Source organism: Chenopodium album, chromosome 10 (assembly GCF_948465745.1).
Source record: "Chenopodium album chromosome 10, dcCheAlbu1.1, whole genome shotgun sequence".
Lineage (NCBI taxonomy): Eukaryota > Viridiplantae > Streptophyta > Magnoliopsida > Caryophyllales > Amaranthaceae > Chenopodium > Chenopodium album.
Window position 1 is genome coordinate 49,673,832 of NC_137843.1, and position 72,089 is coordinate 49,745,920.

General features: G+C 32.9%; 1 protein-coding gene across 1 annotated transcript; it reads right to left on the reverse strand.

The window, feature by feature from the left end:
* Nucleotides 1–27,833: 27,833 nt before the first annotated feature.
* On the reverse strand, nt 27,834–37,394 carry LOC145564032 (MADS-box transcription factor 23-like). The gene is made up of 8 exons (XM_081624393.1): nt 37,213–37,394; nt 31,219–31,294; nt 29,936–29,997; nt 29,501–29,600; nt 29,351–29,392; nt 29,170–29,253; nt 28,878–29,032; nt 27,834–28,802 (listed from the first exon to the last, which is right to left on the reverse strand). The coding sequence occupies exons 1-8, from the start codon at nt 37,392–37,394 to the stop codon at nt 28,775–28,777; spliced, it is 729 nt and encodes a 242-aa protein (XP_081480519.1). The 3' UTR covers nt 27,834–28,774.
* Nucleotides 37,395–72,089: the final 34,695 nt, after the last annotated feature.

Here is a 72,089-nt window from a genome sequence, read left to right on the forward strand (position 1 = left end):
TACTAACGTGATAAAAGAAAATAGAAAGCAACCTAAACATGATATTATGAATTAATAGAATTTAAGTATGCTCTCTACAAGAAGGAAGTAAGCTAATAACTTACTTTGATGTTTGTACCTTTTTCTATTAAAAGAATACACACGTTAGTAATTTCAATAAAATATTAAATCAAACAATAAAAATAATATTAATTGAAATTAGATTTGAGACCAAACCCTCAGAAATTATGAGTCTTTCACGTCTAGAGTGAAGGCAACTTCGAGCTTGGCTATGTATGTGTAAGTCTCGTGATGGACATATGGTGTTTTGAAAAGGCAAGGTTTAGAAAATTAATAGAGAAAGAATAAGCTTTAGCTTAAAGAGAGAAGAGAATAGATGATTGTTGACAATCAAGCTTGTTGATGATTGAAAAAAGGGTAATATGACCTTTATTTATAGGAAAAAATAGGGTCGAAGGGATAAAAAAAAAATCCGAATTCGAATCGGAATAAAACTCGATTGACAACAGTTTTTGTGGCTTTTGTTTTTATCATAACTTTTGATCCAGAAATCAAAATAAGACAAATAATATGTTATTGGAAAGATCTTGAAGTCTACTTTCCAACACAATTATAATTAGATTAAAATCTTTTATAATAAAATATATGGCCGAAATAGTAGGACGGTGTCAGTTTTGAATAGAGTTTGTATTTCTTTCATATCTTTTTCGTTATAACTCGAAATTAATATTATAATATATCATTGGAAATATAATTTCAAGATCTATCCAATCATATAAGATTTGAATAAAAATTATGAGGCTCGAAATTAATATTTGAACATATTTCATTTCGCACAAAACAAGGATTATCAAAAAGAGTTGTTTTATTAAATTTTAAACTCTTTGATCTTATCTTTTCAAAAAGGATAATTAAAATCTTTTAAAAACTAATAAAAGCTTCTAATTAATCCTAATTATTTCTAATTATTTTAGGAATAGGATTAAACCTTTGGACCCTCCACATGATCATTGGGTCGTAGGTAAAATCCAATTTAGACCCAGCTTAGTATTTTGGCCATAACTTCCTCATTATTCATCGGAATTGGACTTATAATATATTGTTGGAAAACACTTTTTAACCCTCATCCAACTACACAATTATTAGACCCATACCATGGAATAAACTAAGCTAGATTTGACGTTTTTCATAAATTAGGTACGAAAAGAAAGATTTTCGAAAACATAAGGAAATATTTTTTTTTTATTAAAAACAGAGGAATCACGAGACTCTGTCAAATTTTGTTTTGTTCGATAATCAATTATATGAAAGATATTCTATCACTGGATTTGGTTTTTGGGGAGACACAATTAGGTGTCTACAATAAGCACTTGCGCTCTACCAAATTCCGTGAGTTTGAATAGCACAACTTTGCTTCAGAGTCTGCAAGAAAAAGATAAACCACAAAATGACATAATCCCCATATCATATGATTCTTGGAGAGTGATTTTGAAAAGCTGTACACAATTAGCTTAAAGCCATCCACATGAAACTTTTACAAAGCTTTAACCCTCCTACAAGTCCTACCCTAAGGAAATTTCCAAAACACGGAGAATTCACACAATTAGGCAATCATTTAATCTAAGGAATGTGAATTGCATAATCAACGAAGTCTCAATTTGATAATTTCATTTCAAATTCAACTAAAATTAATAGATCAAAAGAAATCAATCCCTAATTTCGAATTCATCACAACACCCTAAATTACATTCCTAACCTGAGTTTGATTTTCTCTATAAACACACCACCTAAAGCAATCGAAACATGCAAATTAAAACCCAATCAAAAAATAAAAACCCACAATTTCCCAGCACAAATTAAAATTCATAAATTCAAAAACAATAAACTGTAGTTATTAAACCTTATTAAAAACAAGTAATTCTTCATAGTGATAACAAGGCTGACTACAACAGACTCCTTGCTTCAATTTTCGGGAGAAAATGCGAAGGTTACTGCTTGCTCTAAGAACTTCTACTACCCCTAGTCCCCTAGCACCGGTTACTGGAAGGGCGGCATAACGATGAAGACAATGGGGAAAGCAAGATGGCCGGCGACAAGGTGAGAAAGAAGTAAGAGCAGCGATGGTGGAAGCTGGAAGGGGTGGCGGTGGAGTGAGAAAGGGGATAGATAGAGGGATAGGGGGAACGAGATGAGAGAGAAAGGGAGATTCTGATAATTTGATGGGGTGGCGCGGTGGGCTTATAACTTAGGGTTTAGGTTTTTTTAATTAAAAAAATAGAGACTATTTATTTAACAGAAATGGTCTCTTTTTTTTTTATTTAAATAAAGATAAACCATTTATTTGAGAGAAGTGGTCATTGCTTTTAATTTAATTAAATATGTAAAAAAAAAATGACCATTTATTTTAAAGAAATGGTCTCTCCTTATTATTATTAAATAAATAAATAATAAAAAAAAAGACCATTTATTTATGAAAAGTGATCTCTCTTTCACTTTCATCTCCCTAAGATTGTACCTAAGAGACCATTTATTTGAAATATTGGGTCTCTTGAAACAAGGAGACCATTTATTTAATTAATGGGTCTCTTATTTAAGGTCTCTTTGAGCATTTTTGTAGTAGTGTTTGTTTTTTGTTTTGTAATATGAACATTCAACTATATATTTTCTCATATCCCTAAATTAATTTAAGAATAGGGGTTTCTCAATCTAAACAACGATCGTTATGTAATAAGTAATGTTTTGGCCAAGCAACTATTTTCAGCATTTAAAATTGGTCAATCTTTTATTCTAATAAGAACCGAGATTAATCTAATGAGACAATGGTAGCAAAGTTGCAATAAATCTAGTCAAGAGTGCTAAAAACGGATGTGATGATCCAAAATAACTTTATGCTTCTCTATTTTGTAAAAATAAATAAATAAATAAATAAAATTATTGAACCAGGCCACTTTGTTTTTCGTATGCCCAAATAAATATAACTTAGGTATACACAAATTGGGGTACATTTTATACACCGCGATGTTTTAATCAAGTCTTATCTTAGTCAATCTTTCAGAATAACAACAAAAAAAAAAAAAAAAAAAAAAAAAAAAAAAAAAAAACTTTTGGGTACGCCCAAAATTAAATTGAGGATACCTAAAAGCAAAATTTAGTATGTATGCTCTATAGGGGTTGAGAGTTTTTTTTCTACGCTGCAAGAGTAATCCTTTGTCAAGAAAAATAGGACTAATCGAATTTGCTATGATTCTTGCATATATGAATTTCGATAATAATCCTGTAATTAAACGCGAATTGATATTTAGCGTTTTATTTTGGGACAAACTAGTAGTTGTTTGGGACTGCCTATTTGTGCTCATTATTGTTGCATACTACGTACATTCAATTATATGTTTTAACCATGTCTTATATTTGTCAATTGTCCTGATTGTCTAATAAAATTTGATTTTGGGTACACCCAAAAATAAATTGGGAATGCCTAAAGGCGAAATTTATGAACATACTAGGGATTGTGAGTTTTGTTTTAAGCAAGATTAATCTGTTGCAAAACATAGGACTAATAGACAAAATTGCTAAGATTCTTGCGTATAGGAATTTCAATAATTGTCATTCTTGCGTATTTTGGGACTAACTAGTAGTCGCTTGGGACCGCCTAGTTGTGTTCTTTGTTATGTACTATATACATTCACGTACATTCAAGTATATGTTTTCTTGATACCTAAATAAATTTATGATAAGGGATTTCTTAATCTAAATAAGAATCATTATGTATTAGGTAATGTTTTGACCGAGCAACTATTTTCAGCATTTAAAATCGATCTTTCTATTTTAAAAAGAGTTGTAATAAGTTAATAAGACCATGGTTAGATAGAGTAGAACAAAATCTAGTCAAGAGTAATAAAATCAGATGTGATTATTTGAAATAATCTTAAACTTCTGTATTTTCTTTTTTTTTTAAAAAAAAAAAAAGAAAAAAGAGAGAGAGAGAGAGAGAGAGAGAGAGAGAGAGAATAGAACCACTCTGTTTTAGGTACGCCCAAATTTTAATTAGGTAATCCCAAAATGAGAAACCTTTTATACATCGCGATCTATGTCTTGGTCAATTCTTATCTTTGTCAATCGTTCTAATTAACTAAAAAAAACCAAATTTTGGATATGCCCAAAATTAAACTTTGAGTATGCCTAAGCTTACATTACTGGGTATATATATCTAAAAGCGAAATTTATGTATTTATTCTCTATAGAGTTTTTTTTTTCTATACAAGAGTAATCCTTCATTGTGAATAATAAGACTAATAATTGAAATTCCTAGAATTCCTTCATGTATGAATTTTGATAATTATCCTTCGATTAAAGGCTGACTAATCTTTAACGTTTCATTTTGCGACTAACTAGCGTAGTAAACGTTTGTGATCACCTAATTGTGTTAATTATTGTTACGTATGTACTACTTACATTCAAGTGTATGTTTCGCGTATCCTTGAATTATGATAATTGTCCTTCGATTAAATGCAAACGTATCTTTAGTGTTTTATTTTGGGACTAACTAGTAGTCGTTTGGGATCGTCTAGTTGTTTAGGGTAAAAATACCCTAGACACGTGCATCAATAGTATAGTGACACGTGTTCCATAGGCCATAGCTCAAATAGCCAATCAAGACATGACACGTGTCACATGCTTAGATCACAAGGGTAAAAAGGGGCTCAGGCCCAATTTTCGAGAAAGCCGTAAAAACGAAACATACAATCTACTTAGGTTTAAATAACCTAAAAGGCATGCACTCCCTTACACCATAAATATTGATAGGGCACATTCAATACACAATTATTACATTCACCCGAAAAATGATGAAATTACTCTGATATCTTACCATTCAGTTATTACATCTTTCATTTTGGTACTAACTTAATCTTCAGAGGCGAAAATCCGGCACACTGGAGCTTTCATTGTTTTGCGGGTGCGGCGCATTTGGTGGGCTTTATTCAGTGTAGGACATCCTGAAAATCTCAAAACAATAGTTGTGTTCTTTGTTACGTACTGCATACAAACAAGTGTATGTTTTTGCGTATCCCTAAATTAATTTAAGATAAGGGAGTTTCTTAATCTAAACAAGGATCATTATGTAATAGGTAATGCTTTGGCCGAACAACTATTTTCAGCATATAAAATCCGAACCTTCTATTTTAATAAGAATCAGGATTAAATTAATGAGACCACCTTGGTTAGATAGAGTGACAGAGAATCTAGTCAATCACTACCCATTAAAAAGAAGATACTTGGTCAAACATGAAAGGAATAGTGATATGAGACTTGAGTCAATGAAAATCATTATTCATGACTAAAAGTGAATGTGATTATCCGAAACAACCTTATACTTTTGTATTTTGTAACCAAAAAAAAAAAAAAAAAAAAATTAAAGTACTTTGTTTTAGGTACATCCAAATGTAACTTAGGTATACCCAAATTGAAAAACATTTATACACTTTAGACTCTGGAGTATTTGGTTGGAAAAGAAAATAAACAAAATCTTATTCAAATACTTATTACTAGTTACTACTTAGTACTTATCAATACTATTATTTTAAAACAGGAAAAAAGAAATCTAGAGTGCCACATCATCCTTTTATTTTTTTTTGTTTTTTTTTTTTGCTTCTCCTTTTTTATTTTAAATAATTTTTTTTTCAATTTGGCTTTCAAATTTTAGTGTAGCGTCTTTTCAAAAAAAAAAAATTATCCAAGTGAAATGTTACAATTATTTTTTTCCCTTTTTGGCTGCTATTTATTTTCCTCTGTTATTTTCATTTTTTTTTTTGCTTCTCCTTTTTTATTTTAAATAATTTTTTTGTTTAATTTGGCTTTCAAATTTCAGTGTAGCGTCTTTTCAAAAAAAATTATCCAAGTGAAACGTTACAATTATTTTTTCCCTTTTTGCCGCTATTTATTTTCCTCTATTATTTTCATTTGTTTCTTAAATGCGGAATACTCAGTTTATCATTCCCATCTCCTTTAAGCCTAAACTCCCTAATCATTTTCGCATTTGCTCTACATATTATAACGTTATAAATTTCTCTCTCATTTTTTCCTTTTTTTTTCTTAAATTTTTACATTTTTGTAATGTTTTCTGGGAATGATACTGTATTTTTTTTTTATTTGAAGTAGTGGGTTTTTTTATTATTTATTTATTTTAGGAACAGTTATATTGCATAGATTGTGAGGAGGTTTTCAATCACTAGAGACCAAATATTGAGTTTTTCTTTAAAAATTTGGGTTATCATGATATGGTTCGTCAAATTTCTAGCAATATTTCTACCAATTTCAATTTTTTGTTTCAGATCTGAATCCGGGTTGTAGTTTGACTTCACTTATATAATTTGTGACAAAATCATCGCTTCACAATCTTGCTAGCCATGCCGTCTTTTCTTTAACTTATTCTTCTTTTGGGTCAAGGCTTTGTCGGTAATGCAAAAACCAGTTGTTCTTGACTCGAACCACACGTAAGTGTTAAATTTGTAATAGTTTTCACTAACTAGATGTTTTTAATTTGAAGTCTACAAATTTTTTTGGTCGTTTTTCAAATTTTTAATTGGGTCTTTTGAAGTGTTTAAGGTATTAAATTGGGTTAGATTCTTACTTATAGGATTTTAAGGTGAAAGTTATTGTCTTTTTCCCCCTTCTTTTTCACAATTCAATTTCTCTTCCCCGTTGAAAAATTAGTTCTTTTTCACAAAATGTTCTCATAAATCGATTGATTCTGCATTTGTTCAATCTTCTTTCATTCTCCTCTACATGATCGCTCTGATTTTTTAAAGGTTAGTTGTTATTTTCCTTCCCCTTAATTTCTCAAATTGAACTCTGAAATTGGTGTCGACGGCGAATCGAATTTTCAATTTCTATGTAATTATCCATATTAATTTTGTCATTTTTCAGTTGATGGTTCTTTTTCTAGTGTTTGATACTTTGTAAATTTTATACATTGGAACTAATTATTTCTTTTAATCTTCAATCAAACCTCATGCATGTGTTGATGTACTATTTTCAGATTGTCGATTATATTAATAAAGTTAGTAAGACTATAAATTCACAACCATTTTTTTTACGTAAGGGTAATTTTATGATCTCACAAATATTAGTATTTTCGAGATTTTATTATTCTTTAATTTTGAGTTTTTTATTTGTTTGGTGATGGATTATGAATCTTATTATTTTTTTTATAAATAGGTGTTCTTCAGATATATAATACATTTGGGTGATATTGAATTCTGCTTTATAGTTTGATATAATTTTTTTTTTAAATATTGAAGGTTAATAGAAAATGTAGTATTTATTTAATGTTGTTGGCAATTGAATTTCCACGGTATAAATATTACGAGTAATTGATTTTGATACTTTTGCTATAATAATAATTCAGGTGGATTATTTGTTTTCATTATTTTGATATACTTTAGGTCCTACAATTCATATCTCTCAAAGGATAAAATTTCAGTATTCTGATTCATCCTGTCAATACTTTCTATACCAATTAAGAAGTTAACTAATAATGCCATATTTTGTGTGTTTCATATTTGAGTAATACGAGCAAGTTGATTGGGCTTTAGATTTTTTTTAATTAAAAAAATTACAATACAATAAACATCCGTGCATCGCACGGATTTAAAATTAGTTATAATTTATTTTGGGCAAATATAATACAAGTAGTCAAGTAGGATATCAAAAGATTCTATTGTATTCCTTAAAAAAGGATTTCATGGATTTTTTTTTCTTTTCTTTTTTTTTTTTTTTTGAGTTTTTCTTCAAGATTCATGTAACTATCCTAGTACTTATACTTATTAGTTATTATACATATTACACATAGTTAATAATAATCAAATACAGGTAACTATCCTACTACTTGTTTAATAAAAAAAAACTATGCTAGTAATTTTAATTTTGAAAACAAAAATAAACATACGTATGATGTTTATTTTTTTTTATTTTTTTATTTTTTAAAAGAATCACAAAAGTATGGCACTTTAGTTAGGAAATGATATTCCTCAAAAAAAAAAAAAAAAGTTCAGAAATGATAAATGACTATGAAATATTTTATTTGGCTTCAAAAATGAAAATATTTTATTTTATCTTCTTCAATTCCATCATTCACGATTATAATTTATGTTTATTTATTTACTTATTTTTTTTAAATAAAAGCTAATTAATAATCTTTAAGAGCTTTAAAATTTTTCAATGGTGGATTAGACACAAATGGTATCGTTTCTATAGAACAACAAATCACTAGTTATAATACTCCCTCTACCCCTATTTATAGTTCTCATTTGGATTGTGAACGTTTGTCAAAGCAACACTTTGACCATAAATATCGTCAGTTGCTTATTAGTAAAAAATATAACAATTGAATATTAATAATCTACTCGTCGAGACGAATTAAATAAGACCCAACATGACTATATAATGTCTTATATATTAAGAGTAAATTAGAAAATTCTCTCACATTATGAATAGTGTCAAATTTTCAAATGGGAACTATAACAAGAGGCGGAGGGAGTACATAATTATACTTTCGATGCAGTAAATTTGATAAAAATTCATAACTTTATCATAACTTATCCTTCAATTTGCCAATGCCTTGTGATATTTGATAATTAGCAAATAATTTCCAACGTCCAACAATAAATTCTAATACATGTATTAGATTATAGATAATTTGGAAATGATTTATATGTATCAGGTTATTTATAAATGATATGACCAACAATGGCAATTGTATATGTTAGTTCGTTTGCCGCTGTTTAAACATGAAATCAACAATGGTTGCCTTGATTGGAGTAAGGAAAATCTGAAAATATATATATAAATATATATATATATATAAATATATATATATATATATATATATATATATATATATATATATATATATATATATATATATATATATATATATATATATTATTTTGGTTTTTTTTATGGTCAACTTAAATCAACGGTTCTAATTTACCTAGTGATAACTAATGGTGTAGATTTTTTTTTATAATGGTTACAATAAAGAAGAGTAAATTTAGGAGAAAATAAGTTAATTATGTATTTTGTCATAACTTCCCTAAATAACACCCCTCTCTATTTTTTAAGAAAAAAAATTAAATGAAAATGATTTTGATCTAGGATATATATATATATAAAAAAAAAAAAATTAAATACAAATATTTTTAATATAGTATATATCAAAAAAAAAAAAGAAGTCCTCTCCAAAATGACGTTAATCAAGGAAACAATAGTGCCAACCTATTAAGATATATTTAGGGAGTCATATTATATATTTAGGAGGATATATTTTGATAGGATATCTTTTCTAGTTTCCTTATCTCTAGTTTTCCATGATTATCAAGGAAAAAAAAACCATGATTATAAAGTTTTTAGCTATTTTAAAATTATTACTCCGTAATTAGGAAAGTGCGTAAGATTGCCGAATTTCAAGCAAAATTTACTTAAGGAATCATTTAGACATTATTATAACGTATTTATCTATATTTATAGTTATGAATATATTTTGATATTATTCCCTTTTAATTCATTTTCAACATAAAATCATACTTGAGCTTCAACATTCTACAATGGCTGATGATTACTACTATTTCATATGACTAATCTACATTAAACTAAAAATCATTCCAATTCTAACAATTAATCCTGAAAGATATAATCCGTAATTTTTCAATCAATTTTTTTATACAGATAGTTAAATTGATACAAACTCTGAAATAAAAAAAAATTAAAGCATAAATGTGATGATTAAACATTATTCTTATTGATTAATTTGGTAATTTTAGTATGTGTTTTGGATGAATAATGAAGATTGGAGGTCGAAGATGAAGTGCCCCATTAAAATAAATAAAAAATTTAGGTGCGCCATTGAAGTTGGATGAAGCTATCAAAATGGGGATGAAGTTATACAAATGAATTTTGTCAATCGTTTATTTTGGACGATTTTCATCAATTTTATAAATTTGAATGATTATTTATAAATTATAATATTATAACTTGAAAAAAAAATTACCCTCTAAAAGTAATGAACCAAACAACCCTTTGCTGATTGGGCGTTGACTAGTCGCTGACTTGTCATGACTAAAACGATGTGTAACTTTGATTTTTTTAAATTTTTTTAAAAAAAGTTATTCGAAGGCTAAGATTAAGCAGTAAAAAATATCAATGATTCAGATTTAGTCTCTTATTGTAGTTGGCCATAGCCGTCCGCAGTTGACGACTACGCTAGAACCATCCTTTGCTCATATAATTTCAAGCAAAAAATTGTTTGTTTGCTCATTTGATAAATGAATAAAGAATAAAAGAATTGTTGATGAATAAAGAATAAAAGAATTGTTGCGAGCAAAGAATTTTTTGCTCATTTTATAAATGGTGGTTAGATCTTTGTTAGTCTTTGAATGGTGTAAAAATGGTGGTTATATTTGAATCGAAATTGGATCTTTTGTGGTGACTTTTTATTATGATGACTATTGTGGAGGTTATATTATGGTGACTTTTGTGGTGGTTATATTATGGTGACTTTTATACCTAGCGTTTATTTGAAATATTTTCTCATTTTAAAAATGAGCAACAAGCTATTTTCTCATTTGACAAATGAGTAAAGAAATATTTGCTCATTTGTAAGTGAGGAAATAATTGATTGCTCATTTCACAAATGAGCAAAGAAAGCTTGTTGATTTAATGAATGATTAAAGAAATGTTTGCTCATTTGACAAATGAGCAACTAACTACTTGCTCATTCGCAAAAAAAAATGATTGCTCATTTCCCAAATTAAATGATTAAAGAAATGTTTGCTTATTTTACAAATGAGTAACTAATTATTTGCTTATTTCCTTCAAAAAAAAAATAAAATTATTTTCTTATTTGACAAATGAGCAAACAAATGGTTGCTCATTTGTGAAAGAAATGTTGTTGATTAAACAAATGAGCAACTAACTATTTGCTCATTTGACAAATGAGCAACTAAGTTTTTGCTCATTTATTAAATTAGCAACTAAGTATTCGTTCATTTGACAAATGAGCAACTAACTATTTGCTAAATAAGAAAAAATTGATTGCTCATTTCCCAAATGATCAAAGAAATATTTGCTTATTTTATAAGTGAGTAACTAATTATTTGCTAATTTGACAAATGAGCAAACTAAGTTTTTGCTCATTTTTTACCAAACGGGTAACACCTAAGGGGATATTACTTTATATAACATAGCCTTGTAATCATAATATTCGTAAGACATAGTAAGATTATTTGTTATAATTTTGTAGCTAACCTTTGTTATCTAAAGAAAGAAATAAAGGCAATAGGCTAAGAACAATACTAGATGAAAAAAGCACTTAGAATTGATAGTTTGGTATGTGTCAGTTTAGTGAAATTTTTAAGTTACGTTATATGTACTAATAATTAAGTGTTCCATAGGATTAATGCATTTAGAGTTGATGAATTTCTGTTCGTTTGGAGTTGATGAGTTCTTTACGCTTTCAGTACTTGCTTTTGTGTTTTCTTTCTGTTAGATCTTCAAATTCACTATGTTTTGCTCATTTAAATTTTGTTTGCTCATTTTGATTATGTTTGCTCATCATGCAATACGAAAATCCTAAATTGAGAACACTCAACTAAAAAAAATCTAGCAAAAATTAGAATGTTACATTTGAATAACAACCAAATTTATGAGCTATCAAATTCGTAAATTTTATGAATACTAAAATAAAAAATTAGAACATCAAATTCGTAAATTTTGACGAAAATTGGGACAAATTACAATCAAATTAAGAGAAATTCAAACAAGATGATTTAATTTATCAAAATTCAAACAAGTTGTTTTGAATTTATCAAAATTCGATGAAGATGATTTGAAATTATCAAAATTACAAAAATCAGAACAAGAAGTTTTGGAATTCAATTGAAATTATCAAAATTAAAATCAAATTAAGAGAAATTCGAATAAGAGAAATCTAAAAATTACTACTTGAAACTATGTAGCAGTGAAGAAGAGGAGAGAGAAATCGTTGATCTTCAATTTTAGTCTCCATTTTAATCCCACCTTCAAGCTTTGAGCAGAGAGAAAGAGGAGTATACAAATTATACGTAATTTGGGTTTTGGGGGCTGATGTGTTTGATTTAAAAATTATATTATTGCCATTAATAGTTAAACAATCTCAGCTGTTGGATTTAATACAATCTAATGACTGAGATTTGTCCTCACATAAAGGATGAGTTCTCACATAAAGGGTGTTTTCATGACAGATATATATATAACATAAAAGACTTGTTATCTATATAACATGTCTCTTTGGTCCAAGAAGCCACTTATCATTGATAATAGGTCTCCAATTTCGTATCCTTGCATGGTACAAAACTAGAGAGACCGGTTATTTAAGATAACAGGTCTATGCGATATTCTTTTATTAATTATTTTTAATATTAAAAATAATTTGAGATCGGTGGTGTAGATAACAGGTCTCTAGCGCATTTTATTTTTATTATTTTAAATTAAAATTTCACAGAAACCTGTTTTGTTTGTTAACTGGTCTTTCTAAATTCCCTCTTAAACTGCCAAAACCCTACGGAGTAATTCTCAGCTCTAACTCTCCGCATCCCCTCTTCCTCTTCACTTTCTCTCTATTTTCATTTGCTCCCTCCTCCAAATTTTTCCTTTTCTTTGTTCTCAATTTTCTTCATCTCAGATAAACTAACTCTCACAATCTTAAAAATGGAAAGTACATAGTAATTATCATCATATCTACTCCTCTCACAGTCTAAAAAATCAAAGGAGTGGTTTTGATTGCAGAAGTTTCCTCTTAGTTCTCCTTTGAAGCGGTTGTAAGCTTATTCACTTATCCTTTGAAGCGATTTTTGGGTTTCATCATCTCCATTTTAGCATTCAAAGGTAAAAGTTTCAATTTTGGGTTTAAAATCCCAGTATATTTGTTTAGATCTTAGATATTTTATCTATGCTCACAAAATTTAAAGATCTGTAATTTTTTGCTAAGTTTTTATTTTTTTTTATTTTCGTTTAAAGTTTTTCGAATATCATTTTCATGAAATTTTGAAGAAGATCTGTTCATTTAATTTTTTTATTTGTTTTTGGTTTTCGATTTTGGTGTTTTTTTAAACAAAAAAGATTTAGATCTATTTTTTCATTTTCATGTTTTTAGATTGTACTCCGCATAATTTTCGTTTTCTTCGATTTTATTTTGGCGTTTTTATTTCAATATTTGTTTTTTCCTTTGAATTTTCATATAAATATATGAGTGTTGAGTCTATATTTAATTACATCTTTTACCTTCAATTTTATTTCTTATCATTTTATGTCCATTTCAAAAAAAATTAAGTTCTCCTTTTAATTTTCTATTCTGATTTTTTGTTTTAGATCCAACTTTCGAATTAGTTTTGTTTCGTTTTTTCGGTTTCTTTTTTTACTATTTTATCTGGATTGTAAATTTTGGTATAATTTCTAACTGTAAAAACTGGATAATTTCTGATTTTTATTTTTGGTTAATTATTTCTATTTTTTCTATTGAATTTCATTATTTATCTCTATATTGTTAGTTTTATGAACTTGATTTGTTTTAAAATTTTCGTATAACTTCTATTTAGAGTTAATCTTTATTTTTTTTTTGCATGTGTTCAGTGTAAATCTAAACTTATTATTGTTACTTTCATTATAGGTTCTCTATGAGCTAAAATTTAATGGAGTTGGTGATATGAAGTAGGCGAGGATGATAACGGATGATGATGATGATGATGATAGATTATATGATTACAGATTGTAGTACCTAATACTATAAATTATCTAATACTCGTATGTAAATGTTACTTGTTTATATATTTTACTGTATATTTTTAATGAAATCAATTGAAATTGTATACTACGTATTTGTTTTTGTAAATTAATTATTTTTTTTTAATAAAATGTACCAAGAGATCATCTATCTAACAAAATTGGTCTCTCTTGAACCCACAAAAGAGATTGCTTTTCTAAGTTCACAGGTCTTAACTTTTAGAATAAAGAAACTGCTTCTCTGACAAAAATGGTCTCTTATACTTCTATAATTTTAATATTTCAAGCCCCCACAGAGACTGTTTTTCTTAGATAACCGGTCTCAAATTTTGAAACTTTAGACCGCCTCTATAGAAGTGGTCTCTTAGCCAAAGACACCGCTTAGCTAGAGGCCGCCTCTAAGGCAGTCTATTTGGCTAATTTAAACGGGTCTGTTTGGCTAATTTTGTAGTAGTGATATATATATATATAATTCTCTGTGAGGCGATCTTCGATTTCTTCGCTCTTCGATTCTTCGCTTTAGTTCATCAATTTCTCGTTTTTTTTTTTTTTTTTTTTTTTTTTTTTTGGGTAAGGTAAGGTATGTAAATTTCGATTTATTATTATGTTGAATTTTCTTGATTCATTTTTAGTTTGCTCGATTTGGTTTCTATTAATTCGAGTTTAAATTTAGGGTTTTTTGCTATTTTTTGTTTGATTAATTTGTGTTCATTTCTTGATCAAATTAAGTAGTTGGAAATTTGGGGTTCTTTTTGCTAATTTTGTTTGATTGATTTGTGAATTTTGATTGTTGCATGTGATTTAATTTTAATTGCGTTTTTTTTACTCGATTAGCCATTTTTCTTTTTCTGGCCTGATTTTATTTTCTGCGAAATTTGGGGGGTTTTTTTTTGGTATTTTTGTTTTGTGTCTTACTAAATATGGCTCAAGGAGTTGGTCTGGGGGAGTGTTTGGCGATGGTGGAGAGGTCAACATCAACTATTCAACTTAGTAGGGCCAAAAACTTGTGAATCTTGTCTACTTGGAGGATGCTAATCTATATTAGATTCTTGTATGTGGAGTTCCCCTAATGCTTGGTAGTATGGTAGATTGGTCCTGGTTAGACATTTATAGTTTGTTTGTAGGTCATAAATTAAGACATGGTGAATTCTTAATGTCTTGTGTGATTATATAGTGTAAAAGTTATACCATGAATGATCCCCTTTTGTATAAAGTTTTGGAAAATTCTTCTGAGATGATCTACAATGTGCACAAATGTGGAAAGAGGTTAGCTTTTAGATTTTAGACTTTTCTACAAAGTGCAGAAATGCCAGAAAATACTAATTTCTATTACTTCCCTCCCTCCCTCCTTCATATACATTCACGGGGCGTTTGGTAGGAGGGATGTGATTGAGTGAGATAAGAAGGTAGGATAAGAAGGTGGATTAATAGATGGGATAAGGATAAAAATAGTGTATTCTATTGTTTGATATGGGTTAGGATTAGATTGGAATAACAAATAAAAATACAAAATTACCCTTATGATCCTTTCTTCACTCTCTTCTTTTTATTTCATTAAGGGTAGAAATGTCTTTTACCCATTAAATATAATCCACATCCCTTATACCATCCCCCCCTTAGTTATTAATTTAGAGATTTAACTCCTTTTTTTATCTCTCCTAACCCCCCTCATAATCCCTATCCCTCTAAACAAACAAAGGACATGTTAAATCCCCCCTCTTTTATCTTATCCCCCTTAATTTATCCCTCTATACAAACACCCTCTCACAGTTATACATCAGGCATATATATATTTTTTTAATTTACTTTTGATTTTCTTTTGTTTACTTTAGAGTAATTATTTATTACTTTCAATGTTAAATATACAAGCCTATTAGCTCAACAAGTAGAGCATTGTGTAATTGCACAAAAGATGTGGGTTCAAATCCTAGTAAGTTCATATAAGCTTATTAAATTGTTCTTCTTTTACTGTTCCCTGCCTTGTTGTAATATATTTTTATAGGACCTTCCTGTAATATTAACAGATAATAGAAGTGAATTATTTATTTACTTTTGTATTATTATGATTTACTTTTGAGATATTTTTATCTACTTTTGATTTCTTTTGAGCTATTTCATTTTCTTTTGAGCTATTTTGATTTACTTTATAGATATATTGATTTACTTTTGTGTTTATTGTATTTACTTTTAAGATATAATATGTATGTACTTTTATGATTTTTTTTATTACTTTTGAGTTATTTACTTTTACAATTTTTTATTTACTTTAAAGTTATTTTTGTTTACTTTGATTTTTTAATATACACTAACCTACTAACTCAATAGGCAAAGCATTGTGTAAATGTGTAATGGAAAAAATTTGTGGGTTCGATTCCCACGTAGGTTTATTTATTAGATATAAGATTATTTTTTATTTACTCTACTTTTGACATGTTGTAATTTAATTTTAGAATATTTCGATTTACTTTTAAGTATTTTGTATCTACTTTTGAGATATATTAGAGGATGACTTCAAAGTATGATTTGAGAGGGCATGTGTAACAAGTTTCTCTTTCTCTCCCATTCTTATTATGAAATTTTGCATTAAAGTATTTGGGAAGAGTCAACCCTTCCTGCATACTGCTACTTCACAACCTGTTTTTAAATTTTGATTTTTTAAGCTAATTAAATTCACTTTATTGTTATTTTGATTTACTTTTGAGAAAATTTAAGTTACTTTAGTGTGTATTATATATTTTTAGAGATAACCTATGTAGGATTCAAACCTATACCTCTATGTATCTACATAGTTCTCTACCACTTAAGTTAATAGATTTACTTTAAAGTCTTTTTTATTTACTTTAGATTCTTTTTTATTTACTTTAGAGATCACTATTCACTATGTAGGATTATGATCGTACTATGAAATATGACAATTGCTAGTAGTTAGGACAAAAGGTTTAATGAAAACCTATAATTCAAATTCACAACAGATGACTCGACCGCCATACATTGACAACCCATTCTTCCAAGAAGCACCATTCTCATTCTTGCAGCCTAGGATTCTACTATGACAACAACCAACTTTGCATTCAATTTTGGCACCATAATAGCCATAATATTCCCCCATTCATCACTGGTTGCAGCACCCAAGCCAATCCCCTACCTACGAAAATCGCTGCATCTAATTTGAAACCAACTCTAGTAGCTACAGGTGGTACCCAAGAGCTCACAGCTAGGGCTGTTCATAACAGGATACTGGCTTTTCGGGTACCCGAAGATGCGGGTAGTTGAAAAGGCGGCCCATGACCCGACCCGCGAAAACCAGGTACCCGGTTAGCGGGTACCCGGGATAGCCGGGTACCCGAATTTTATAGCTTTTCATTTTAATTAAATAAAACCTTAATTCAAATTATAGTCAAATTCACTATGAAAATGAGTATTTAAACGCTAATCATAACATTTGAAACTTAGAATTCAACTATTCAATTAACCATCTCACAAAAATATCAATAATATTGGTAATTAATCAAAACCACGTAATTTCCCACAAAAATATAAAATAAAAAAAACCAAACTAGAAATTTGGGATTAAATTGGCAGTACGAAAACTTGTATTGCTTCGAATTGGGCATCATCAAACTCAACATTGGCTTCGAATTTGGGATCCACAAGTCCACAATCCCAAATAAGGAAGATTATTGATTTTCTAATGGTGGAGATCTGGAACAATAAGAGGGACGAAAACTTAAGAAGCATCAGGAAGATATTTAAGTTTGCAAAAGTTTATTCCTAACCATACTTCTAATGTTAAAATTGCTCTAATAAGAAGCACATAGCCTTTGAAGGAGAGAGAGAAACATGGGTGGCAATGTGGCATGAGAAAGTGATGAGGAGATTGATTGAAGAGGGAGGAGGAGAGGGATTGAATATGGAGGATGGGAAGTGGAAGAGGCGTGATTATGTACCTAGGGAGGTAAGACCATAAGACTACAAGCTGGAAGGGCCAAAATGTGTTTTTTTTTTTAAAAAAATTACTAATAACGGGTCAGCGGGTAACTGACGTTTTCTCACATCCAGCCCATGACTCGACCTGCCAACTTTCGGGTCGGGTACCCGACCCGTAATTTCAGAAAAAATTATAAAAATACCTGACTAAATTGTTCCGGGTTAGCGGGTCATCGAGTCGAGTCAAACTAGGTCGGGTATTTTTGAACACCCCTACTCACAGCAGCTGCCTATTAGAAAACCTCCCTAGCTGTCCCAAAATACCTAGCAAATGTAGTTACAATAATCCCCAATCATGCAAACAATCACTATAGAGGGTGGAAATTTGAAGAGTCCTTGCAACCTTTCCGTTTTCAGCATTTACCAGATCAATTGCATCGCTTTTTAGCACTACTTTTCTCCATCCACATTAGCAAAAAATGAGGAGGCTCAGCCATCGCTGCTCCCCACTTTTTAAGGCCTCACCTGACTCTTGCTCGCAGAACCTGTCCTTATCTCTTTTTAGAGACATAAGTTTTTGTTGGGCAAATGGATCTGGCAGTTCTTTCTGGAACCTATCATAGGTAATATGTTAGTGTATGCATAGTCTTAGTAACTTCATTGTGTTTTTATTTTGATCTATTATGATTTACTTTTGAGATATTTTGATTTATTTTTAGAGAAAAACCTATGTAGGAATCGAACCTACACCTTCTATGCATTTGCATAGTGCTTTACCATTTAAGCTAATAGGTTTTAGCAAATAAGGCACACAATTAATGAATTACTCAACAATGGCCACATTTCACTTAGAATAAAGGAGAAACCAATTACCACAACAATTTCATGGTATATTGTGCAATTAAATAATTAAAAAAGTGCTTGCAACCTTCTTGTATTCAACAATTACCATAACAATTTCATCGCATTCCTACACTAATTTTTGCGATCCACATTTGGAAGCCACTGTGAGCAAAAAACTTGGAGAAACAGTGTAGACACCTGATTATGTCTCCCCAAAAACCAAACCCAGCGATGAATATATTTCACGTCATTTGATTATCGAACAAGGTGAAATGTGAAAAGTCTTGTGGTGCGGTTGTTTTAATAATAATACTTCTTTCTGTTTTCGAAAATATTTCTTTTCTTGCTCTATTTTATGGAAAATGTCCAATCTAGTTTAGTTTGGTCCATGATGAGGGTCCAATGATAGTGTAGTTGGATTGGGCTCGAAAAGAGCTTTCCTACGATATATTATAAGCCCAATTTCGATGAATAATGAGGAAGTTATGGCCAAAATACTAAATTGGGCCTGAAATGTTTTTATATGGCCCAATGATCAAGTGGAGGGCTCATTAATTAATATTCCTAAAGTTGTTAGGATTGATTTTGATTTTCTAGAATAATCTAGAAGGTTATCTTAAATTCTAGTGGAATTAGGATTAATAATGATATCTTTTAGAAAAATAAAGAATTTTATTTGGAATAAAACAAGTGTTTTGAAAGATTAAATCTGATTTTAAAAGATAAGTACGGACGTTAATTAGTCTAATTTAATTAGATTAAGGACTCTGTACGGCTTTGAGTTAGCGCGTGAACCATCACGAAACGACAGAGCCATCGCGTCGTGATGGAGCTGTCGCGCCACGATGGACCCTGTCGCGTTGCGATGGGAGAAGTTTTACTCCGAATCGAATTCGATCGATCATTTTCTGATCGTTTCGGGACTTTTTTCCTTATAAATAGGGTCGTATTTCCTTGTTTTCATTCATCAACAATCTAATTCTATTCTCTCTCTTGAGCAATAGCTTGTTCTTTCTCCTTCTTTCTAGCCTAGCCTTTTTTCAAATACAATATACCGCATTCACGAGTCTTAGACACACCTAGCCAAGTTCGAAGTTGCCTTCGCCCTAAACGTGAAGGGTTGATAATTTATGAGGGTTTGGTCCCAAATCCCTATTTCAATTATTTAAATTAATTATTTGATTTAATATTTTCCTTGAAGTTACTAACGTGTGTATTGTTTTGATAGAAAGAGATACGAGGCATCGAAGTAAGTAATTTAATTACTTAATTATTCTTTTGATATAGAAATAATGCTTAGAATATTATATTAATTCCTAGTATCATGTTAGGATGCTTTTATTACTTTCTAGTATCATGTTTAGGTTGCTTCCTATTTTTTCTATCATGTTAGTATCATATTAGGGTTAAAGATTTGATCTTTAATGTTTAGTGACATGCTAGGATTTGTTATTAATCTTGTTAGTATCATGCCTAGGATCTTGCTAATATCATTATGCTTTGATGAGATTATTATGATGATGATTCGTTGTATTATTATCATCATGTTGCTTGATATTATTGTTATTGCTTGATCACGCCCTCTCTTGTAGGTTTAAAGGGAATTTGTACTTGTAATCACGCTTAATAAGATAATTAATAATTTATTTAGGCTAATGTGGTTTTAATTCAAGTGATCACCAATAATATATTTGTTTGTGCATTAATATTCAACTAACATAGATTAAACAAGTTTAGGGTTAATATGTTGATTGTATGTTAGTCAAAAAGCGCACATGAATATGAGAAGAATAAATTAGAGGCCTATTTAGGGCAGGTTCAATCTCTTTTAGCTTGGATTTGTACCTTCATCCCCAAATATCCAGTCATGGTTCCAGACCACTGTGGATTTAGCGATCTCATGGATCGTGAAGGGGTGTAACCTTCACCCTGTGAACGGTTTACAAGTTCCTAAAACTTATTGGCGACTCTTTTGCTCTAGCTTCCTTCCCTTTGGACGCCACCATGCTTAAGTGTATGATCACAGTGAGACTCAAGTGTGGGATGTTTGAAATAATTCCCTACAAGCAGCCATCGCTGCTCCCCAATTTTCTTGACCTCACCTGACACTTGGTAGCAGAACCTGCCCATTCTCATCCCTTGCAACAAATCCCAACCCATGCACACTCCCTTAATAAATGTGACCATTGAAAATCACTTTAACCCAGCGAAGAGTGGAAGGAGACCAACCCGAATTGCTGGTTGTATCATGGGAAGGTGGGGATCAGTGTTGATTTTATCAATGAAAACAGCAACACCAATATTGATTTTATAGAAGTCAAGGAGGTTCCAAGTCTTACAAGAACTAGCAGCTCAGCTTAACTCAGGTGCAACAACCTAACCCTATTGATCACATCCTCAACTTTCACACCAAAATCCTTTAGCACCAATTAACACAAACTTAGAGATTTTATATTTAGCATTTGATTAAGCTTTTACTTTTGAATTCAATCAATTTACTTTTATAAAATTTGTATCTACTTTAAGAGGATAAGATAGATTATCAAATAATAGAATGCAACTAGAGTTTAAAGTATATTATACACGAGGCAGTAAAATCACCCCATTCCAGCGCAAAAATTATGGCACGTTTAGTACAAAATTTATGGACATTTAATTCAAAAATTATGCACATTCGTTTTTACTTGCGCAAATTGCACATTCATCACAAAAATTATGCACATTTAGTACAAAATTTATGCACATTTAAATAAAAAATATGCTTATTCGTTTTTCCTTTCATTTTCCTCATCACCGAAACAATCTCTTTCTCTCTCCTCGATTAAAACTTATTTCTAACTTCTAATTCTAGAGATAATAAGAAAGTAAATGTAGTTATGAGCAAATTGCAAACCCGGTAATAATGATTGGATTTCTAAGGTTCTCCCTCAATCTAAGAACTCCTCTCTTTGTGTTCCCCCGAAGGAACTTCAAGCACAATCCATACTTGTACATTAGGAACTATCTTCAATAATGATCTAATTTGTACTCAACAATCTTCATGCTTTATGGCTTGTTCATTCACATCTCAATGCACATATTAGTTAGATAATCATCATTTGTTATCAATCATCAAAACCTTACAACAATTTCCCCCTTTTTGATGATGACAAACAAATGATGCTTATCACAATTTAAACAGTAGAAGATATACATATATTCTCCCTTAATCAAGCAAATCATGCAAATTAGGAGCTATTGAACAATTCATGCATGCACAGTAAGGAACTACGTACTCATAAAAAGATAATAACATGTTTGAAGTACATTATATGGACGTACACCAATATGACTTAACTTGAATACATTATTTACAAAGTATCACTCATGAGTAAGCAAAATTCACTTATGATTAAGCATATCCAACATCACATAGGAATAAGCATCACACACAAATTCTTCCCCCTTTTTTCATCATCAAAAAGGTATTCTTGCACACATTTATTAATTCAAATCAATCATTTATGCATGCATACATACAAAAGGGAAAATGTCACACATACCACCATAAAAAAGGTTAAACACTTGGTATTCCTAACATCTTTAGATACTCAATTTTCAAACTAGCTAGGATGCTACTACACAAATTTCCAATTCACAGTCCAAAAACCCAACTTCAAAACCAGTGAAGGAACTTGATAGATAAGATACAAAATCAAGCAAAAATCAATTTTGAGAGTTTGTTAGAGAAAAGGATAATGAATATTAGGCTCAAAAGGTATGAAAGAAGCATATGGAAATATTTCAAGTAGAACGAACTTGAGACAGATGTTGTACTCTTAGTTTAGAAAGTTTGAGATATAAGGTTCTTAACAATCATAAGAGTTTAATTATTTCCTTCATCTCACATTCTTGAATGTTCAATGAAACACAAAACACATTACCTTGGTATGTACTAATCAAGTTCCCTTCAATTCAACCACCAACCTTCCTTAAGGAACATGCTTATAAGTGAAACTTGATTTTAAATTTATAATCAAGTTCTTCCAATATCTTCTTCTGTTCCTTTGCTTTCTCAAACTTCATGAATAAAATTCTTCATCATCTAGGAAATTATAAAGAATCAATCACCCTTCTTTTTCATTTTTTTTAAGGGTGGCAGTTAAATTTTTTCTCCATTCCCACACAATAATGAAGATAGAACTTACTCATTTACTCTTGTGTTCCGGCACCAATTCAAATAAATGAACCATTATTTTAATTAGTTCATCCTTATTTCTCCTTAGTTCCTTTTCATTTTGGAACTTATTCTAGAAATTCCACAAGCCAATTCTTCCTCCAAAAATCAAATGATAAATCATAAATACTTCGCTTCTTCCACAACTTTCCCCTCAACATGTATTCATCCAACAATGAGAAAAGGTGATTGATTTGAAACCTCTTAAGCCCAAATAAATTATAGCGCAGTCTGCTTATTAATAATCTAAAATACATAAATAATCCGCGTCTAGATCCCAATTAATAGCAAGTTGAATGAGTTTAATGCACCAATTAGTTTATGTGCACCATAGTGCACATAGAAATAGATAGGGGGGTCAAAAACTAACCCAATCCAAAAGGTTTACTAGAAACCAAACTGTTTTTAAACTGGTTGGATCCAAAAAAAATTAATCCAAATCCGATCTGGAATCAACTCGAAGTTATCTCGAAATCGATTTTACCTGATAATTTACGATCCAAACCCAACTTGGTTTCGACTCATTGTTTATCTAAAACCAATAAAACCTGATAATTCAAGACCTAGATTAACTCGAAACGAAATTTATCTGAAATCATTTATACTCGAGAATACCTCATTTAACCCGACCCTTATTCAACTTGATCCAAAACTACCTACGACCCCATTAAACTCGACCCAAAACTTATTAGTTAATTAGTTATCGACTTATTGATTATAGTGGAGACCAAAGGGGGATTTTAAATAACAAGTGTAATTAATGAGGGTTATATTTAATTGTTAGTAGAAGAGAGAAATTCTAAAACACTTAATTGTTAAATAAGGTTGATATATATGAGTGAAATAAAGATAATTTATATACTTGTATAGAAATATAGCATGAGTTTAAAATTACATGACTGATTCAAATTAAGATCTAATCAAAACTGAATTGATTTGAACTGAGACCTAATTGAATCCGAAATTACCTGATCCAAAGTCTATTAAATCCATTTTTAACCAAATAAACCCTTTTAAATCCGACTTCGAACTCACTTGAACTCGATATGACTTGACCCGAATTTGACTTGACCCGAATTCGATTTGTACCTGACCATACCTGGACCCACCTTTGACTTGAATATAATTAAGTTTGACCTGACTTGATTTGGTTTGTTAGGATAAGATGACCTGTCATTACCTGATCCAAACACCCCGACCCATTGTGGATCAACCCAAACTCCATCTGGGTACCTGATTTGACACCTTTAGAAATAGGTGCCTACGTCTATACTTTTGAACTTTTAGTAAAAAAAAAAATTGAACATTTTACAAAAAATGAACATTTAGTAAAAAAATATTTACACGTTACAAAAACTGAATATAAACATGCAATTTTTATGTTCATATTTTATAAAGAAATGTTCATATTGTATACAATAAATTTCAGTTTATATTACAAAATTATTGAATTATTACAAGTCAGACAATTTTCTTTCAAAATTTGTCTGACTCGTAATAATTCTAAATTTGCGATTGTTCAGATTTTTTTACTAAAGGTTCAAAAATTTGTTATTGTTCATATTTTTTTACTAAATGTTCAAAAATATAGGTGTGGTGTATTGCGATTGTTCACATTTTTTTTAATTAAATGTTCAAAATTTGCGTTGTTTAGATTTTTTTACTAAATGTTCAAAATTTTGCGATTGTTTATATTTTTTTACTAAATATTCAAAAGTATAGGCGTGATGCATTGAGATTGTTTAGATTTTTTAAATAAATGTTCAAAATTTGCGATGTTTAGATGTTTTTACTAGATGTTCAAAATTTGCAATTGTTCAAATTTTTTTACTAAATGTTCAAAATATAGGCGTGGTACACCTATTTCTAGGTGCACCATGCTGCATCTTAAAATTTGCGTTTAATGCACGACGCATGGCTAATTGGCTAGGTTAAGATAGCATCTTGTCGTCTAGATTCCAGTTTAATGCACGTGAGCCCAAGATCTCCGTGAAGTATCTTGACAATGATGTGTCTATAAGAGAATTTTTTAGATCTAAACAATCCCAACATCTAAACTAAGTTGTGATACCATGTCAGAGAATATAAACTCCTTAATTATAGTAATTTTCATTTGATAAATATTTATTAGCTTACAATAAGAAACTTAATCATATTAGATTACTATAATACATGTAAAGATATCATAAAATTAATCTTATACAAAATATATTATATACCTAGGAGGAGAATATTCTATGAATATTCCCTAATAATTTCTTTAGATTAGTAGTGTTCTACCAAGATAATTTTAATTTATTACTTACAAATACGTGTTTTCTATTTTTTTTAAATCTTATTTTATCTTATTTATTATTATTATTATTATTATTATTATTATTATTATTATTATATAATTTCTTCTTTTTAATAGTTGCAACACACACTGTTTCACGGTATATAAGAAAAGTGTGATCACATTATTTAATATACTTTGAACTGAGGTGAGAGATTGCTAGAAGTATAATTTAGTGAGCCATGTAATTTAAATAAGGGAAATATACAACTCTTTTACAAAATAACTTTCTAATTATTGTGTGTTGCAAGTATTGTTACATTTACATTTTAGGAAACTATTACAAGAATTAAAAAACAGATGAAGTATATTATTATTATTTTGAATGAATTGGAATTCTATAGGGATTCCAGAGTTTATTAGACCATTATGAGGAGAATAGGAGGTTGGAGTCTATTCCGATCAAGATTTTTTGACGCATTGAATAAGGAAAGCAAAACCTAGTGAGGAGAGTGAATAATGGAAGCATTTGGATTTGTAATGATTGAGGCCTAACAAAAGAGGCCCAAGGAGAAGTCAGAAGCACAAATAAAAGGCCCAAAGTGATGCCTTAGAAGAGCTCAGGTCTATATTGTTTTTGCTTTGTTACAAGTATTTTAGACAAGAAAATATGTCAATTCCGGTAAAAGTATTCATTTTATAGTTTATAACCATCAAAGTTTATTTTTGCAAATTACAACAAAAAAATTCAACAAACATTTTAATTACAATCAAAATCCTATTTTTGACCATTTTAAAATGTAGGATTTTTGTATTATACATCCTCTATTTTTATAATTTATAACACACATTTTTTCACGACATTTAAGAAATGTGGGTCTCATTTCACATGATTTAATACACTTAAAATAGGAGTGAAAGATTGTTAAGAATATAATTTAGCACGTCATGAGAATAAAATAAGTGTAATAGTACAACTTTCAACCAAAAAAAACTTTCCAATAATAGCATGCTGCAAGTGAACCTGTCAATTCAGGTAAATGGGATTTTGGGGTCATTTGGATTGTTTGCTTCAAACGATTTGGATTGTTTGGGTCATTACAAAATAAGTTGAGTGGGTCAAATCCAGTCGATTTTAGGTCATATAGGTTGAGTTAGGTCAAGTTTGGATTCTTTTTCAGTATCTTAGGTTTGCAATCGGGTCGGGTTGGATCTGTTACCAGGTCGGGTTAGGAATTGACAAGTCTAGTTGCAAGTATTGAATAAGAGACCCCCTTTTCCCCTCTTTTCCTACCCAGTTTCCCCATAGCCCCCTTACAGTAATAACTAATAAGGGTACAACTTATCACTACATTTAGTATTTCTTCAGTTTTCCATCAAATGCAACACTTCTCATTATTTAAACGTTTGCTAGTGCGTTTATTTCAATCATTAATATCATTTATTACTTATATTTAAAGGTCATAAAATTTTAATCATAATAAAGTATAAATCGAGATTAATCTAACAAGATTACATATAACTATATTTTTCTTTTAGTATAACTCATCAAATCCAGTCAAAGTGAATTATATAAATAGTGTAAAAGTCAAAATGTTGCATATAAAAGAAAAACCGACGGAAGTATGTATTTTATAAGTAGTTCCTTCTAACATTTTTTTTATAAGCTAATTTTTCACAAAATCTGAAAATGTATTAGATAGTTTTTCACAAAAAATCCTAACTTAAAACATATTATAAAAATTAATGTTGAATGTATGCTCCTCTGAGTATTACAAGTCAAGTGTCTGGTGAAAAATATATGTTCATAGTCAGCCATTGTTGTTGGAATATAGAGGATAAAAGTCATATTTCTTGATTGATTTATGGCTTTTTAATAGTATGAATAATCTACTTCACAAGTAGGTTGTGGCCTACCACGGTTGCCCATCAGGTGCGTTGTGGAGTATACTTTTTCCATGTCTAGATTCATTCTCTTCGCATTCTTGTTCTTTTTATTGGGATTCCTTTGTAATCCCCACTTACCTCTTTTTTTAATGGGATGTTTAGAGTAACTCCAATATTTGTAGGTTGGGACTTGCTTGTAATTTAGAAAATATCCTACCTATTAGCCTGACAATTGGATCTAAAAAATTAAATTACTTGGCCAAGCTAATTTGCTTGACAAAAACTTGCCAAAAAAAATTGTTGATACATTAATAAAATTAAATGTTAATTAACAAATTAAGCCTTAATTAAATCACAAGCTAATAGCTTACCATTGGAGTACAAATTAGCTACAAAAGATATTAGCTTAAAATTTTATGTGGCATAACAAACTAATTTGTTGATTAGCTTACATTTGAGTTGCTTTTATGAGTTGGTTAATTTTCTTAATTGCTGATTAATCTCTTTGTCTTTCATCTTCTTCATCCTTTCATATTACCTTGTGAATCATATATATATTTCTTGGTGGAGTAAATCAATGATCATAAGACATAAACATTATACATATCTAAAAAGAGCTAAACACATTCTTCTTTTGGCATAAGTTTATTTATATGGCTCCACCTCTCACCCAAAAGTGCTTTTGAGTGAGAGTGGTGTGTAGTATTAGAGAACGTACCGGCGATACAATGTGCATCCCCGAGTGGCGCCGAAATTCATTTTCAAAGTCAGTGATGAAATGTCACGCCACACCATCTTCCTTTAATCAAACAAACACATTATTCATTATAATTTTGTAGCCTTTGAAACACTTTGAAACACTTATTTTTTCAACAATTGTTACATAGTAAACTTCCCAGTTTCTTGTACGTCAATGGATGATGGTAGAGTTTGGGGTCCAATATGTAATTACCTCATACAATCAGAAACATTTAAATGCTTTGAGATGATGTTGACTTCGATTATCATTCGATATTTTTTTACCTAAATGCTTAAATGGCTTGCTTACATCAGCTACATGCCTACATGTATTTTTATCTCTATAATCTCAACGAGACAACGATATTAATGGTTTGAAGACTTTGATTCATAGTCCTATGACAATGAAGATATTTCACTTTACCCTTGTAGTTAAATTGATAAAAAGAGACTTCCATTTTCAGCCACTTTTGAGAGATATATAAAACGGGAATGTCCCATTTTCTCATAGTGAAAAACAAAATTAGTTTCTCACATGACATTTTCGTAAATAAACCAACAACTTTATTCAATTGTGGAGCCCACAATAATGTAAAAGTTATTGATTTATTCACGTAAATACCCCCATGAGAAACAAATTTCGTTACTCAATATGAGAAACATGGAATTTCCCATAGAAAACAGGGCAATTGATATGCTCAAGAGGGAGCCCTAGTTAATCTCCGAGTTTAACATACCAAGTTAATCTCCTCTCACAACTTTATGTATTTGTTTTCGTGCCACTTTACTATTTCACTTTTATTATTTAAAAAATAAAAGTAAAACAATAAATTGTGAGAGGAGAGATTAACTTGAATTCTCCCTATGCTCAATATACACTTTTGACATTCATTACTATGAAGTTTTTACAATAGTAGTTGGTTTCCATCTACTTTGCTAGTGTAGCAACATTCTGAAACTAATCTTGCTAGCTTCATGCACTACTTTCGTCTGTTGTAGAGAAAAATTTGTTCATGGCGATGTTATAAACTTTAATTACACTTCTTGATCCATATATGCTTAACTTCTTCATAAAATTATAGTCTGCTGCATTGTTTTGAAATACTGTTTCAGTTTCAGCAATAGAGTTTAAAAAACTAACATTTTATCATAAGGTAAGAGTGTAAAACACAATCTTACCCCAATACTGTTGTTTCTCCTATAGCCCAATTTCCGTGCCTTTCAGGATGGCTTAATCGAAGATGGATTAGCTCCTGTGGATCACCTCTGGTGGTTAAACCATTCGGCATCAAGGAATTGCTGCTGACCTCAGTCGCGTTTCCCATACTATAAAGCTAAGAAAAATATTAAGTTGATTAGCTTTAGACGAGCCAATAATCTGTCTCATATAAGTCTGTACAAATTATAATGGAAACAGATCAAGTAACTTGTATAGATCAGGTTTTCTTTTGATTGTCATAGGGTCTCATACCTTCTTACACAAGTCGGTGTTTTCTTGACGAATAAGGTTTACCTTTTCGCATAGCTCCATATTTTCCTGCTGAATGATATTCCCCTGTAAAAAGGAAATTGGATTAGAACCAACACAGTAAGATTTGCTGTCATCTTTTCTGCTGAGAATATAAAAGGAAAGTATTAATCTTGTAAAAGACCTTGTGGTTAAGCTCTCGAATCTCATTTGTAAGGATCTGTTCCTGCATTTGTAGGATGCATTGCACTGTTCAGTAAATTAGGACAACCAATTTTCATATCGAAACTGAAGTTAACTAGCTAATTAGACTCTCAGGTAACGAGTTTCTTGCCTTTTTCATACGAACCCCTCGAAGACTCATTTCTAGTTGCTCCTCTAGGGATTGCAGCTCCTCTATGTTTAGACCAGAGAGCTTTTGTCCCATAAGTTGCCTGCCTTATCAGAATGGAAATGAAGTCCCTAAGTTAGGGTATATGAACTCTTTGTTTTAGCTACTCTTATATATATTATTAATCAAACTAATACACCAAATCATCATTACTTGAATGTTTCTATTAAGTTTTCTATAAATCCTCTAAATAGTCTGCTAGAAAATCAAGATCTGACTTCAAGACTTAAGGTCAGATAGCAAGAAATAAAATAGGGAAAGGAATGATCAAACAAACAACCTTATTCGTGCAATTGCAAGTAGTAGTTACCAATTAGTATTCCGTATTAATCATAACCAATAAGTTTGAGAAAAATCTAGTAATGGGAGAAAGCATACCGGTAGCTTTCGTGCAGATCCTGCAACTGCTGCCTTGTGATTTCAGCCTCCTGTCGCCAAAACTAGCATGTAAACTGTTATAATTAACACATTGTACTGCATCGCGTGCTATTAATAACATGATCATAATGAACAGTTATTAGCTTGGTAACATATGGCAGATGATAAAAGCTAAGTTTATGTAAATTCATCTTTAAGCATCTGAAAGAGATACTTGATCATCTTCACCCTTTTCGGCTACTTCTAGTATAAAGGTCTCTTTTATTTCATAAATGATCTGAGAACATTTCTGTACTGATTGGGTATTGTATTGCCAGATTATAACAGTTGCGAGGCTAATGTAATGCATGATTCTTGTTTTAGACTCACAAATGTTATCTCAAACGCTCAAGAAACATTTTTGGAACAACTATTTCTCAAGTATTTTGCAGTCTTTTGATGTGGAAAAATCTGCTTAATATATGTGAAGCACTGCTGTTACAATTTATATTTCTGTATTACTTAGAAGCACTAGTAAGTACAAACGAACTACATTATAATGGAATTATTGTTGACCATAATCTTAAATCTTTCATGATTTGATTTCTTTTGGTAACATAATTCCATTAAAATATAGTTCGTTCATACTTACAGGCACAAAATCCTGGATCCGCCACTGATAGGCACAATGCTATGTACAATTGTACACATACACGATATACATTCATACTTATATGTGCACCTCTATACATACAAATATTTATGCATCGAGTGCTCAACCACATTGCATGGATCAAAAATCAAAAAGAATTGGTGTTCTAAAATATAAAGCCAAAATTGTTTACAACCTACGAAGTATATAAACTTATTTTCCATTCCCTAGCTAGCACATAAACCGTGCTTATGTTTGGGGTTGGGCTACATTTTTCAAGTATTATTGTAGTCTTGTTTGTGGTTTTCGACTTTCCACTTCAATGTTATAAACCTAATACTCCCTCTCCCGATCCTTTTTGTTCTTCTCATGCCACTTTGACATCTTTTGTTTCACAAAAGAAATCCATTCACAAGCGGAGAACAAAAAGGATCGGATGGAGTAAGTTTTATCCTTGGTTTTGTATCCTTTGCTAGTTTGCTAGCATATTGGGAGGGGTGAATTATACTACGTATAATACATCTACTTCATTTAAGGAAAGTTATGTTTAGTAGTAATATGCAGAGTATATGCAATAATGCACCTATTTAAATCTTAAATAGAAAAAGATTTACAATAACAATAAGAATAACGTGACAAACAAAGATCTTACCTTTAGTTCAGATTCTGAGTTCATATGGTGTTGCTCTTGCTTTGCTTTGTTATATCTCTCAATAACTGATTTCATGCTGCCAAGATATGTATTAGATTGACACAATTAGACCATGTTTGAGTACTGCTAGATAAGGGTGCACAAAATCATTGGGTAACTAGTCCTCATCCGAATTAAAGCGATGATATCTGACTTTTACAATTGCATGTCCAAATCAGCCACCCCTCTACCGGCTAATAATCCGAGTCTTATCGGAAAAACAATCTTTAATTTAGATTTTGTTTGTTTTGTATCAAGGTGCATTGGTCCCATCTATTTACAATTATTGATTAATGTATCCGGGTACACAATAATTTGAACAAGTTAAAACAAATTAATTTGAACCTTAAAAGAAAAGAAAATAAAATAAAAACCAATAGTTTGTTTGGATAAAAAAAGGAGAAGAGAAAACAATAAGTCCTGTGTAAGGTGGATGTATGCTAATTTTATTGTAAAATGATCGGGTTAAGAGTAACTTTAGCTATTTATTTTAAGGTGTAATATCTTATAGATTCATGGGGGATACTATAAAAATTAATATAATTAGTCTAATACATTATAAGATTTTTGTAAGATTAAATTTATTATTACAAAAATAATAATTTTGTACTATAGAAGGTAACTTTAAATACTTTGAATATAACTTTAACCCATCTTACAATAAATTAATAAACATGCACCCGTCTTTATGAAGAATTTGGGGAGATAAGGAAAGGGGAGGGAAGGGAAAGGGAAAGGAAGAGGAGGGAAAAATAATGAGTTTTCTTTACAAATCTCACTTAGAGAAATAAATTTCTTATTATTTAATCGATCTCTCTGTTTCTCCACCCTGCAATTCCCTTCCTTTTTCATTTGTTTTCCAAATGAATAATACTCCACCGCTCCATTTTCATTTCCTTCCTTTCCCTCCATATCCATAAATCCAAACACACTATAAAAGCTACATTGAACATGTAATTTAATACAAGAAACATGTCTGATATAAAATTTCCAAACTCAAAGAATATGTAGTTCAAATCTAAAATATATGTTTCATTGTTTTATTCAAAAAGAAAAAGAACAAGGGTTAAACTGCGAAGAATATAAATTAAATGAACATATGATTCAAAGGAATCGAAGCCCAAAACATATTGTTCAAAATCAAAGAACATATGTTATTATTTTGACTAGTTGCAAAATGAGCAGTGTACTCTGGTGCACCAACTAATTTACAATCCAATTAAGATGAAAAAGATGGTTGATTGTATAGTTGAAATATATTTCAATGGGGAATTAGCTTTTTCATTTGAAGTGAAGTATACCCGTGAAATGCATCCTCATATAGTGAGGTACTGAGGTTATGATATTTTTAACTTAACTGTGTGTTTGAGAATGAGAATATCAGGATAACTATTGAAGAAAAGTTAAAGTATGGATATATGAAGGATAGAAAAATTATACAAATTTCTCCTTACTGGTTTTTACTTGTTTGATTGTTTAATAAGCAACACAATTGAACATTACAAATTTTCATCTAGCTTTCAATTGTTTGTTTATTTTATTGAGGAAAACTCAAGCACATAAATAAGAGTTCAAAATTTTGAGTTTTAGATTTCACTATTTCCACACTTATTTTTTTTGTTGGTTTTGGAAGGAAAACTGAGGAAAAAAAAATTGTCCAGCTTTAGTTAGAAATATTTTCCACGTATTTTCACATATCACAAATTTTTATATATGGCTAGCCACACCGTGTGGTCAGGGTTACTCGAGTTACTCGGTCAGGGATTACTCGATTAGGGATTACTTGAGGGTTCGATCAGGGGTTTATTTGAGGGGTTACTCGATCAGGGGTTACTCGAAGAGTTACTCGGCTAGGGATTACTCGGTTAGGAGTAACTCGAGTAACCCCTGACCGAGTAATTGAGTAACCCCTGCCACACGGTGTGACCAACCACACTAAAAAATCTCTCTCCAGAGATTAACTTTTCCTTTATTTTCTTTTACAACATACAAACAAGATAAATACAGGAATTTTTTATGTATATTTATACGTAGTTTTTCTTATTAATGTTAAGTTGCTCAACACATTGCAAGGATAAGAGCCTTGTCGATGATATTTTAGACGTCTAATGGAGCACCATAAATCTAAATATGGCCTCGGCTAGGGGTGCTAATCGGGCGAGCCGAGCCCGAACTATGGTCAGCTCGGCTCGTGATCGTTTAAATTTGTTCGAACTCGAACCGAGTTCAAACCTTTAAGAGTCGAGCTTTGACCGAGCCGAGCTTTGACTAAGCGTTGACCGAGCCGAACTCGAACTGTTCACGAACAAACTTGTTTTATTCTTATCCCTAGTTTACTTGTCTTCTTTATTGTTTATTATTAATTTTTTTATTTTACAACAAGTTTATTTTTTTAATAATGAAAACACTAACTTATTATTGTGTAATATCTATTGATAAATATATTTATATTTATATACATGATTTCTTTATATGAAAAAAATAATTGAGCTTGTTCACGAACTTTCGAGCCGAACTTGGCATAACTCAGCTTGGCTCGTTAAGGTCTCGAGCCGAGCTCAAACCCGAGTCGAGCCACCACGAATCGAGCTTTGACCGAGCTTTGACCGAATCGAGCTCGAATAGTTCACGAATAGCTCAGTCTCATTATCACCCCTAGCCTCGGCCTTCCCAACTCGGCTAGCTCTATTGCACCTTTTTTTTTTTTTTTTTTTAAATTTTTTTTTTAAAAAATACCTTTTTAACTTAAGGTGTGTCTAAATTAACTTTATCAAAGAGGCAAAGGTTAAAGGTTGATAATGACTACATTATGCATACATGTACCCAAGCGCTAAATGCATTAGGTTATTGCTTTTATGTAGAAACTAGTTATCAGCCCGTGTAATGCCCTGATCACTATATATTTGTAAATTTGATCAAAATTAAATTTAGAAGGTTAGTGTTTAACAGTATTTTAGGTGAATCTATATTCATACTTTGTAAAAATTATGAGATAACTCTTATACATAGTGTGGATAATTATAACCTCTAAAATGTTTATTTACTTAATCGCCCCAATTAATGTTGATTAGCTCTTTTTTAAAATTCTTAAGAATAATGCGCGGACATTTATACCCCTAAAAATATTTGCTTACATATTTTCCCTCATTGTTGCTACTAACAAATAAAGTTGTGATGTAAGGCCACCCGAAAGTGTTTATCGAATATTGCTACTTATGGATTGCGTGTGAACCAACCTAGTAAAAATAATTAATAAATTTAAGAATAATAGGTGCTAGTTTTTTATTTGAGTTTACATGATAAAATAATAACTTTTGTAAATATTACTTTGTATAATTGCTTGACTGGTATTGCATCTAAAGAATTACTCCCTCTGTTTTAAAATACTTGTTCCATTTCTCATGGGTACGTATGCCGATTTTTTGATCAATTATATCTTTATTTATTAATATGTATAAATTCTAATAATTGAAATTAAGTAATCTATTCATTGAGACAATTCCAACAAGTACCCAAAATAAGACTATTTTTTCTTATGTATAATCACAAACATTAGTCAAACTAGGTTAAATAAACTGTGCAAAAAGTAGATTTGGAGCAAGTATTTAAAAATGGAGGGAGTAGCATCCAAGGAATCAACAGACATTAGTGCGTAAATCTCTTGCAAATTAAAGTCTAGATTATAGTGCAATTACTTATGAGTTACATTATTATATGGGAAAATTAAATGCAAAGGTTACACACATTAAGAGTTTTAGGGTGATGAGTGATGACACATAAGGTGGCGACATATATAGCGCTCATGTAGTGCCAAATCATATCGAACGAAATGGCGATAGCATGTTTTCCCTTTGAATTTAAATAATATTATATATTAGATAAAGGATTTTTTGTAAAAAACTACCTATTATAATCCATTTTTTGCGAGAAACTACCACGAAAACGAAATGTTGTAATTAACTACCTTATAAAACACAAATTGTTGTAATTGACTACCACCCATCGGAAATTCAAGTTTGACTTTATTTTTCCGGCGTTGACCAAGTCACATGCGGCTCACGTGACCCTTAATGACAAACTTTCCCCCCTTTTCCCCAAATTCTCCCTCCCGTTCCTTCGGAAACACCTCATTTCATCCCCAAATCCCTAATTCAATTCGAAGCTCCATTGTTCTTCATAATTTCCTCTTCAAATTGGGTAATTAAACCAGAATTCATTGCGAGGGTGATAACGTGGACGCGTGATAATCCCGGACGGAAGGAAGTTTGAAGCTTGTATCAAAGGGGTTGCAAATACTTTCGTTGGGTGAATGAAGGAATAATTGACTGGCAACTGGATATTACTAATCAACTCATTTCAGAAAAGCATATTCTTAAGGGTGAGGTTGCTGTATTGAGGAATAGAGTATGCTGCCTTGAAGGTGAGAAGAAGAGGATAATGGATGAAGCAGAGTACATGAAACTGAAGTTGAAGAAGAAGAACAGTAGGTTTTCGAAGGAACAGGAGGGAGAATTTGGGGAAAAAAGGGGGAAATTTTGTCCTTAAAGGGTCACGTGAGCCGCACGTGACTAGGTCAACGCCGGGAAAATAAAGTCAAACTTGACTTTTCGATTGGTGGTAGTCAATTACAACAATTTGTGTTTTATAAGGTAGTTAATTACAACATTTCGTTTTCGTGGTAGTTTCTCGCAAAAAATGGATTTTAAAAGGTAGTTTTTTACAAAAAATCCTTAGATAAATAATTATGTAATTCATTTGAAGATGTAAGTAAGAGAAGTGTTAAACCTTGGAATCAAAGGTATTAGGTTGCTTTTATTTTCATGAGATTATGGTCTTGTTAGCAATATCATACTAGTAGTAGAATTGGTCAAATATTAACTAAAGCAAGGTGTGATGAAGTGGTGTTCATTATAGTGTTTATATGGTAGTTTAAACTTAGTGGTAGAGGTAATGTTTTGAAAAAAGCTTAATGTATAAACATTTTGGTATAGAAGTTTCTTTTGAAGGGAAAATATGGTTAAATTTTTGTTCTTTTACTATCCTTAACTTGTTTTGCAGATGCTAGTAGCTAAGAAGAAATATTATTTTTATAATAATCTAATAGCTATCAAGTTGCTACAATAACATATAATATACTACGCATATAATAACTAATTTTATCAAACAGAGTTTATGTTGTTATTTAAATCATCCATATCTTACAATTGCCTTTCACTAAGAAGTATCATAAATCCATCAAGCTTGAATATCACTATATTGAAGTGTTAGCAATGGTCATACATATAAATATATATATTTCGATACAACCTTTGTATAAAGTTAGTGGTCATACTAATAGTTATATATGTGTTAATAATGAGACAAGCAATCAATCCATAAAAGATTAATTAGTCTATATAACAAAATTATCAGCTTAGTTTATGTCATTTTGCCTTGTTTAAAGCTTTGATAAGCAGACGACCTTACTCCAAAGTTACAAACTGTTAGTATAGTTGTGGGGTAAACTTTGAAATAATATTACTTGAGGATGACGATATACTGTACAATTCGTTTATCTAAACACAAGACAGGGGATGTTACAACCCTATACTATATTAGTGTAAATAGGGTTTCAATGTATTAAATTTTGTTGAGATTATATGGAATACTTCATATTTATGTTGGCGATTTAAAAATTGACCTCTACATCAATTCAAAATTTATTAGAGTTGTAAAGTTAAATTTATCCGGTTTCTATATCTAAATCTTGGCCTAAAATGGGATTTGTATTGGGTGGTCTCAAGCATGTCAAATAAACCAACAACTAAAATCTTGTCAATTTCTTTCTGACAAAAGTTGGAACTGTCTACCTTAAATAATCATTTATATAGTATCTAAATTGCAGAAACTAGATTATTAACCAACAAATTAATTACATAATGTAAAGTTAAATAGGCAAATTAAGTAGAATCAAACCTCGAGCTGGAGTACTCATAAAGCTTTGAAGTGCTGGAAAATATGATAACTCCAACTTCAGCATCACAAAGAATAGCAAGCTCTTTAGATTTCTTCAATAAACCCTTTCTCCTCTTTGAGAAAGTCACCTGCCTACTCGTTGAGTTATCAATTCTTTCGATCACGATCTTCCCCCTTCCCATTGTCGATCCTTCCTTAAATCTATCCTTCGTCTGTTAACAAAGAAAACACAAACAAATCAAAGGGTAAACAATCAAGAGATTGAGCTCAATGATGAACAAAGCATCAAATCATACATAATTAGTCCCATTATTCCTAGGACTTACCCTAATTTAGTACTTTTTCTATGATTCTGACCAGGAGAAAATATTTGTGCCCTAAAAGAATTAATTATAATGAAGATAAATAATTGTGGAGGGATTAATAAGTTTAATTTCAGCAGCTTGCTTTATAAGCAAATAGAGGCTGGAAAAACTATACAATATATTGTACAACCAAATAGGAGGTCCATATATAATTAACAAGTTGTTTATATTTAATTAAACTTTGCCGTACAACATAATTACATAATTTATAAGAATTTGTACTTAATATAATATAATAATTTTTAGGGTGGTCCAAAATTATAATTTCCGTTTAAGGTATAGAAGTTAAGGTACTTGAAGGCATGAGGGTGTAAATTAATTCAGTCTTTCTATGCATAGAAAATAAAATAGCGCCGTCAGGCGTATTCTTCACTGACACCTGGGATTGTAACAAAATTAGTTTAAAAAAATATTGTAACTTTTTTTTATAAAAATATGTTAAATTAAGAAATAACTAAAGTTAGATTGGATCCAAATATCTTCCTAAATTTAAATCAATCTGACCACGATTCAAACTATTAAAACTTGTAACTATTGACTCCATTGGTGTTTATAGATTTATTATTGATTTTCTAGCCCACCTCGTTAGTCGCATAAGTATCTGGGGATGACAATGTAATTAAAATTAGATATCTTCAAATAGTTTGCCAGTACGAATTATATGGAAATTAATTTTAACACAACAAAATAAAATTGATTTTGGCACACTACTTGTGAGAACACGATCTTTTGTGCTCTTCTCACAATAAATTGTGCTGAAATCAGTTTACTAGTAATATATTTAGGGTATGCTATGTTCAAATGACTTGATTTTTACTTATATGAACTTATTTTATCCTACCTGAATATATTAGAACTTAGCTAAATTATTTGAACTTATTTGAGGTGACCCTTATTAGAACTTATTTTACCAAAATTTATCTATCTTAACTTATTATACTTGAAGTAATTGAGAATAAGAGAAACCGTAAAAAAAAAAATACTTGGAACACTTGAGAATGCATGTAGTTTTAGAATTTTAGGAAAAGTAATTGCAGATAATACATGGAATGAATAAACTAAGACCCTATTTAGTTCACCTTATTTTTGCTTATCTGAACTTATCTAATATGATCTGGACTAATATGTCTTATATGTTTGTCTGATTTGACCAAACTTTGACCTTAAGTGTACGATAATCTGTAAGGAAAAAACGTATCAAGTGGGATCTTGGTTAGATTCGTAATAATGTGTTTTTCTTAATATGTAATTTTCATAATTTTTTTCATTACGAAATTAAATTAAAGATATTTAGCAATAAAAAATTGCACATAAAACAATGATTTGATCCGAACTTATTTTTTGTGATCTGATGTGATCTTATTTTTTGTGATCTGATCTGAACTTAATTTTTCTGAAATAAGTAAAAATAAATTGAACTAAACAAGGCCTAATTAAGGTTCAAGTGAAGTTAATAGGATAACCGAAGGAAATAACAATACAAAGTTAGTACAAGTGGAATTAGTACGAGAGAAAAACAATTATGTAATAGTGGTTCTTTGCTAAATTAGATTAGTGTATTCGAAAATGGACTAAATTAAAATTGGTAAATGTTGCAAATACTCAAAAATAAAGGATGCAGTACTGATAAACTTAAACTATAAAAATCGATAAATTTAAAACACACACCGGGAATACAACAATTTTGTATGAAGACAATTTTTTTTTAAGAAAAATGGCAAAAAAGTGTTTTTTGAATTGTGAAAAATTCAAACTTTGTAGCTTAAGAAAATGGGGAGTGAGGGTCATTCAATATTATAACGAATATAAAAGGAAAACTAAACTTATACGAACTTAAGAGTTTCAAATCATTTGATCTGATAAAAGTAAGATTAATATAACCTACTAGATTTATATGTTAGTTGTCCATTGACTTCTTTTTCACAATTTATAACCAATGCAAAACATTTGGGACTGCTTGGTGTGTTGGTAATCAAAGAGATGTAACACGTAAGGAGTCACAACCTCAAGAAGATCGAAAGAGAGAAAGAAGTTAGGGTTTACGCTAACAAAATGTAGGGCTTTTAAGAGGTGTTTATACTCAACCTAACTCAAATTCATGCAATTAGGTGAAGATGGGTTAAGGTTTGGTTGGATAATAAGACATAAATTATAAGGATAAAATCGTATCTACCATTATATTTCTATACAATAAATAAATGTATTGTTTTAAGATCCTAGTGCTTATTGAAATAAGAATTGTAATAGTGCAAAAGTAAAAGTAGCAACATTAATATTTTATTTATTTATTATTATTTTTTTTTAAAACAAAGTAGTTTATATTGACACATACTCCCTGCCCCTCAAACCCAAGAAAGAGCAAAAGGAACGTGTTTAGACTCTATAGTAACTTAAACTAGTCAAATCCAATATCATACGTTTTCTTTTTCACTATGTTACCATATAGGAAATTTATTGAAGATGTTGAATATTCTTCTAATTTAATTTGTTCTCGTTCTCTTTATTATGTAATTCTAGTAATTTGTCTCCCTATTAGTAGGTAAGAAGAGCCGCATTCTCGTCCACTAATTCTTGCATCGGATTCTTTCAAGGCATGATGAACAATTTTATCACAACAGCCACCATCTTTTATGAATAAACAATTACAAAGTGGTACTATGATATACTTAGTGGTCGGATCCAATTCCTATGTTGATGTTACATGGTATAGATTCTGATATTCAAATGCAAAGTAACATAGTTGGTTACAATATATTTTGGGCAGTTTTAGCTAAGAAACTTATGATCAAATTATGTCCATATTATCGGTACTTTGCTACTGACGTACTATAAAGGAATTCTCATATAGTTATCCATCCTATTTGTAGTTATTGCCCTCGTTGCCCTAGCCATCTCTTGCAACCTTTTTCAACCATACCTATTATCGGTCCCTTTGTAACTACCACTGCACCATCTCCACTCCTCCCTCAATCCCAATCGTGTCATGCTTTTCTTTTATGTCCATCCTCACAATTTCTTTAATCTATTTAGTTTATCAAGATACATTTAGTAAGCTAACAACAACTTATCACATAAAATTCCGTGCAAGATTTGTAAGACAACTAAATTAGGACGGTAAGAGTTCTTTGTATCCAATTGAGTTTTTCTCTCCCTCCAAATTCCACCTTATATAGTCATTATAGCAATGCACAACTTTGAGCAACTGGCATACATGTGCATGTGTAAGCGAGTGCTTAAAATTCCATCAAGCAACAATAACTAAAACTTTTAAGGCATATACAACCCTTAATAGTTATTTATTGAGTTAAATTTACAATAGCAGACATTTTAGCCACAACCACATGAGGAAATGGTGACTTAACAATTTGTACCTCGGTGAAAACCCAAAAAGAGAAAACTCAACCTGAAAATGTTCCCTCTTTTTTTGTACCTAAAATTCTTTTAACCAAATTTATAATCTTAATCATACCACTCTAGCACTTTATTAATGCTAATGCATACTTATGGTTGGGAGGTTGTTTTAGACACTAATCATAAAGACTACGATCGATGTACTTTAACCTTGCGCCCACGTGAATGTTAGTTCCTAGACCAATGAGATTCGTGGATTTGTGTAATCTTATAGAATCTGACTAATTATTTAATTAAGTACACAAATTAAAGGATTAAGGATTCCAACTAAGCAGATGACTAACCTAGCCAGGTGTCAATCATCAACAAATGATATGGACTCAAAGTTCAAAAAAAAGGTACCCTTTCAAAAATAGTTTATCTTTCCAACAATAGAAATGTCTGCTGCGTGAGTTCATTACCCAAATTGAATATTTGGGTTTTCCTGAAATTTTGAGAAAATCTCAACAGTAACAATAAAATACTATTCCTAATTACTTGGGGCACATGAAGTTTATGATGCACTCTATAGAAGTGCGAAAGCATGCACATGGTTACGCAGATTTTGGAAAAATATAACATATAGTTTTTGAGTATATGAAATATATATAATTCAATCTTTATTTTTGTCCACCTGACGATTGGCGTATGTCTATTACCCTAGAAATATGCATGGTATGGAGATATTTAATATTAAATTATGACACAGTAACATGCAAACACGAACAAATTAATGAGGAAAACTAATGTACACTTGATTGATGAACTTGCTCTTTCCCCAGCTAATAACACAAATTCAATAGAAGTTGTAAACAAAAATCATGATGTAACTAAAAAAAATAAAACAAGAATTAATTTGGTTTCACGAAAATTTCAAAATGAGTGAAAAACTAACAATTCATGGGAGTGATAAACTCATAGTCTAATTTTTCTATTATAAGATGATAATAGGATTACAAGAGGATTTTGCTAAGTTAAAATTAGAGTTTTTATGAAATCCCTCACTTTTGATAGTGGTTGTCTTTCTCTCTCAAAGATGTTTTCACTACTCTTGTTGTTGATGTTAAACCCTTATAAAGTTTCTATATTTATAGATTGTCAAAAGAGGTCATATATTCTTCCATATAACCCCAAAAAAAGTCCCTCTGGAAGAAATACAACTAGCCATATTCAACGAACCATGAAAATAGGATAAGTTCTGGAATTACTTTGTATTAATGTATTATTCATGATTGGATTCATTCTTGAACAATTAAGTTAATGTAAGTTGTTGTCATTTATGAATATTCATATTCGTAAATACCAAGATCTTAGTTAAAGAAAGAAAAGAATAAAGTTGAAGCCTTTGCACTTAGGACATCTTATTCTCTCTTAGATATACATGGCTTATTTGGATGAAAAGATTGATGCTATGCATTGAAAATCTAGTGGGCCTCATCCAGTGGAGGATCCAAGAATTCTAAGAAGGGGTAGTATAGAATAATAAGGAAAAAAAAAATTAGAAAAATGTTCTGTATTATATACTAGTACTATCGTTTAATAATTAACCTTTGAATTTAAAAATTCATTTTGGTAGATAAATTTTAATAACTTAAATGAGAGTCATTCAAAAGTATAAAAAAAATTATGTACAAATACAAGTAAAAGTAATTTGTTTCAATAATTAAAAAAAAAAAAATAGAACCTAAGAGACCTGTTTTATATATAACAAGACTTTTTTCTTTTAGCATAAAAAGAAGGTTCAATAAAAAAAAAAAAATTATAACCTAAGAGACTTGTTTTATATATAACATGTCTCTTTTCTTTTAACATGGAAAGCACTCAAAGCGGCGAGTTTTTTGACATTTGTTATAGTAGCCTCAAAGAGACCGATTATTTAAGATAACAAGTCTTTTTGAACTTTTTTTTTTTTTTTTCAAGTTTAGCATGTGCTACCCCTTGTGCCTTCGTGGCTCTGCCTCTAGCCTCATCAGTCATCACCTCATTCTATGTTTGTTAATGCTATGTCATGCACCACATGACGAGCGCTCTACCCTTAAGGGCTTAAACTACCTCGATTTCTTAGTAGTTGCATCATTTTGACTAATCATATTTGTTAAAAATACTCTACTTTCACCATTCCATTGACATATTTAATTCTCACTTTCAGTTGATATTGATAGAGTATAAAACATATTCTTGGACCTCAACCATCATCTTAAGCTTTTGGTTGAGTTGGTCCTCTAACATGATATTAGAGCAAGACAAAGCAATGCTAATATAAGAACCACCCGAATATCAGCCGGTTTGACGATCGAACTAAAAGTTTCATCACAATCAATCCCTTCCCTCTGCGTTTTACCATCATCAACAAGATATGCCTTATGCCTCTCAAAAGAGCCATCGAAATTAGTCTTATGTTGAAAAATCAACAAAGGTTGAATAATATTGACATTAGACGATCTCGGAATCAAATCCCAAGTTCCATTAGCAATTAGAGCATCATATTCTTCCTGCATAACAAGTTTCCAATCATGGTCACGTAAGGCATGGACCGGGTTCTTTGGAATAGGCGATATGGAGGTAGAAATGTTGTGTGCTTGGTCATGGTACTTTTGATTTGGCTTGACAATCCCGTGTTTGCTACGTGTTTCCATGGGATGTGAGTGTGGTTAGGAGGTATTAGGGTTCGGAGAGTGATGTGCAGTAGAAGAGAAGGGTTGCTCGTCTTGATCATACGCAGTGTCATCTGCACCATTGCCCGCTTGTAGCCCGGCGGGGATAGTAGGAGGTGGCACAATGCCATGCTGCTAGGCAATGGGGGAAGATAAACACACAGGAGGAGAGGAGCGAGAGGGAGACTGCTTTAGTATAGGGCTGGGCAGTTTACCCCGGACTAGGCTGTAGTGGTGGGTGAAATATCGCAACCTGGATGCGAAGTGTACTGCTCCATATGCTGTGTTGTTGTGCCTTGCAAGGCATGCTGCTCTATGGGGTTGGCTGCGCGCACTACCCCCCCGCACCAACACTTGCTGGGTTTGTGGTGTGTGACGTAGGGGCACATTGCTCCGGAGAGTGAGCTAGATGATGATGCACTAAGAGGCTGTCAAGGAGACTCGATTCACTACCCCAAAAATCACAAGTATGAGGTTTGGGAGTGTGAATATTTGAAAATGAAAATACCGACTCATCAAAGCATACATGTCTAGCTATAATAATCTTTCAACTCGACATATTATAGCATTTATACTCTACTCTCTATGATTGGATGGATATCCGAGAAAAACCCAAGGACTACTTAGATCTTGAAGTTTGTGAATTTTGGAGGAAGGGAAAAGAGGGTAACATAGACAATCGAACACCCTAAGATCAAAGTAATCGGGATTCTTTTGATAGAGTATTTGAGTCGAGGAATTATAGCTTAGAATATTTGTAGGTAAGATATAATGAAGTTATGTTGCCATTTCTAGAACATGATACCAAAAAGAAGGCGGCATGGATGCATGAAAAAGAAGATTACGAACGATATTATTGATCGTCTTTTTTTTTCTCTCGGCATTGCCATTTTGAGGAGAGGAGTAGGGATAAGAAAATCAAAAATTCATGCCATGTTGTTGACATAATTTTTTAAATGGACAATTGGCAAATTCATGGCCATTGTCACATTGAAACGCTTTTACTCCTCTCTCAAATTGGCCTGGGTACAAATATATGTTCCAACTCGAATATACAAATTATAGACTTGAGACTTAGATGAGATCGGAAAGGTCCATAAAAAATTCGTGTAATTGTCAAGAAACAAAACATAGTATTTGTGACCAAGAGAACTAAGTATAGGATATATCCACAAGTCACTGTGAACTATATCAAACGACATAGTAGTGTGAGTCATTGAATCGTAAAATGGCAATTTCATTAATTTTCCCAAAGGACAAGAATGACAAACATATTTTGATGCCTTATTACAATTTATAAGTTTGCTACTACACAAAGAACTAAGAATTGCATTTTGCGGATGACCTAGATGAGAATGCCATACACTAGGAGAAACAAAAGTTGATGAAATGGAAGTTGAAACGTCTACTACACAAAGAACTAAGAAATTGCATTTCCCGGGTGACCTACACAAGGAGAAAAAATTGCAAAAGTTGACGGAATGGAAGTTGAAATGACTTAACGATCTGTGAAGAAAGGATAAAGATCGTCACTGCTATTACATCTCACTATTTTGCTCCCCATCTACAAGTCTTTCACAGAAAACCCAAAAGGATCAAACTCATTAGAAACATTATAGTTAATAGTGAATTTCTTAATAGAAATGAGATTTTTGACTAATTTTGGGACCTGTAGAACATTCATGAGTGGAAGTGTGTTGTGGTTTAAGGATTTGTAACCATAACCTTTAATTGAAACTTTGCTACCATCACCAACAATAATCGTATTATTTTTTATTTTTGCATAAATGAGAATAAGACGACAAGTTACCTTGAGCTATGTGTCATGTGGGATGTATCACCGGTATCCACGTAGTAGTTTAGATCGACCAAGAACATAGTATGCATAGCTTGCTCAATGTTGGTAGGCACATAACCTGAAGCAAAAAAAGAAGGACCCGAAACATTATATCCTGAGAAGGACGATGAGGACCAAGAAGCCCTTGCTGCATTGAGGCTTGGATCGGCCTTGGACCCCAAGAAGCTGGGCCTGGGCCCTGAGCACTATTTACACATTTCCCTTTGACTATGTTTTGTAATTTATATGTAATGAAAAATATAGTCATGTAGGATCTTATTAGATTTGTCACGATATAAATTTTCAAAATATCAACTTTTTATAATTTTTATCTATCGTTAGGTTGAGATATTAACGATTGAATTTGTGCAAAACGTGACTAAAGAAACGTGTCAACTAAAAAGAAACGGAGGAAGTATTATTTAAGAAAATTATTTTAAAAAATTCAATGTATTAAAAGTATACATTACGATTAGCTTAAAACAAGCAAAATAATTAAATTCATTATTAATGTTGATAATTAAACATGGTCAAAATTAGTACACTACTTTGAAATGTATTTTGAGCTTCTAAGTATAGCTGAGCAGGGTAGGGAAGAGAAGAGTAGAGCAGATTTCAGAAGAACAGAGAAGATTTTAGAAGAGCAGAGAAGAGCAGGCAAAGTAGGGCTGAGTAGAGTAGATTTCAGCATTTAATTATTATTATTATTATTATTATTATTGTTATTATTATTATTATTATTATTATTATAGATTTTTTTAATCATTTAATAACTTTAGAAAATGTGTTAAATAATATTAAATATTAGTTATTTTCATTAAATATTATTTATTATTATCAATTATTATATATTAATTATTATTATTATTATAAAATATTAATTATTATTATCTATAAATATTAGTTATTATTAATAAATATGAATAGTTTTTATTTTTATTAAATAGTTACTATTATTATTATTATTTTTAAATAGAGCAGGGTAGAGCAGAGTAGATTTCAGCAGAGCCGGACAGAGTAGGGTAGAGCAGAGCAAAGCAAAAGAACAAGGCCTTAGTACTACTCTTTTATTCTGTAATTTGTGTGGGGTATATAGTCACTTAGGGTATGAGCTATCTTCAAATTCATAAGATGTAACTTAATATGAGAAAATCAATTTTTTTATTAACTTAATATGATTTTCTTTTAGTAAAAATGAAAATATATATAATTAATTAAATCCACCACTTTAACAATTTTTTTGGATTGAAGAAAATGGAGGGAAAGGAAGGGAAGGAAAATGGAAGGATGAATTATCTTTCATTTGGTTAATGAATAAGGGAAGAAACTTACACTATGTTTGGATAACAATACGGAAGGGAAAGGGAGGTGAAGGAAAAAAAGGGAAGGGAAAGGGAGGTGACGGGAGGGAGAAGGTCTTCAACAATGAAGAGATTTGGTTTATTAAAAGGGGAAGGAAAATGGATCCTTCTAATTCCTTCTCCTTCCCTCCTTGCTTTAGGTATCCATTTAAATAACGATGCATCCTTTCTTTTCTCTTCTCTTTCTTTTCCTTAATTTCACTCTATCCAAAGATAGTATATAAGAGAATTAGAGGGGGAGAGAAATAAAGGGATTAAATTGAAGAAATAATTGATCTTTACAACAATGCAAAGGTTTGGAAAGAAAACTCATTATTCTTCTCTTCCCTTCCATTCCCCTCCCTCCGATCCCCTTCTTTTCCTTCCCCTTTCATTATCCAAACACACTGTAAGAGAGTGTTATAGAGAAAAAGAGAAATGAGAAAAAACTCCTCCTAATTTAACCCACTTAAACTCATCAATTTTCCCCATCAAAACTCAACCTAATTCCTAAACCACCAATCTTATCTATTAAGGAAATATAACTTTAACCCCTCACACAACCAGAAAAGGCTAGTTGAAACGACCCAAAATTGTTGGTGAAACTTGGGAAAACAGTGGTAAAGCCTTCACACTACAACTGGTCGTTGGTATCTCATTGTCTACATTCATGTGGTGGGTAGATAGCACCGACGATCATTATCCATCTGAAATTACCAATGACCCAACCATCACCAAATTGACTCCCCACAAATAATGACCAAAAGTTATCGGATATTTTTTACGGCCATAGAAAACTGTAAAAAATTTAGTGAGGAAGGATGGCTTAGAAAAAAAGGTAAAAAAATAAAAAGATCCCTTTAAGCTTCACCCCACACCCTACTTATCCTCCACCATAACTCCCTTGTTAACCTTCACCACCACATCAACCCTCAAGGAATATACCCCAAACTCTCTTCCGTAAATACCTAACCTCGCACAAATATGCCACAAATCCACTTCGCACATCCACGGCCAGCTTACCATCCCCTTTCCTAATCCACCTCATATAGCCCACGAAAAAAATATATCACAAAAATGCTCGCAATTTAATTAAACAAGTTTAAACTAACTCATAACAATCATTAAAAACAACAGATGTAGAAAAAAATATCATAAGCATAAAAATATAAAAATGATATCGGGTCTACACTTCAACAAAATACAAGTATACAAAAGTTAAATGGATTTAAACAAAAAATGGTATATAAAATAAAGACAATAACTGACGGATTAACTACAAATGTATATATATATATATATATATATATATATATATATATATATATATATATATATATATATATATATATATACATCTCAAACTTTGCTTCTCTTGTCGCAATTCTATTACACCCACACTGCCACCACCTCAAGCGCTTCCCAAGAAAGCTCCCAATTCATGGTGATATACCTCAAAAGCTATTTCAATAATGGAATGTGCTTTAATGGGAAATTGGAAGAGAGAAAAATAGGAAAGATCTATATGTTTAATTTGTATGCGTTAATAATCATCCTTGCTATTAGTGAAGAGGGACAATAGAAAGTGAGAGAACGATAGGTGAAAGAAAGTGAGAGGAATTAGAGAACGAGAGATGAAAGGAGAAAGAATGGGTAGGCGGTAAGACTTCTTATTCCCTCCATTCCCTTATATATATATATGTGTGTATGCGTCCCCCCTCCTACTCTGTGGCTCTGTCGTACAACTTAAAAATCACTTCTTCCTCTAGCTTAGCTCCATATACCTTATCCTTCTTGTGTTCTTATGGGCATCCAACTTAATAGTTTTTTGAAGTGATTAATTATGTTATATCCTTTTTCATTAACTATTAAATAAGTCGAATGTCTAATTCATTAAATCTCTCATCATCGACTGTTTCGACGATCCTAGGAAGAGATAACAAGATAAGATTTATGTGCTACATCAAAGCAAATCATTGCAAGATAAGCGTGATAAGGACAATATTTATACATGCGATCATATTAAATTGTGGCGTTCTACTAAGGAACAAAGGAGGGTTGGGAATTAGCTCAAATTCCTTCTCAAACAACATAGCCCACACTAAACTCTATTAGAAAATTCATTCATCATATACAACCTAGCTATCAATGTTATTGCTTTCATACAAAACTAATAGGAACTAACAGATAGAGTTATCTTCAATATCACATATCCGGCAAGCTATGGGAAGAGCTTGGGAGACCTTCTCAAAGTCTGTTGGTTAAGATTTTGGGTATGAGTCCAACCACTTCTTTTTATAACAAAACTGGACCACCTTTACACCTCTTAGGCACATTATAGATGGGCATTTATCCTAATTTGACATCTCAAAAACTATTAGCTAATTCACTCATAACCTGCAATGTAACCCGCCTTTTCCTTATCCCTCCTTCCTCCTATGCATATTTAAAAAAACTAGATTCATAAATTGGCGCACCACGTCAGATTTGACATGACAAGTCAACCAAGTGTTGCGCCACGTCAATTTATGATGTGACACGACTATTATTTCGTATCATAGCAATCCAATTTTGTGTCTAGTCGGTGCATTTTTGGTCTTTTATGCTATTTTGTTCCTGTGTTTTTCTTATTTTCATACCACCTTTTTATGTCAATCCATACAATCATATTACTAGTGTAAAAAACTCACTTAATCACAAAGGAAACGAGTCGTTATACACAGTTTGTCATTAAGTCACGCACTATATTGTCTATGATCATATACTAATTTAAGACCATTAATATGCAGTTTTCTGTCATCAAAGATGTGAGTGGGGAGGTACTCTTCCATATTTTTTCAAAATTTTATTCACAGCTTTTCCTCTCAAGTCGAGTATTGAGTCAAACCCTTAAACGAGCTCATTTAGTTTCACATCACTTGGACATGGTATATATAAATTAAAGGAAGGTTAGTTCAAGAGGATTCAACTCCACAACACCTTCTTGATCCAAGAGGAACAATTTTCAGACTCATGTTCAACTAGCTTTAGAAGAACTTTTATCATTTCCATCATCTTCACTACCTTCTCAGAAAATGGCAACTGAGAAAGACTTTGATAAACTCCATTAGTTCGTCAATGCATGGACTTGCAGCTATGTTACAAGGTCTAACTAGTCGATTGACAATTGTGTAACAAAATACATTTCATGAATTAATACAAAAGGTGGAAGAGAAATTAAGCAAGCTTACTAAAGATCATAATTACCATGAGCAACCAATGGATATCTCAACCATCAAAAAACAACTTCGTGAAAAGCTCTTTTCGACCAACATCCTCAAGTTCAAATATATTGACACTTCAATCTTCTACTAGAAGAAATATTTCGTTACCATGGAGATTAATTAAGGGAGTAGAGACTTCACTACACTTTGTAGTTTTTCTTCTCTCCTTCAAACATATATGCCAACAATGGTTCATCTCACTTGGTAGCAAGAGCACTAAAAATTAAAATAGGATGAAATCACGTATCACTTTGTTATGAGGTTTAAGTGCAATATACAGGTCAAGACATTATGGGTTAAGCAAGAAATCCTTAAGAAAAAGGATAACAAAGGGTTCACCGTGTACTTGAATAGGTGAAAGCAAATTTCTGCATAAATGGTTTAATCCCCTGACGAGAAAGAGATGGTACGTTACGTCTCTTTATCACAAATCTCCTACCCAAGTACATATAAGCCATATTTAAACAAGGTTTCCGAGACTAAGCACATTTGATTTGGCATACACTATGGGATTGAGATCAATGGAGATCTCATGAAAAATGCTAGCAACAACAACAATAGTTGCAGTAGGAAGAATAATAGGAGTGCCACCCCGTCTACTTCTCCTTCCAATTAAAGCACCAAATTAATTGGTAACATATTTCATTTAAATCTTGGCTCTAGGACACCAACAAACTTCTTTCCCTCCCCACGCGGAAAGAAGTCATTCTTCGGGTAGCCAAGAAGAAGCTTGAGGCGAGTTTCAAATGCAAGATTTCATGCTTTTTTTCTTCTTTTTGTTCTAACCTTTTCCTCCTAATAAGTCTAGGCTAGGATAGGTTTCCTTTTCTCTTGTATACTATGTGTCTTTCATATTAGTACTTTTGATCCCTTCATCAATAACATGAGCATTTATTTGTTTTGCATACGATCATTTCATTTCAATTCACCAAAAAAAAAAAAACCTAACCATGCACAAGGTTAGAAAGCTGTTGTTGAGGGTTTCATAAAAAAAAGAGAAAGCTTTTGTCAATTTAAATAAAAGTGTTGTGTTGAATATTAAATTTTAGTATAATCTAGCCAAGTCTTACTGGGATATATGTCGAACTGCTCTTCATAAAAACCCTAGGGATCCTAATGTGAGAGAAGAGGAATTAAATGCCAGAAAATAGCTAGTTCAAGCTCAAGACAGCTATAATTCTTGATATAGAAATATAAGGTTGATTAGATCATGGCTGGAGACTAGAATACTAAAATCTCTCATAGATCTCTTAGGAAGAGACGAGACAGATGCAGAACAATATCTACTATGTTCAGAACATGCAAGGAGAGATTACCGAGACTGATGTGCCAAAAGCTTTTATTGAATATAACAATGTTCTTCAAGGATCTTCTGATCCTAATAGAATATATGTTAATGAGCATGTTGTTCAAAAAGGTCCTGTGATTTTAGAAGAAATATAGGATTTTATCTCTCAATCTTTTAGGAAAGAGGAAGTGAAAGCGGTCATGTTTTCCATAAATTAAAATAAAGCTTCAGGACCTGATGGCTGTGAGAGTAATTTTTCCTTTTAAAAAAAGCCAAGATATTATTGGTGAGGAGTTTAGGGATGTTGTGCTGAATTTTCTGCAAACTGGGAAGTTCTTAAAAGAGATAAACACAACCTCTATCACTCTGATTCCCAAGACTAAATGTCATGTACATGTGACTAAGTTTGGACTCGTTTCATGCAACAATGTGGTCTATAAATGCATCACTGAGGTGTTTTATGAAAGATTAAAGCATGCCCTACGTGATATCCTACTGATAATCAAGGTGATTTTGTGCATAGTAGACATATTATCTATAACATAATGGTGTGCCAAATCTAGTAAGACAATACACTAGAAGCTCTGCTCATCCTGGTTGTTTTATCAAGATGGATCTCAAAAAGGCATATGACACTATAGAGTGGGATTTCGTAGAAGATATAATGAAAGCTTTGAACTTTCCAACTCATTTCATAAACCTTATCATGATATGTGTTAGATCTCAAGATTTTCTTTTATGATTAATGGCACTATGCATGGGTTCTTTGGCTCTAAGAGAGGCTTGACAAGGAGATCCTCTTTTTCCTTTGTTGTTTGTACTCTATATTGAATAACTATCAAGGATACTGAAGATAGTAAGTATAAATTTTGAGTTCTAGTATCATCCTAGATACAAAGCTGTTTGTCTAATCCATCTATACTTTGTAGATGATTTAATTCTCTGTTGGAAAGGTGAGATTAAACAAGTAAAACTTATGAGATGAAGGGTTTTGAGGCTTTTTAAAAATAAACTGGTTTGAAGGCTAGTGTAAAAAAGACTGCTGTGTTCCGTGTTGGAACTAGAAATGATATGCTTGAGCAGATTCTATACATGACAAGTTTCAGCAGGGGCAAGCTTCCTTTTAGATATCTTGGTGCATGTTCCTACATGTTCAAAGAGGCTTACTATAATTGATTGTGAGCATCTAATTTACAAATGTGTGCTAGGATCTCCATACATTTATCTTTTTTAGCTAGCGTTACCCTTGTAAATTTTCTGCTAAGTATCCAGGTATACTAGGCACAAATTATGGTCTTGTTAAAAGCTATTTTTACTCAGATTAATGCAATATGTAGGAATTTCTTATGACATGGTAGTCTACAGACTACAACCCAGGTTATGTAGCATGGGATAAGATTTGTAAACTAAATTCGGAAGGTGGACTTGTTATAAAGTATCCTGAAACGTGGAACACTACAACATTGGGTATAAATGTTTAGGCAATAGCTGAGAATAAAGAAAATCTTTGGGTCAGATGGATTAATGTTGTTTACTTAAAGAATAAAAACTGATATGATTACTAGCCTTAAGCTGAGACTAGTTGGTATTGGAAGAAGATATGTGATGTGAAAGAAAAAATGAAGTTAATGTATAGTCATACTAATTTTGGGCAAGGAAACTACATGATCGGCAAGATTTATGCTTTTCTTCGACTTGAGAATAACATATATTCCTTGGAAAAATTTGTATGGGAATGATGGGTATCCCCAAGCATCAATTAATATTTGGCTGGCAATGCAAGAAAGACTAATGACAAGCGATAGAATGTTGAGCTTTAGTGCTGACATTAGCCCAAATTGCTTGCTATGTGAAGATTATAGTGAAAGTCATGAACATTTGATCTTAGCAAAAAGATATTTGAGCAAATTGATTGTAGTTTTATCATATGTGCCAAATTTTCTACTTTTAGTGCAGCTTGCAGAAGAGCTAGAGAAGTTGCTACATGTTTTCAAAAGGTCTTGATCAAAGCTTGTGTTTTGGCTGTGACCTATCAAATTTAGAGAGCTAGGAATATAGCTCTTTGGGACGTAAAATTTCTTTGTATAGATACTATTATAAAGCATATAAAGATAGATATTAGAAATAGATTTCTAGGTCTTAGTTCTAAGAAGGTAAAATGTAATGATAGGAAATCACTTGAGGAGCTAATTGTATAGTCCTACTCCTTAGGGTTTACTTGGCAGCTGCTGCCTCTTGTCTTGCTCCCTTTCTTGGTACTTCGGTGTAATGGTGTGGTTTAGCAGTAAAATTCACACTTACTTACTAAAAAAATAAATAAATATCAAGCACAAGGTATACCAATGACATTAGACAACCTTTGTATCCCATCATAATTAGTTACTTAACCCTTCATAAAACATATCCCTTTTCTTGGAAACCATTTGAGCCTCACTAACGTTTGACTTTCATATTTTCAACTCACATCGGCCAAACCTCGATATGGGATGATGTGAAACTCATTTAACATTATATACAAGATAAAAGTGCAAAAAGCTTACGTGAAAAAAAAAACAATTTGCATTAGAAAAGAGTTCAACAAAGCAAAATCGAAAACAAAGGTAAAAAGTGAGGAAACCTCAAGCTTTCTAATTCAATATTCAAATGCACAATTTCACTTCTTAGGGCCTCTTCTTGGATCTTGAGCTTTTTATCCTTTTTTCTTCAATTTTTAACCTAACCGTATTACAACCCTCAAAAGACCTATTAAAGGTGTACACATTGTAGGGAATTTTTCAAACTCAAACTTTGAACCCCACCGTGATTCATGCTTTTAGGCATGACGGAATCTAAAGGGAAAGAAGCTAAAGATAGAAGAGTCACCAACAAGTTTTAGATACTTGTAAACCGTTCACGGGTGTGAATGTTACACCCCATTCACAATCACAGAGCTCAGTAACTCCATAGTGGTCCAAAACCATGAGTGGATGTTCGAGGATGATGGTACGAATCTAAATCGGCCTCTACTTAATTCTTATGATATTCAGGTGTGCTTTTTGATCAACATACATACATCAATTTAATCTTAAGCATATTGAATCTACGTTGAATGATTATTAATGCACAATTAAATCTATTATTGGTGATCACTCTAATTAAAATCATATTAGCCTAAATCAAATTATTAATTATCTTATTAGGCGTGATTTCAAATACAAACTCCCTTTAAACCTGCAAAAACTGGCGTGATCAAACAATAACAATAAATCATGAATAATCAAGCAAGATATAATCGACACAACAATTATCATTATATAAAAAATCATCAAAACATCGTTAGTAAGATCCTAGGCATGATACTAATCGGATTAATAACAAATCCTAGCATGTCACTAACAATAAAAATCAAAGCTTTAACCTAAATATGATACTATCAATCAAAATCAACATCCTAATCATGATCAATACTAGAAATCATAATAACATCCTAACATGATACTAGGAATTAAAATAATATTCTAAACATGGTTTCTAATCCAAAATCAAAGAATAAAGATAGGAGATCTATTCACCTTGATGCCTCGGCTTTCTTGCTATTAAAACAATACGCACGTTAGTAAACTTCAAGAAAAATATATAAAGTAAATAAATCTAATATGAATTAAAATATAGATTTGGGACCAAACCCTGAGATCTACCGACCTTTCACATCGAGGTCAAAGGCAACGTTGAGGAGGGCAAGGAGTATTCAAATCTTGTGAATGAGGTATTGTGACTATTTGGGGAGAGTATCAAGGATGTGTTTAGGAAGGGTTTAGGATAGGCTAGAACATTTTTTTTTTTTTTGAAAAAAGGCTAGGCTAGAACATGAAAATCAAGAGAGATCGAGAATATTAGAGAGGGTATTGATGATGATGGTTGGTATAAAAAGGGGGTGATACGACCTTTATTTATGGTAAAAAAGAGGGTCAAAGGATTAGAAAAGAGTCTGAATTTAAATCGGACTAAAACAAGTCTCATCACGATGCGATAAGAGTATCACGGTGCGACACGGTCCATCGCGGTGCGATGGTTCTATCGCTCTGCAATGGTTTTCTAAAGATTAGAATTTGTACGTAGTTTGATTCCTAATCGGATTGGTTGATCAAATATTCGTACGTATTCTATTTTGACCAGGATTAAGATCATAAAAAAAGATGTTTTATTAAATATCAATTTCTCTAATCCTTATGCTTTGAGAAAGGATAATTAGAACCTTCTAGAGGATTCTCGAAGTTCCTAATGAATCATAATTGGTTTAGGATTGGGATTAAGGTATTTAGACCCTTTACATGATCATTCGGTTGTAGGTAATGTTAGTTGAGACGAACAATATAAGAGGGAAGGGGGTGAATTTTATGTGAGTTCCTAGTGACTACTTTTGCGGAATTAAAACAGAATATAAAAGGAACTTAGCAGAGCACAAAAGATTTTACGAGGGAACCTTCCAAGGCCCAACTTGAAGTAAAACCTAGACCCTCAAAGGGATTTCAAACACCGAATCAATCCACTATAACAGGCCAAAGCAATTCTAGTTATTACAACCTATTATAATCCAGACCTTTCTCACAAGTTCCTAACTGAACCTGCTACTCGATAGGACTCTATCCTAATCAATATAAGTCCCTAACTTAGATTCACTCAGCACTCCCAGAATGCTCAGACACTCAGCTTCAACCTTGAAGCCTACAATCTGTATGCAATATGCTTATATGCTTAACACTTACCTAAACCAAAATAATACAAACTCTTTAACTTCTAATATGTGACTGGAAAGCTGCACATGGAATCTAAAACTAATATGACAAATTTTAGACTTGGCAAACTTACACTTTAGAGCTCTCTTCAGATTCTTCATGCATAAACTCACAAAGTTGTGCAAATTATGAATTCTACTTTATATACAAGTAGTACTCGTATGTAAAGTAGGGTTTTCAAAAGATAGAAATTTTAAAACCACCATTTTCATAATAACACGTTTTATGTAAATATTTTGAGAAGAAAATCTTTTTACAAAACTTATCAAACAAATAATTTATGAAAAGAATATCATTTTGTAAAACCGGATTTCATAAAATAAAATCTTTCAAAATCTTTTTATGAATTAAAACTTATCTTTTATAAACTTTCCACTTTTAAAGCTTTAAAGCTTGCCAAGCTTTGTCACGCTTTTAATAAATTCCATTCATAAACTTTCCTAACATATTTACAACAATCCTTAGAAAAATAAACTAAACAAAACATTATATTCTCTAGCTTGATTTTCTCATCAATCGTTGTAAGTTAAGAATATTTGGCCTTCACGCAGACCAGGATTAAGTTCATGTCGTCCATTATTCTCCAGCTCCTTATTTGAACTTCGCAGGCCTAGTTCTTATAGAACTTGTTGTATTCAATGCAGACCAAGTCAATCTTCTCAACTTGCTGTCAAGCTCTTGTTAGATAAGGAACTTAGTTAGTTCCATGGAGGAACTCTTCTCTACTTTCTTTAACTTTCTTTAGATTCTCCTTGAGTCTTCATAGTTAGGTTACTCTTCCACTTCCAAAGTCAACTTCACCTGTTCTAATTGAACCCTTAGAGAATTCATTAGTTGAAGTTTGCTTTTATTCATCATCATCAAAACTCTTAAGCTTCAACAATCTCCCCCTTTTTGATGATGACATACTTAGATAAATTTTAGCAGGAAAGTCAAATAGAATAGAGGGACATATTTTTGTATTTTTTAACAAGAAAATAAAATACACACAACTAAAGCAAAAAAAAAAAAAAACTTTAATATAAAGCAAGAAGACAAACAAAAACAGAACAAAATAGAGCTTAACTAACCTATACACAATATTAAAGAAATTTATGATACTTTATCAACTAGAACCCAAAACAACATCCACTTTCAATTTTGCTTCTTCTTTTCCCCCATTTAGCATTATAAAAAAGTCCTGCAATATTTGTTATTAGACATCTAACTACAACCCCATAAGCAATTCATCGAGAGTGGGAAACTGAAGGCAGCGATGGCTAGCTCCTTTTAGCTAGTCCCTTCACACAAATCCTGCACATACTTTCATAACACACAAAGTACACATGTATAGGCAAAGTTCCAAAATAGCGTATTAAACCAAAAGATCATCCTATTTAAGCAATTACAGGCTAAAGTTTTCCAAAACACTTAAAACTAAATTAAAATTGTTCATGACATAAACATAAATGTAAAAGAGGCTAAGATTAGGCTAGGCTAAGGTCAGTTGCAAGGTGTAAGCTGGATTAGTCTAGAAGGAGTTCAAGAATCTTCTCATTGTCCTCCTTTAGCACTTCAATGTTGGCCTCCATCTTTTCTTCCAAGCTCTTGATAACCTTTTGGAACTCTAAATTCTGACTTTTAAGACTCTTCTCAAGACCCTGTACACTCTTTTCCAAATTTTGAACTCTCCTTGTTGAATCTTTCAGCCACCTCTTAGCAAGCTCAACACGTTTAATAAGCTCAGCCACTTGCCCTTCTAGAACCTTGTCATCAACAACCAACACTAGAGGTTTCTCCCTGCTGGTCTAAGGAAAGGAAGTCTATGTAAGCCTCCTATTCTTCTTCATAGGCTCACCAGATCTTGCTCCCTCTATCTTCTTCCCATTGGCTGTAGATTTCTTTTCATTTTCTTGCTTGTAGACGTTCAATTTTGGCCTCCTATCCCGACAGGAAGTGCTATGACGATAAATAAAACTATCTTTGTGTTGGATCAACGTGAGGAATGCTTATAGACAACTGATTAAGCCACAAGAATGCAAAATAACTAACCAAACCCAAAACAAAATGAATTAAAGATCATAATTAGGCTTAAGCTCGAGGTTAAAACCTAATTATGATGAATTTAGAGGCGCCTAGGTTAAAAATCAATGCTGCCGCAGAGAAATTCGCACGCATCTCAATGAGTCGCGCTGGTCTAGCGCGCGCGACTCACAAGGTTGTGCGTGACACCCAGTGCAACCTCTAGTGATGCACTTGCGGAAGATTCAGAATTTCATAAAAATATAAAATCGAATCTTACCATAATACTGCGCGCAAGACATTCAGTTGCGCTGCTCATAGCAATGCATCTAAGTCACTTGCGCTAGGCTGTCACACGCAAACCATTCAGATGTGCACGACACCTGTTGTGGCAGAATACGCGAAACCCTAAATGAATCCATTCCCTATAAATAGAGGCTTCATATGAGGCTGAAACAGACAGAAATTAACCTAAAATTCTAGCAGAAACTTTGTGAACTTGTGTACTCTTAACCCTCTTGTCCTAAACACTCACCCCCCTCAATACTTGTTACTACGGTGGAGGTTCCCGAACAAGAAGGAGTCCATAAGTGTTCTAAACGAAGATCTAGCAAGGAGAAGTGGTAAATTCCCGAGCACTTAGATCAATCACCTTTATTTTATTGTTAAATAACCTTTAATTAATTAGTTAGTGTTGCTTGATCACTTTAAACGGACTTTTAATAAGTAAAGAATAGAATTGAATAATTAATTATTGATTGATCACCCAAGTCAAGGCGAATCTTGTTTATTTTTCGTTCTTTTCACGAATATTGATTAAATAAGAATAACGACCTTTGCTATGTAATTCCTACGTGATTGATGCTTGTAAATAAAATCAACTAACTTAGTTTTAGGTATCACGTTGCATGTATTGTTTGGTGATGAAATTGTGAAAAAGAAAGAGCTAGTAGAGACTATATTAGGGCTAAGATAGCGATTCCCCCTTAAAGGGAACGTTATTTTAGTACCCTCGCTCCCGAACTCATTTCTGGTACACGCAGACCAATTTGGGCATGGGTAAACTTATGATTCGTGATAAATATCCCTTGAACTCTACTTGGGAGAAAAGCATGAACGAGGTTTATGAGTTTTCCTAAAACTCATATGCAACTCCTACTTGTTTCTTACAAAAAAGCGTAATAATAGAATCAATTCTTATTAAGGTCCTCCAAACAGTCAGGAATTCAAATTCTAATACACCCTAACAAGTGTAAAGTCCTAGGCTTTTAAAGGGCCATGGGCATTTAAGGAGAAGGATCCCCTACGATGGGCACACCTTCCTTACAGTGGCGACTCCACTGGGGAATTAGAGGTTACAAGATTAATTTTTAGTTATGGTACAAGGTTTCCAACACTAGGTTGCCTATGGGTTGTAACTGGAATTAACTTGGATAATCTCTAATTAGAGAGCGAGACTTGAACGCATAATATCTTCCTTTTTCACAAAAGGAAAAATCAAACAAGCAACATTGCATCATACATAAATCATAGCACACTATAACCTTTGGGGATTGGCTCATTGACTAGGGGTTGCCAACACTAGGCTTCTATCCCGAATTAATAACAATCATCCTACCCATATCACCAACAAAATGTTGGGAGGGCTATGTCATGAGTCAACAAATTGAGTGATTTATTTATGCATCGTTCCTTAAGATATGGTACCTTTGGACACCCAAGCTTTTGACCTTAGAAAGGCATTATGTGAATCTCGACTTATGGTATGCTTATGTGATTATATGACTATATGCGACGTGTTTAGGATAGCTTTTTTTTAATTTAGTTAGGTTCCCAATTGCGAAGTTGTCCCTTCGTAATCTTTAGTCACATTCGAAGGGTATCATAAAAAAAAATCGTTTAAAAAAAATTGTTAACAAAAAAAAAGAAGGCACGAGCAGGTGGCGTGCGCAACTCACTCAATTGCGCGACCACAACCAGCGCAAGAGGCAGGGATGCGCACGCCTTTCGTGCATAACCTGGTTACTTGCGCGCACCTACTGTTACGAGGTCCTTTTGATTTCTAAAAAAAACAATTGACTCGTACAAACAATATCATTATTAATGAATTGTTTAAAGGCGAAACTCCAAGAAGAGATTGTTTGCTTGAGAGAGGATAGGGCCCAAGAGGTCGAGGATAGAAGAATTAAGAAACTAGAAAAAGCTAAAAAGAAAAACGCCGAAGATTTGGCTTTGCAACAAAAGATGGGTGAACTATCCATAAAAGAGAAGTTATTAGAGAAGCTTGTTCTTCGTTCCACAATGGGGAACAAGTACTTTGACATAGAAAAGTTTTCTCCTCCTACAGGACTTACTTTACCAGAAAAGTTCGTATACGGACTTGCCAATATTAAGGTGACCAATAATCCAAAAAATCATTTAATGAGTTTTACTGGCACCATGGCTTTAAAGGGAGTTGATCCTAAGCTTTATGCTTTGACTTTCCCTTTATCTCTGGACCTAGCCGCGAGAGAGTGGTACTATGGGCTAGATGCTAAGTTCAAGACATCATGGGAAGATGTAGTTTCGGCTTTCATCACCCAATATGAGAGTAACGTAGAGTTCAAATCAACTTTGCGAAACTTGAAATGCTTAAGCAAGGCGACGACGAGGGTTTCCTTGTTTTCTATGGTAAATGGCGAGAAAAGGCGGCCCACCTTGCCCAAAGGCCACCTGAACTCGAGTTAGTACAAAATTTCATTGACAATTGTCATGAAAAGTACAATAAACATCTACGCTACCTTGGTTTAGACACTTTTTAAAAGGTCTATTTTGTGGCTAGTAGGACTGAAGATGATCTTGCTAAAGAAAAGGCAAATGAGCTTCATCATCATCAACCTAAGAACAACTACAAAAAGGGGAATGATAACACTTCATCCTCTATTGATGTATTTGCGACTTCCACGCAATATAATGGCACAATGCAATATCATAATAATGACCCTCGGAAAAGATGGACAAGAGAAAGAAGGTTTACACAATTTTCTGTGAGCTATAAAGAGTTGCTAGAAAAATTAAACGAAAAAGGATTGCTCGCATTAACAGGGCCAACGCCACCCACTTCTCCAGAAAAAAGAAACTCTCAATGGGATGGCAATGCCTATTGTGCTTATCATAGAGGTTTTAGGCATGATACTAAACGTTGCTTTTTCCTAAAGCATAAAATTCAAGATCTAGTAGACGATGGGAGAATTCCTACGCCTAAACCCAACAACAATGTATCCCCATTGGGGACATTTCACATTAATGATGAGGACCATATGGGAAGCGATACGTTCAATCCTTTGAATTATAGCACTCCCATAGGGAAGCCTCTAACCACAACACTCATAGGGGCAACTAATGAAGTGTGTGGGTTATGGGATGACGACTTCCAAGACTACTATGTCTCTAAGTATGCCGCTGTCCCACCTTGTCTACAAAACGAAACAAGTGGAGCGCTTGATTGGGATCATTTCTTGGGGAAATAACAAGATTTATCAAATCTCTCCTTGGATGAACAATGACATCAAGCACAACTCATGGAAAATCTTGAAACGGAGGCACATTCGAAGCCTCTAGAAGAAAGTTGGTTCATGAGTCCTACAACTAACCCAAACGAGATAGATCATCTAACTCGTTCTGGGCGAGTTTATCAAACACATCCAAATTGATCTTTGACCACTCAAAATCAAGTTCAAAATCTAGTACCACCTCCGCCTGAGGTGGAAGATCCATTGGTCAAACAACTTCGCCAATCTTAGGCGAATGTTAGCATTTGAGAACTCCTAAGTACTTCTAAAGAACACAGGAATTCTCTCATTAATGCTCTAACAGCTTTGTCCATAAGTACGGACACAACTCCACAAAGTCTCGTTAGCTTGCTTACTAGCAAAAAATCCGACAAATCAATCACCTTTACTAGTGATGATTCGCCCTCAAAAGACACAAACCCACAACAATGCATTATACCTAACTGTGCGGTGCAAGGGATACAACATCCCTCTTACTTTAGTTGACAATGGGTCTGCCGTAAATGTATGCCCATTACGAACTGCGAAATACTTAGGCCTTAACCCAGAAAAAGACTTTTAATCAACAACACAAAGCATTAGGGCCTATGACAATTCAAGGAGATCGGTGTGTGGAACTGTCAAGCTACCAATTACCACAGGCCCAATACAAAAGATGGTTGAATTCCATGTTTTGGAAATTAAACCTACATTTAACCTTCTTCTTAGACGTCCTTGGATACATGAGCTTGGAGCAATACCATCCTCGCTCCATCAAATGATTAGGTTGAACTATCAAGGTCTTCCTATGACTATACATGCTTCTCATCTTAAAATAGCAATAAACGATCAATCACTTCTTGAAATAAACCACGATAATGATGAAGAGGACATGTGGGGATTTGCGGCAATTTGCACACTAGAAATGGAGGAAATCCTTGATGAACCATTCAAGCTTGATCCATATTCCACCCTAATAATAAACAACATCTTGTTTAAGAGTAGTTACTCTCCTGGGATGCCTTTAGGAATAGGAATAAAGAAATCTCTATTACTTCCTACCCCAAAGTAAAGCTTTTATTTTGGATTGGGATATAAGCCAACCAAAGAAGAACTCGAGTCTCACGATGCTAAGATCAAAGCACGTAGAGACAATAATAATAAAGGGATGATCTCTTTACTCCCATCCTACAATCAAACCCTCAACGGTCAATTTGTTAGGGAGGGAGAAGATTACCCATGCTATGACTTTCCAGAACCATTAGTTATTAAAGGTATCAAGAAGCATGGATTCGAAATATTCCACGATTGCTACCTCTTGAATGACAATTTCGGAATCGTTCAATCAAAACACCCAACTCTAGGGTGCTATGATAGGCAAGAATCAAAACCATGTTGCTACAATGACTAATCAAAATGCCATCCAAGATGAAGCTTTTGACCCAACCTCGTTGATCACCCCTTTCAGTGAAACTTTCGAGCATGGATGGAGGAAGACTGTCAAGTGGATTAACCATAAAGGTGACAAGCTAGAGATCACCACAGGCGAAGGGGAGATGTTTGAAGATTCTGATGATGAGTCTAGTTTAGATTTTAAGGAAGCTAAAAATTTCGGCCTTTTGGCCATTACTAAGTCTTTATTTTCTAGTTTTAAGGATGAGGATCCCAAAAAGGATTCTCATCTTGATGTACTTTCTTTTGATTTCAATAATATGAGATCTATTTCCGAGTATATGCCTTCTCTTGAATCTTTTGAATGCTATAATAATCAATCTAATGAAGGTGATAAAATTAACAAACTGGTTGAATTAATGAATGAACGAGAACAAAAGAATCCTGTAATTGAAGAAACTGAAATAATTAATATAGGAACAAATGAGAACAAAAAGGAAGTCAAAATTGGCTTAATCTTAAATCCGGAAGAGCGATCGATCCTCATATCAACGCTCGAATAATTTGAAGACGTGTTTGCTTGGTCATACAAGGACATGCCTGGAATAGATAAGGAAATTGCGGAACATACCATTCCCTTGAACCCTACCTCTAAACCAGTAAAACAAAAACTTCGACGAATGAAAACTGATGTCGCTTTGAAAATAAAAGAAGAAGTACACAAGAAATTAGACGCAGGTTTTATTCGCGTATGTAATTACCTAGAATGGGTAGCGAAAATCATCCCAGTCCCTAAAAAGGATGAATGAGTTCGCATGTATGTCGACTTTAAGGACCTCAACAAGGCTAGCCCTAAAGACGATTTTCCTCTACCTCATATCGATATATTGGTAGATAACACGGCTAAACATGCGATGTTATCCTTTATAGATAGATACGTAGGTTACAACCAAATCCTAATGGCAAAAAAAGACGAAGAAAATACATGCTTTATTACTCATTGGGGTACATATTGCTATACCGTCATGCCATTTGGTCTAAAAAAGGCGGGAGCTACGTACCAAAGAATGGCTATGACTCTCTTGCATGATATGATGCATAAAGAAATAGAAGTGTATGTGGATGACATGATTATGAAGTTGGTGTAGGGAAAATGTAGGTCGTTTTCTAATCTCCTCTAGAGCCAAACAAATTTATAATCACTTAACAAACCTAATACGAGTATAAGGTAAGTCAAGGGTTGAACCAAAAGGAATGAGTAGGAGAATGTTATAGCCTAGGGTCAAGTTACCTCGAAGATTGTAAGATGAATTGGATTGTAACTAAGGTATCAAATAGCTAAACAAATCTAAGAAATTCAATAAGCTAAACACTAGGGATATAGGTTCCACATGCAAGCTCAATGATTATGCTAATCGATGGATGACTCGATTGATTTAAACATTGCAAAGGACAAACAATAGTTGCAACTAATATAATCCAAAAGCTATTTCCTATAATCCAAGCTAGGGTTCACTAAGAATGGCTAACAAGGAATATCACAATGAAATTCAATCAATTAAAGCAATTCTCAAATCAAGGGTTCATGTCATTGAAATTTGCTATGCAATCTAGATTAATCTTATAGGTTGATCACTCCTAGTTTAATTAATCACATGCACAACTATGTCAACCAATTTAATTTCAACAATTCAATCAACCAAGAATCATCAACTAGCAATAATCATCAATCAAGCATGCTTCCCCTTCTCCCTAGCTACTAATGTACTCACTAATCATGGTGGAATTGAAAAACAAAGCAAATTGAATCACAAACATCATCATTTCAAGCTTAATCAAAGAGAAAATCAGACATTCAACAAATTCTCAACCAAAGATCAAAAATCAAATCAAACAGTCAAGAATTAAAGGAAATAGCACGCAAAAGTAAATTCAAAAGAAGAAATTCTCACAAACTTTCATTGATTGAAGATGAAATCCAAGCTCAAAGATGAAATCAAAGATGAAATTGAAGTATAAAACAAGTAATCTCAAGTTTCTCTCTGTACTTTCTCTTTCTCCTAATTCTGGAAATAAACCTCAAGTACATATAAAATCGTCCACCCCTGAAAAGGAAAAGTCAAGGCTATTTATAACAAATCGAGCGAAGGGAGGCGGAGCAGCCCGTGCGTATGCACCAGCCCACTGTGCGCACGCACAGCAGGGTCTGCGCGCACGAACAGAGGGGCCTGCGTGCACGCACCCCTGCTGTGGTGCTCGTGGTGCTTAGCTTCCCTTGCTCACTCGTAGATTCTTGCGCTCTTGTGCATCCTCATCGTTGGTGAACTCGAGGTGATGCCCGCGAGGAGGGAAACCATTTATTCTTCAAATATTTGCGCACTTCGGACCTAAAATCAATGAGAAAACATCTGTAAGAGAGTGGCAAACAAGATTTCAAAACTTCACTTGCAAGAATTAAAGTAAAAGTAAGAGAGAAAGCAAAAATAATAGAAATTAAACTAAAATAGCTAATTAAGAACAAAAATCATGAAAAACTCATAAAAGTGAACGAAAAACCATAATGAGCTATAAAGACGGAAAATAAGAGAAAACTGGAAAGATTATAAGAAAATAAAACGAGAAAATATAGAAAAAGGAATCGAAAACTACTCTATTGAGCGCCATAAATGACTTTCATCAAATGCCCCCAAGCTAGACTTTTGCTTGTCCTCGAGAAAAACAAAATCAAACCCAAGGAAAGATGATGACATTATTTCAGCAAAGCAAGAAACAAGAAAACAAGAGAATATGAGAATGTACACTAACTCACTTTCGTAGGGATCATGGTCAATTTTAGCAACAAAAGACAAGCCATTTAAACCTCTAGATCGCTCTAGAGGACGAGTAATGCTCTCGTAAGGGTTTCCTAAGAGAATAATCCATAACTCTCAAGTAAAATGAGGCAAAGCACAAAAAGAGAAAAGAGAAAGTTAAAACCAAAAAGGAAGAAAAATGCTCTTACAATGGACTTTTGCAAGTAGATAAAACACAAGTAGATACCAAGCTTCCTAAACAAACAATGCTAAGCACGTTCCGAGATATCTAAGGTTGATTAAAACATAGGACATGCTAAGTATAGAGAACTTTCAAGACACAATTCACTTTCATCTCAAAACATTTTTAGCACATTCTCCCAATTAGCTTCAAATCTACTTTTAGCGAGCATCTCAATGGTTCCTCAAAGGAACTGGAAAAAGAAAGAGATTTGAGGCTACTCGACGTCTCAACTATTGCACACTGCTATATAAGCTTGACCTATATCTCCCTCCACCGACTTGTGACTCAACCACAAAGTTCAAAAGGTCTTGGAAAGGGTTGTAATGTAGGGCGAAAAGGGTGAAGGTAGGCTAAAATTTGAAATTTGGTGGTATACCTAAATTGTGAAGCAAAGATTGGCCAAATATCAACACCAAAACCAAGTAATCACCAAACAAAAACACAACACCCCAAGCTTATTCAAAGCTAAGAATCACTAACACATGTATAAAAAGCGTAAGAACGCCTCCCCTCAAGCTTGAACAAAGCATTGTCCTCAATGCATAAGATAGGGAGAAAGATACTCACATCAAAATATTTTTTGAATGTTTCATTTTTCACTTTTTTCAATTTTTTCCAAAGCTTATGAATGTGCTTTGCTTTTTCTCATTTTTTCATTTTCATTTCACTTTATTGTCCTCGCCTCATTTAACTATGGACGACTTTTTCAACTTTTTCATTTGCTTTTTATTGTCCCCGGCAACGGCGCCATTTTGGCATAGGGAAAATAATGGGACACTGTAGGGAATATTTCAAGCATTAACCCCAAGCTTGAACCCCACTGTGATCATACACTTAAGCATGGTGGCGTCTGAAGGAAAGGAAGCTAGAGCAAAAGAGTCGCCCACAAGTTTTAGGAATTTGTAAACCGTTCACGAGGTGAAGGTTACACCCCTTAACGATCCGTGAGATCGTCAACTGCAAAAGGTCTTGAACCAAATAGGGTTTGGGGATGAAGGTACAAATCCAAACTAAAAGAGATTGAACCTGCCCTAATAAAATAGGCCTCTACTTCATTCTTCTCGTATTCATGTGCGCTTTCTGACTAACATGCAATCAATAGGTTAACCCTAAACTTGTTTATCTATGTTGGTTGAATTTAATGCACAAGCAAACCTATTATTGGCGATCACTTGAATTAAAATCATATTAGCCCTAAACAAGATTATTAATTATCTTATTAAGCGTGATTACAAGTACAAATTCCCTATAAACCTGCAAGAGAGGGCGTGATCAAGCAATAACGATGAATATATAACGTCAAGCAACATAATAATTATCATCATAATCATAAAAATAATCATGTTAATAATAAAGCTTAGATATAATAGCAAGACCCTAGGCATGATACTAACAAGATTAATAACAAAACCTAGCATGTCACTAAGCATTAAAGATCAAAGCTTTAGCCCTAACATGATACTAACATGATATTGATATGATATTAGAAAGCATAGGAAGCACCCTAAACATGATACTAGAAAGCAATAATAACATCCTAACATGATGCTAGGAATTAATAAATAACAAACATGCTTTCTATAAGAATAGAGCAATAAGATTACATACTTTGATGCCTCGTATCTCTTTCTAATAACAAAATACACGCGTTAGTAACTTCAAGGGAAATATAAAATCAAACAATCAAATTAAATAATAGAAATAGAGATTAGGGACCAAACCCTCAGAAATTATAACCTTTCACGTCTAGGGCGAAGGCAACTTCGAACTTGGCTAGGTATTTCTAGATCTCGTGTATGCGAAATCGTGTTTGCCAAAAGCTAGAGAGATGATGATTGTAGATGAGAATTCCTTGATTGTTGATGAATAAAAACAGAGGTTCAGGACCCTATTTATAAGAAAACAGTCCGGAAATAGGTAGAATTTTGATAAGGAATAAAACTCCACGTTGTCGCCGCAAAACCAAACTTGTCGCTTGGCGACAAGCTCTGTCGCGTGGCGACAAGGCTTGTCGCGTAGCGACAGGCCTGTCGTTTGGCGACAGCCTGGATTCCTACGCGCTTTCAAACACGGAGTCCACTTATCAATCAAAATTGACTTGTAAAGTCCGTATGAAAACTGAAATCGTATTTTTCAATAAAATAATATTTTATTCCAAGTAAAACTTATCAAAATATAATAATTAATTCTAATTATATTAGGACTTAAGAGAACCTTCTAGAGAATTCTAGAAGATTATAATTAATTCTAATAACTTTAGGAATAATAATTAATATTGGGCCCTCCCCTAGATCATCGGGCCGCATGTAAAGATCAACCAGGCCCAGTTTAGTATTTTGGCCATAACTTCCTCATTATTCATCGAAATTGGGCTTATAATATATCGTTGGAAAGCTCTTTGCAAGCCCCATCCAACTACACTATTATTGGACCCTTGTCGTGGACCAAACTAAACGGGATTAGCTGTTTTCATAAAATAGAGTTGTTTTTCAAAAATTGAAAGAAAGAATTTTTAATAAAAACCAACCGCAACACCTGACCTTTCACACTTTCACTTTATTCGATTATCATTTGACGGAAAAGGTATTCATCACTGGGTTTGGTTTTGGGGAGACACAAATGGGTGTCTACAGACACATAAAAGCTTTACGCAAATTCTTCACTCGCATAAAAGAATATAAAATGCAATTGAATTCACCAAAATGCACCTAATTACAGCTAGAGAACACGCTCGCCTAAAAAACAACCGTCCGTCCTTTGGAGCACAGGGAGTCCCTGATAAAGGGCCCGAAAACGGCAACGAACCATACCTGCCCGGACAGCCTTAGGGACCTCGACGAATAAACTCCAAGGACGGAGATCAATTTACAAAACACAACCACATAAGAGAATCATTCATAAAATATGCGTACATATGAACATGTGTCTTGTCAAAATACTCACCGACGCACGATTCGCCGAAAGAATCCTCTAATGAAAGTCGCTGGCTGAATTCGCTCGTTTCATCCTAGTCATGACCAGACGATAGCCGATAGGAAAATGAGCCTCCTTAAGTATCCTAAGGGCTAGAAAAGGCAGGTACGAGTACCCCCAAGCCTAAAGAAAAAGAATACGATTAATCGAAAGTAAAAATGATGATTAAAAAAATACAAAAGATTAACATATGCACCTCAAGGATACAACCATGCCACGAAATGGAGATCCGAGGCACCTTAGCAGCTGCCGCGAAATCCATCACCCGGGTCGCCTTGCCCATAGCTATAAGCATACGGGCATACGACACCTCCGTCCAACTCAAGTTACCCACTTGCCTCGAATCACTAAGGCAAATGAGTAACCCGATAGTGAAACGTTCTCCCCGATAACTCAGAATAGTGACGGAAAGAACATGGGCAATGTATATCCGAGCCAGTTGCTTAAGTGCACACTGCCGATTAACCTCATAAGCCGACAGCTCGTCGGCAAGAACCGAGTACGGACAAGACTACGCGTACACATGAAGGGCCGACATAAGATGGTCCCCTACAAGGTCACGTAGCCTCTCGTTTGACCCCTTCACGGCCTCCATAACCACAGGCCCACCTCCGAAAGGAAAACCTGTGATCATATAAAAGTCAAAAGGCGTAAATGTCATATCTCCCTATGGGAAATGAAAAGTGTTGGTGGAATCCCACCAAAACTCCAACAACCCACGAAGGAAAGCTGACGATGCAGGCTGACTCGATAGATACCGAAGAGCCGCCAGCTGGGGGCTGATCTAGAAAGCTCTATCACCTCCTTTACCACGTGGGGTAAACTCTTGAAGTGGCCTCTCAAGTCACCCGAGCCGTACAAACGCATGCTAGGCTCGCTCTAAAAAGATATATACGAAAAAAATATGGTTATGGCTTTTCAAAAAGAGAGAAACGATGATATAAAACGAAACGGAGATGCAAAAGAACTCACTATGCCGCGCTAACTCCGAAACAGAACGTGATGGTCTGGGTCCCACTTAAGGACTTGAGGGTCCTAGTTGGGAGGAGCCTCCCAGACCACATCCTCTTGGCGACATCGATCAGCTCTGACGCGTCGCTCCTGAACCTCCTCACGAGGACGTGTCACCCTCTTTTGAGGGCGAACTGCCTCGTCAGGTCCGGGTCCTCCTAAGTCCTCCTCGGCGTCGACGAATGGAGGGGAATCCATGCTATAATGGATAAAATTCCTTATTAGTTTGTTTTTTCATAAAAAGACTAGTATACGTTTCTAGACTCATTTTGGCAGCATAACGGCTGCCGAAAGGGAATAACACGAAAATTGAATGATACCACGCTTGGGAGCTACAATAACTGTAGTTAAACTCAATAAATGGGGGATTTTAACACCCACGAAAGCCATCCTATACCAGTTTCAACTAAAGTATTCTAGGGATTACATTTTTAAATCTCAAAGAATAAACTATCTTTAAACGAATAATAATAACATAAGCATAATTATCGTCTGCCAAACAATCTTGAGGTTCGAACATGGAAAAACAAGCTAAACTATATACTTCGCGCCATTTTTCGGATTCAAAATTTTTGAAACATCATTCATGCAAGTAATTGTAGTTCTAAAACTACAATTGACTTCATAATCAACAAGTATAACCAAAATGAGCAAGCACAACAACAAATTCGAGCCAAAATTCGAAGAAATATGACAAGAACGAACTTAAACAAATAAATGCTCATAAAAGGTTTCATACTCAACCATTTTCCGTGAAATTTGTTGCAAAACACTCCTTAAACATAGAATAACAACACGAAACAAACAATTTCAAGAATTATGGAGCAAATAAAAAACCCCCAAATTCAAAAATTGGGGTTTTGCGGTTCAAAAATTCCCCAATTCAGCCAAAAAATGGAACAAAACTAGTAAAAACTTACATTGGATTGTGGAAATATGAATAGGGGACGAGATCTACTTCCTTTAGCTTCAAAAAACAAAGAAATCTGAGCTTTTTAGAGAGAGAAAAAAACGAAAATGGCGAAGGAAGGAGAGAGAGAGCGAAATGAAAAATCGCGCTCAGCGATTTTCTTTTTGCTGATTTAAATGTCGCGCGCAAATCAATCTATTATGCGTGACATCCCAACGCAACTCAGAACGATGCGCGCGCCTGGCCAACGCGACCCACTAAGTTGCGCACGGATACTAGTCACTAAAAGACATGTACTTTGATTTTGATCCGTTTGATTTATTTCTAAAGGTTTTTTCTCGTTTTTAGACGTAATGGCGCGTGAAATCATCGAAACCTTTTAATTTGCTTTGCATCTTGTAGTTTATTTTCTTCTTTTATAGTTTTTTGCATCATCTTGCACGACACCATGCTTTGTGCCTGCCCTAAGCGTACGTTTTGGACATTTTTCGTGAGCGTGTCTTAAGACGTTCCATAATGGTGCTTTACGTAAAAGCTCCGATAGACAGGTTTGTCATTTTACTGTAATGACTTTAGAAATGTCACGTTCTTTTCTTTCTTTTTGGCGCCCACAGCAAAAAGAATGGCGTTATCATACAACATAAAATTGTATGGCGTAGGTGTTGCATAAAATTTCACCTCTTCCTAGTAACGTGATATACCTCTCGTAACTAAAACGGTAGAATTTCTGTCTATCTGTAGGCGTTAGCAAAAACGATTCGACTGGCGCGCCGAACCAATTGAGAACAAACACTTCTCGATTGGAAGCAAATACAATAGTCAGTGAGATTACTGGCTTACCGGACAGTTAGGGTGTCCATCCACCCCATGTATAAAGAGCGATGTGCTATGTCCCATCTATTTACGTACGTGCCCCCAGTCCTGAGACACGTCTTTTCATCCTGTGGATAAACTGCTGAGAGAGTTGCCGATTTTCTTTTCTCTTACTAGATTTTGATATATGCCTCCAGTCCTGAGATATGTATTTCTATTTTGTGGACACCAAATACTGAGTTTTGACAAGCGAGTGTCAAGAACTTTATTCACGTGTTAGGCTACAAATGCCGAAACAC

What these genes read in the sequence shown, in the direction of transcription:
- LOC145564032 (XM_081624393.1), bottom strand. Translation starts at nt 37,394, where the DNA reads ATGGGAAGGGGGAAGATCGTGATCGAAAGAATTGATAACTCAACGAGT. An exon ending in ACTCAGAATCTGAACTAAAG is followed by an intron (nt 29,998 to 31,218) that starts GTAAGATCTTTG and finishes TTTACATGCTAG; the next exon opens with TTTTGGCGACAGGAGGCTGA. An exon ending in GGAGAAACAACAGTATTGGG is followed by an intron (nt 28,803 to 28,877) that starts GTAAGATTGTGT and finishes AAACTGAAACAG; the next exon opens with TATTTCAAAACAATGCAGCA.